This window comes from Panicum virgatum, chromosome 2K (assembly GCF_016808335.1).
Source record: "Panicum virgatum strain AP13 chromosome 2K, P.virgatum_v5, whole genome shotgun sequence".
In the NCBI taxonomy this organism is placed as follows: domain Eukaryota; kingdom Viridiplantae; phylum Streptophyta; class Magnoliopsida; order Poales; family Poaceae; genus Panicum; species Panicum virgatum.
The window spans coordinates 13,500,044-13,570,557 of record NC_053137.1 but is presented as its reverse complement, the minus strand read 5'-3'; the positions used below and the strand labels follow the sequence as shown (position 1 = coordinate 13,570,557).

The 70,514-nt window shown below is 49.3% G+C and overlaps 3 protein-coding genes and 3 long non-coding RNA genes across 12 annotated transcripts; 3 read left to right on the top strand and 3 right to left on the bottom strand.

Annotated features, from left to right (window-relative positions):
• Positions 1-7,526: 7,526 nt before the first annotated feature.
• LOC120667739 lies at positions 7,527-9,519 on the top strand. The gene is made up of 2 exons (XR_005672211.1): positions 7,527-7,663; positions 8,294-9,519. It is a non-coding gene; the product is annotated as an uncharacterized LOC120667739 (long non-coding RNA).
• Positions 9,520-37,465: 27,946 nt separating this feature from the next.
• LOC120667698 (probable galactinol--sucrose galactosyltransferase 2) lies at positions 37,466-40,620 on the top strand. The gene is made up of 4 exons (XM_039947723.1): positions 37,466-37,656; positions 37,794-37,984; positions 38,141-38,620; positions 38,723-40,620. Exons 2-4 carry the CDS (start codon positions 37,794-37,796, stop codon positions 40,347-40,349), a joined length of 2,298 nt encoding a protein of 765 aa, XP_039803657.1. The 5' UTR covers positions 37,466-37,656; the 3' UTR covers positions 40,350-40,620.
• A 525-nt stretch (positions 40,621-41,145) lies between these two features.
• On the bottom strand, positions 41,146-46,563 carry LOC120667707 (dolichyl-diphosphooligosaccharide--protein glycosyltransferase 48 kDa subunit-like). 3 transcript variants are annotated; one of them, XM_039947729.1, is made up of 13 exons: positions 46,114-46,448; positions 45,552-45,688; positions 45,328-45,453; positions 43,947-44,000; positions 43,710-43,823; positions 43,497-43,564; positions 43,382-43,423; positions 42,613-42,688; positions 42,442-42,513; positions 42,239-42,364; positions 42,043-42,147; positions 41,846-41,929; positions 41,146-41,620 (listed from the first exon to the last, which is right to left on the bottom strand). In XM_039947729.1, exons 1-13 carry the CDS (start codon positions 46,379-46,381, stop codon positions 41,573-41,575), a joined length of 1,320 nt encoding a protein of 439 aa, XP_039803663.1. In that variant the 5' UTR covers positions 46,382-46,448; the 3' UTR covers positions 41,146-41,572. The 3 variants fall into 3 exon arrangements, with proteins under 3 accessions (XP_039803663.1, XP_039803668.1, XP_039803672.1); XM_039947734.1 differs by having other exon boundaries at positions 41,160-41,620; positions 43,509-43,564; positions 46,114-46,563; XM_039947738.1 differs by having other exon boundaries at positions 41,266-41,620; positions 43,382-43,426; positions 43,512-43,564.
• A 318-nt stretch (positions 46,564-46,881) lies between these two features.
• Positions 46,882-51,763, bottom strand: LOC120667660. Its single transcript, XM_039947693.1, has 4 exons — positions 51,501-51,763; positions 48,692-49,315; positions 48,045-48,220; positions 46,882-47,960 (listed from the first exon to the last, which is right to left on the bottom strand). The coding sequence occupies exons 1-4, from the start codon at positions 51,566-51,568 to the stop codon at positions 47,362-47,364; spliced, it is 1,467 nt and encodes a 488-aa protein (XP_039803627.1). The 5' UTR covers positions 51,569-51,763; the 3' UTR covers positions 46,882-47,361.
• Positions 51,764-51,795: 32 nt separating this feature from the next.
• LOC120667671 lies at positions 51,796-55,475 on the top strand. 5 transcript variants are annotated; one of them, XR_005672207.1, is made up of 4 exons: positions 51,796-52,494; positions 54,447-54,512; positions 54,763-55,057; positions 55,226-55,475. It is a non-coding gene; the product is annotated as an uncharacterized LOC120667671 (long non-coding RNA). The 5 variants fall into 5 exon arrangements; XR_005672206.1 differs by lacking the exon at positions 54,447-54,512 and having other exon boundaries at positions 54,763-55,003; XR_005672204.1 differs by lacking the exon at positions 54,447-54,512.
• LOC120667691 lies at positions 55,348-56,983 on the bottom strand. Its single transcript, XR_005672210.1, has 2 exons — positions 56,633-56,983; positions 55,348-55,772 (listed from the first exon to the last, which is right to left on the bottom strand). It is a non-coding gene; the product is annotated as an uncharacterized LOC120667691 (long non-coding RNA).
• Between the last annotated feature and the right edge of the window lie 13,531 nt (positions 56,984-70,514).

Sequence of the window (70,514 nt, the reverse complement as noted above, 5' to 3'; positions counted from 1 at the left end):
AGCAAGGCAGAGCAGAAAGGTTGCCGAATTCTGTGCTTGTCGCGCCACTCCGTGTGGCGCTACAAAGCTACTCTGTCGCGCCACTGGGAGTAGCGCGACCAAAGGGAGCTGCCACGCCACCAAGTGAAAAATGCAGTCCTTACTGGGCTTGGACACACAATGGCGCGACAGCGGCCCTCTGTCGCGCTAGTGGTGTTGGCGCGACAAGCCTACTGCACAACGACTGTTTTGGCACTGACCTGTCATCCCCTATTTAGGGTTTACAAAATCCATTTCAACGAGTTTGTAAAATTGATATGAATTTGTAGAAAAATCTAAAAAATGCAAACTCAAACTTAGGATTTTAGGATTGGCCTTTAGGATTATTACTTCAGAGGTTCTTTTAGGATTTTAAAAGGAGGGACTCCTTATCCATTTAAAAAATGCAACTAAAGTTTGAAATTAAAATAGGGAACTTATAAAATTGATTTAAATTTGTAAATAAATCCTAAAAATGTAAAATAAAATGCTTTGCACTCCTTGGAATAAGTTCTACAACTTTGTCAACATGACCATGGACAGTTCTCGGAAATTTTGAACCTTAGATTTAAATCTAGATTAAATGACACATAAATGTTCTAGGTGTTCTTGAGCTATACATAGATTCAGGACATGAAAATGTTACAATAGGTTTATAATGATTGAGGACATGAAATTGTTACAATTTTGTACTTCAATATTCTCTTTTGTACTTTGCTTGTAATCTAAGTTAGTGATTAATTAAAGTTGAAAATATGATGAGTCCTCTATTTGATTATAAGAAAGAATCTGCGATGTCTCCATTCTTTCTTTCTCTCATTCGCAAGAGACAAATACGTAGACACATACATAGAGAGACAAAAGAGTGAGTGATAATGTCGACATTGTAGATTCATTTTCGTAACAAAGTTCAAGGATATGGGAGTAATTGTGAATATGTAAGAAAACTGAAGAGAGTGACAAAAATAATTGTGAGACAGCATATTTATTGTTAATACAAATTTTGTAGTATGAATGAATTATTTTGACACTCTATGATGTACATCAAAGAATAAACAAAGCCGCCACATGGCTGGCCGGCCTCACTCTATTTTTTTGGAGTTAGAAATATTTTATACCATGAATATATAAATGATCTCTTTGATTCTACAATTTCCTTATACTCTTTTGTATTTTTCATATATTCTGTTGTTCATAGTTTCCAATGGCGGCCAAGCGTACTGAAGAATGGCGCAACTCGAGTCCTGTTCAAATTGATGATGCTCAAATATCACATATATCACACAAATGTCTCAAATATCACATATACCACCAAACAAGTATACATATCACACATATAGTATACAGATATCATCACAACTCCACAAATCAGACCAAGTCCACCACCAAGCTCACAAGTATCACCAAACAAGTCCATAACAAATCACATACTCTGTAGCATGCAAACAGATACTCTAGATGTACATGCATACAGATCAGGCAACAGAAATCCATCTCACAAGACCGTTCCAGCAATTACATCGATATAAGATCCGGCAAAGCATCTTGCTGGCTACCGCGACCTTGGCTTTCTCCTTCCAGCTGGCTACCGTGACCACTACTTTCTCCTTCCCTTGGAGTATTGCCATAGTAGTTGATGGTGACGACGGGGTTGTCGTGGTTGGTGCTGGAGAAGCAGCTGACATGGGTCGCACAGTTGCTACAGGGCAGACACCTACTGTAACATCCCTAAAATTCACTAACCAAAAACCACTCGAATTTAAAAACTATTGCAAAACTAATCTCTCGAGCTCAAGTCCTTAGTCATCTAAACTCCATCTCTTTCCTAATCACCTCCTAATTATTTTTTTTTTCTCATAATCTTCCAAACAACCAATCGCCTCCACCTCTCCTGATCTCCCTCCTCTCCAACCTACCAGCACATAGGCATACACACACGTACAAGCAAGACACAAGCACGACGCACCCCTGCATGCACGCAAGCAAGCTCGTCAGCTAGACAAGCTACACACGCACAAGCAATCCTTGCAGCAGCCACCATGCTCGAACAGCTCATTGCTGCGACCACGCCCCTGCAGCTCGCCAACCCGGCCCCTCTTGCCATGCTTCTTCCTCGCTCAGCACGTGCGACACGCCGGCACCCCGCCGTGCCGCCCCCGCTGCGTCCCCACACTACGCGCTGCACCCGGCACCACGCCGTGCCACCCCACGCCACGCCTCCACCTTGCTGCAGTCTTGCTCGCCGGCCATGTCGTCTCGTCGCTCGTGCCGTCAACGCTGCTATCGCCTCAGCTACAAGCTCAGCACTGTGTGTGTTGACGCCGGGTTGCTGCACCACACACCGTCGCCCTTGCTGCAGCCGCCCTCCGCGCCTATAAAGAGCGAGGCCGTGCAGAGCTCCGCCCCAGCCCAAAGCTCGCCAGTCCGCTCCGCTCCGCTTGCTGCAGCAACTCTCAGTCATCCCTCTCCTCCACTCACGAAACAAAGCCCCGGCCATCGACCCTCTCCCTGAGCCACTCTGCGCCAAGGTAAGGTCCTAGCAGCTTCTCCACCACCAGCTCCACACACCCCATCGTCCCCATCCCAACCTCCCACACCTGAGCCGAGCTCGACGAGCTTCTGGCGCCATGGCCATGGCTGTCACGTGGCCGGAACCGACCTGCGCCTCACATGCTCGAAGTCACCAAAATGGAACGCCCTCACCCTCCTCTCTCTCCCCGTATACTCAGTTTTCCGTATGGTAGCCCGAGCTGCCGTACGGCAAGCTCCAGAGAGCACGGCATGCCCATGCATGGTGACCGGAGCTGGGGAGCACGAAGTCCCTGTTCCGTGTTCCTTCCCGTAACCTGCTCATCCTCTTTACCGAGCCCATTCATAGACAAACCCACCAGCCCAAGTACAAGTCGAGCAGCCCAAAAAGAATCCACCAAAGCCACCACGTGCAACTCCTTCCAATTATATTAGTCCATTTTCAGGATTAATTAAATATCCAATATTTCAACAACAATATCTTACTCATCCAAATTCCGATTCCATTAATTCTTCTTCCTAAATTCATCTAAAATCAAACTCTATTTAATACAACAATATTTGTGAGATGTATTGATGTATGTTTACTTTGCTTGTATGATTGTTTGCGCACGACTCTGTCGAAATAGAATCGATTCCGGAGGAGAGTCCGGAGGAACCAGGAGACCAGGAAGCCGCCGCCACCGACGCGTACGTAAGCGAAGGCAAGTCTCATCGATCCTTTACGTTGACCATGCTTGATCCTAAGTGAGGTTAACTAAAACTTGATAGACATAGGGATGGCATGAGATGAAACACTGAGAGAATGAGAGAAACCACTGAATGAAGCCATGTTGCATGTTGATTTACTGCCAGACCTGCATATTATCAGATCTTGTTAAATGATGAAACTGGGTTGGTAATGAGATCAAGGCAGTGCGGGATGTGTTGGTGCATGCGCTACCGTGGTGGTAGACATGCGACCGAGCTCTGTCGTGGTGACATCTCGGGTTTGGTTGGTTATGGTTGTGGCTGCCCTGATGAACCTTAAGGACCGTGTGTTGTGGTGCCATCTCACCTAACCTACTTTCAGTACGACCACATGAGCTTGTATGGGCAAGCCTTAGCCTAATCCCACTGGCTAACCTGGTAGTCGTCCGAGGTGGTTATGTTTGGGGGTGAGACCTGGATTGGTCAAGACCCGGGGGTTTATGGGCGACTAGTCGGGGTTGAGCCACGGCTGGGTGTCGGCTATGACGGAGCCGTCGCTGGACGGTGAAGTGCGTGTGGGTAAAGCGTACAACCTCTGCAGAGTGTACAATCCATTCGAATGGTCCGTGTCCTCGGTTTGGACAGGTTACGGTGTGGACATCTCAACTAGTTGAGCCACCTAGCCTATGAGATGGATGATTGGTTGGGTTACCTTTAATACTATATTTGTTATTTATTCTGATGGATTAATGGACCTTGGCATATTAATCTGTAACTCCCTCCCCGTAAGGGTGAGGTGGGACTTGCTGAGTACTTTCGTACTCAACCCTTGTTGATTATTTCTTTTCAGAGGATCCTGACTTTGTGCCAGAAGATTACGAGTAGATCGCGTCCGCACCCAAGGTGATCGAGTGGAGCCGTGATGGACGAAGAGCTAGTCTTGCATGTCGTTATGCTAGTTGTGATCCTGTGGTTATTCTGTGTAGCGCTGTGTTGTCACTTTACCCCTCATGTACGTGTTAAATAAAGCTCTGTATGACTCTGGACTCCACTTGATGTAACATGTATTATGCCGGAGACCTTATTCGGTAATTAATACATGGTTTAGCCTTGATCTTCGGGTCGGGGCGCTTCAGGTGGTATCAGAGCCATGCTTGGCTGTAGGACGCGAACCGGTAGTAAACGATGACTGTAGGAGCCCTAGGATGGTCAATCCTTGAAAATATATTTCTCCTTAAACTTTATCCTTGTTATGCTAACCCTACCCTTGAAAATCAGATGGCGGATGACTGGACCACCACCTACTGCATCAACGAAGATGGATTCCCCAGGGTGCTTTATGCCGCCACGGTGCGACTTGGTATTCCGGAACGACCGGAGTACGTGGGTCGCGAGTTCGTGGAGCATGGCACCGAAAGCTGTGAGGTCACTATCCATATTGGTGCCAGTGATAAGTACTTGGAGATGCAACCCTGGAGCGTCACCGCCACTGGAGCCCGTATGCCTGACACCATTCAACTTGCAGCTCGCAAAGCACTGCGGTACTTGTGCCAGATATTTGAATGGCACTTGGGTTCCACTCCCATGAAGTACTTTCCCCCGCTGGATCGAAACCGTCCTGCTTGGGCGGCGAGGATCCGCAACCTGGAGAGCCCCGCAGGAACAGAGAAGAACCCCACAGTTGTCGCTATGTCTGGCTATTTGCTTAGCCTCGACGATTTGTGCGACCAACTGCATCAGCGCGTGAAAGATCTCATCCAACGTGCTGAGAGTGCGGAGTCCCGTTGGCGTAAGACCAAGCTGGCCTTAGCTCAGGCAGAAGCCCGAGCAGCTGAAGCTGAAAGCCGCCTTGCTGCAGCCGAAGAGAACCTTAGGGAGCAAGCAGACCGCCACAGTCAGCTCCTTAGGGGTGTCTACCTAGTGGACCGTGCCAAGCGCAAGGAACGCCATCCCAGGACTGCCGCGGAGCCACCAATACTAGAGGGAATTCCGATGTATCCCTTGTCCCAACCGCGCAGGAGGATTGGTGAATCAGTGCCACCCACGCCTCCCGCATCTCCCCGAGATCCCGGAAGCAGTGACCCCGAAGACCGTGTCGTAGGGACCAGTAGTCAAGTTGTTCCGGCCGACTCTTAAAAGTCGAGCCGCATTATTGTAATCAGTCGTGTCTTGTATCCCTGCTTGTTTGAATGAATGCTTGTGTGTGCTTGAATGATTTGTTTGAGTTGTGTGCTGTTATATACAAATATACCCCAGCATTATATTAGGGGAGTCACCTAATCTTGCCCTCCTTGACCGTAGATGTCTCGTCGTTCGAGCCGAGTCCAGGGACTCCATGCTCAGGAAGACGGTGACGAGGTCAACCAGAGAAACCAGGCCCCTCTGAATGTAGCCCCAGAAGCACCAGAAAATGGACAACTACCGCCACTACCTCCCCGTGCCCCAGCACCCATTGACTTGGCAGCCATACTGCAGCAGCAGAACCAACTCCTTCAAGTTCTTGTGACCACTCTCACAGCTCAAGCTCAAGGCAATCTTGGCAACAATAGACCTGCAATGCAACATAATGGCAATGGCAGCAGAATTGCAGATTTCAACCGCTTGCAGCCACCTAAGTTTGGAGGATCTGATAACCCGATCGAGGCAGATGATTGGCTGCGAGAGATTGAAATGAAGCTCGAAGTGGTCCATGCAGATGACAGAGACAAGGTTTTGCTCGCAGTACAGCAGTTAAAGGGACCAGCCCTTGCTTGGTGGCAGAGTTACAGGGAAATAAACGAAAATGCTAACGAGATGGTATGGGCTGACTTTGTCAAGATCTTCAGAGAACATCACATTCCCAGCAGTGTTATGAAGCTCAAGAGGGATGAGTTCAGAAAGCTTCGTCAAGGTGGTATGAACGTGACGGAGTATCTTCATAAGTTCACAGAGTTGTCTCGTTATGCACCAGAGGATATCAATGACGACGAGAAGAAACAAGAAGCTTTTCTTAGTGGGCTTAACCCTGAAATCAGGACCTTGGTTGAAGTCACCACCCACAGTGACTTTAATGCTATGGTCAACAGGGCCATCACCACAGAGAGAATCTAAAGGCAGCTCAATCCCGCCAGAAAAGTTATGCCGATAAAAGAAGACGTACTCTCAGCTTCGAAGTGGGAGACTATGTGTACCTTAAAGTTTCCCCAATTCGCGGCACACGCAGATTCCAAGTGCGTGGAAAGTTAGCCCCACGTTACATTGGACCTTTCCCAATTATCAAGAAAGTTGGAGCGGTAGCCTATAAGCTCCAGTTGCCAGCAGAGATGTCAGATGTACACGATGTATTCCATGTGTCCCAACTCAGAAAGTGCCTGCGAGTACCAGAAGAACAAGTGGCCCCAGAGACAATCGACCTGCAAGATGATCTCAGATATCAAGAGGTACCAGTAAAAATTCTGGACACTGTGACGCGAAGAACCCGCAACTCAGAAGTCAGGATTTGCCGAGTTCAGTGGAGCAGGCATTCGGAAGCAGAAGCAACTTGGGAGAGAGAAGATGCGCTCCGAGCCGAGTTTCCCAGTCTCTTTAGTGGTGAAGCTGAATCTCGGGGACGAGATTCAACCTAAGTGGGGTAGGTTTGTAACATCCCTAAAATTCACTAACAAAAACCACTCGAATTTAAAAACTATTGCAAAACTAATCTCTCGAGCTCAAGTCCTTAGTCATCTAAACTCCATCTCTTTCCTAATCACCTCCTAATTATTTTTTTTTTCTCATAATCTTCCAAACAACCAATCGCCTCCACCTCTCCTGATCTCCCTCCTCTCCAACCTACCAGCACATAGGCATACACACACGTACAAGCAAGACACAAGCACGACGCACCCCTGCATGCACGCAAGCAAGCTCGTCAGCTAGACAAGCTACACACGCACAAGCAATCCTTGCAGCAGCCACCATGCTCGAACAGCTCATTGCTGCGACCACGCCCCTGCAGCTCGCCAACCCGGCCCCTCTTGCCATGCTTCTTCCTCGCTCAGCACGTGCGACACGCCGGCACCCCGCCGTGCCGCCCCCGCTGCGTCCCCACACTACGCGCTGCACCCGGCACCACGCCGTGCCACCCCACGCCACGCCTCCACCTTGCTGCAGTCTTGCTCGCCGGCCATGTCGTCTCGTCGCTCGTGCCGTCAACGCTGCTATCGCCTCAGCTACAAGCTCAGCACTGTGTGTGTTGACGCCGGGTTGCTGCACCACACACCGTCGCCCTTGCTGCAGCCGCCCTCCGCGCCTATAAAGAGCGAGGCCGTGCAGAGCTCCGCCCCAGCCCAAAGCTCGCCAGTCCGCTCCGCTCCGCTTGCTGCAGCAACTCTCAGTCATCCCTCTCCTCCACTCACGAAACAAAGCCCCGGCCATCGACCCTCTCCCTGAGCCACTCTGCGCCAAGGTAAGGTCCTAGCAGCTTCTCCACCACCAGCTCCACACACCCCATCGTCCCCATCCCAACCTCCCACACCTGAGCCGAGCTCGACGAGCTTCTGGCGCCATGGCCATGGCTGTCACGTGGCCGGAACCGACCTGCGCCTCACATGCTCGAAGTCACCAAAATGGAACGCCCTCACCCTCCTCTCTCTCCCCGTATACTCAGTTTTCCGTATGGTAGCCCGAGCTGCCGTACGGCAAGCTCCAGAGAGCACGGCATGCCCATGCATGGTGACCGGAGCTGGGGAGCACGAAGTCCCTGTTCCGTGTTCCTTCCCGTAACCTGCTCATCCTCTTTACCGAGCCCATTCATAGACAAACCCACCAGCCCAAGTACAAGTCGAGCAGCCCAAAAAGAATCCACCAAAGCCACCACGTGCAACTCCTTCCAATTATATTAGTCCATTTTCAGGATTAATTAAATATCCAATATTTCAACAACAATATCTTACTCATCCAAATTCCGATTCCATTAATTCTTCTTCCTAAATTCATCTAAAATCAAACTCTATTTAATACAACAATATTTGTGAGATGTATTGATGTATGTTTACTTTGCTTGTATGATTGTTTGCGCACGACTCTGTCGAAATAGAATCGATTCCGGAGGAGAGTCCGGAGGAACCAGGAGACCAGGAAGCCGCCGCCACCGACGCGTACGTAAGCGAAGGCAAGTCTCATCGATCCTTTACGTTGACCATGCTTGATCCTAAGTGAGGTTAACTAAAACTTGATAGACATAGGGATGGCATGAGATGAAACACTGAGAGAATGAGAGAAACCACTGAATGAAGCCATGTTGCATGTTGATTTACTGCCAGACCTGCATATTATCAGATCTTGTTAAATGATGAAACTGGGTTGGTAATGAGATCAAGGCAGTGCGGGATGTGTTGGTGCATGCGCTACCGTGGTGGTAGACATGCGACCGAGCTCTGTCGTGGTGACATCTCGGGTTTGGTTGGTTATGGTTGTGGCTGCCCTGATGAACCTTAAGGACCGTGTGTTGTGGTGCCATCTCACCTAACCTACTTTCAGTACGACCACATGAGCTTGTATGGGCAAGCCTTAGCCTAATCCCACTGGCTAACCTGGTAGTCGTCCGAGGTGGTTATGTTTGGGGGTGAGACCTGGATTGGTCAAGACCCGGGGGTTTATGGGCGACTAGTCGGGGTTGAGCCACGGCTGGGTGTCGGCTATGACGGAGCCGTCGCTGGACGGTGAAGTGCGTGTGGGTAAAGCGTACAACCTCTGCAGAGTGTACAATCCATTCGAATGGTCCGTGTCCTCGGTTTGGACAGGTTACGGTGTGGACATCTCAACTAGTTGAGCCACCTAGCCTATGAGATGGATGATTGGTTGGGTTACCTTTAATACTATATTTGTTATTTATTCTGATGGATTAATGGACCTTGGCATATTAATCTGTAACTCCCTCCCCGTAAGGGTGAGGTGGGACTTGCTGAGTACTTTCGTACTCAACCCTTGTTGATTATTTCTTTTCAGAGGATCCTGACTTTGTGCCAGAAGATTACGAGTAGATCGCGTCCGCACCCAAGGTGATCGAGTGGAGCCGTGATGGACGAAGAGCTAGTCTTGCATGTCGTTATGCTAGTTGTGATCCTGTGGTTATTCTGTGTAGCGCTGTGTTGTCACTTTACCCCTCATGTACGTGTTAAATAAAGCTCTGTATGACTCTGGACTCCACTTGATGTAACATGTATTATGCCGGAGACCTTATTCGGTAATTAATACATGGTTTAGCCTTGATCTTCGGGTCGGGGCGCTTCACCTACCTAACCAGCGAATCATCTTGGAGAACTTCTTCCGTAATGTCATAGGATTTGGTGAGAACTTTGATATTTGAATGACTCCACCAAAGCAAACACAGACAAATTTCACGTGTGGATCTCGGTTTGCTGAGGTTGCCGTAGGCCGCATACCAGAATAACTGAGTGGTCAGACAAGGATAACTAAGTCACAAGAACAAAATAACTGAGTTGGGAGAATAACTGGCACAAATTAATTATTGGAGTTGTGTGCACTAATCATGAGAAAACTATAAACTACGACATTATTTTTCAAATCAAGAACCACTACTCAATCCTAGAAATCATATTAATCATCCGAAGCACTAATCATGAGAAAGCTCTAATCATGAGAAAACTATAAACTACGACATTATTTTTCAAATCAAGAACCACTACTCAATCTTAGAAATCATATTAATCATCCGAAGCCCTAATCATGAGAAAGCCCTAATCATGAGAAAACTATAAACTACAACATTATTTCTGAAATCAAGAACCACTACTCAATCCTAGAAATCATATTAATCATCCGAAGCCCTAATCATGAGAAAGCCCTAATCATGAGAAAACTAAAAACTACGACATTATTTTTCAAATGAAGAACCAAACCCTAATCACCAAGAATCCCTAATATCTACAAATGTTCACGGTTTAAGGAGGGAAAATGGGAGCAATACCTTCGGGGAAGGGTGGGGAACGTTTCCCCCAACTTCAAACCAACCAAAAGGCCGGATATAGCGGGATCTGGGGGGTGGGGCGGCCGGCGGCGACGACCTACTGTTGCTCTGGTCGGGGAGGAGTGAGGGAAAGAAAGGGAGGGTGGGAGAGAAGAGGCCGGCGCGGGCCCAGGATATTGGCCTTATCTCACCAGCCCGCGTGGCGTGACAGACTTGTCGCGCCAGTGCATGTGGCGCGACAGCTAGGACCACGTCCGAGCCAGCGTGTCCACACTGTCGGGCTGACAGGGCATCTGTCGCGCCAGTAGTGTTGGCGCGACAACCCTACTCTGTCACGCCATTGTGTGCCCAAGCCTAGTAAGGACTGCATTTTCACTTGGTGGCGTCGCAGCTCCCTTTGGTCGCGCCACTCCCAGTGGTGCGACAGAGTAGCTTTGTAGCGCCACCCGGAGTGGCGCGACAAGCACAGAATTCGCCAGATAGCTTCCTTGCTGCTCTGCCTTGCTTCTGCTGCTGGTGCTTGCTGCTGCTCTGCTTGTAGGTGCTAATGGTCTCAAGTGGCTTGGATCATAGGAGCCAAACAGGGATTTGTAAAAGTTAGTAGCATAGGTCATGCAAAACAGGGACTTTTTCTTCTCCCCAGCTTGTTAAATCCCCCAACCCTTGAGGAATTGTCTAATCATGCATAGGCTGTCATGCCAAGCATCCACTAAGTAGCATGTCTCAGGCCTCCTCTCTTTTGGTTCTTGCCATTTTCCAGAAACAAGATTAGTGAAACCTTGCTCCAAGATCCATTTATTTTCAAAGAACAAGTAGCTTGGTCTGGTTAAAGATTGATCCATCAAAGACTGATCACAGAAAGAAGAAGTAGTTATGATTCCCAATGAATTTGTTAAAGAGATCCATCAAAGACTTATGAGGTTAAAAACTCCAGCAATCACAAGAGGTAGAACACAACCCTGACAAATATTACTTAGCTCATCAATGAAATAGGCAGACCTATCATGCTGAGCAGGTCCATACACACACACCGAACCAAAACTGCCCCACCCCATAAAAATAAAACTTGTTGCAGCAAGTGGGGCTTGTACTAACATAAATTCAAACCAACCAATAAAGAGATAGAGAGCCGTAAGCACACAAGCACATAGTCCATTGCAACCTACAGTAGTCCATTACAAGGATCTTGTCCATCTCAACCTAAAGTGGTCCATGACAAGCACAAATAGTTCATGACAAGCACAAATAGGTTCTAGGTAGCATTTTTGCAATACATCTAGGAACAAAGTGTCGTTGCTCCTTCATCTACGGTGCCGTCCACGCTCGGCAGGGCTGAAAGGGTCGGTGGGCCGCCGTTGCCTTCCAGGAACTGTTGCGAGCACGTTCGCGCTACCAACGTCGGTGTGGTCATGAGAACGCCTTTGTCGGCGACGCGGAGGAGAAGCGGGTGCATCCTGAGGTGCCTGCACAAAAATATATAACATTGAGGCAAGTTGAAGACAAAAAATGTGTACAATATCACGTTTTCTTTATAATGATGCAGTATCACCTCTAAGTTAGAACATTTCAATTACACATGCTTACCTGACTCGATTCACTCTGAGTCTGCGTTCCTAGGGGAGCATCAAACATCTCCGACATTTTAAGCACCTGAAAGCTTGGGTCCTCATCTTCTGAGTCGTCTTGGCGGTCGGACTCTTCACTTCCTTCGGATGACTGGATAGCTTTGCCCCTTGACAAGGCACGTGAACCAGTCCTGGAAGTGGTCCTTGAACGGCTTCTCGAACCGGAATGCCCAGGAGTTGTAGCGGTTGCGGCACCGTAGTGAATCGGTGTCCGTATGCTGGAAGTGGGGCCACGGGCACTTGAAGTTCCCGCACCAGAGGCCTGTGGACCAAACGCCTCGTCTGGCCGAGCCATGCAATTGACCCTAGCGGCCATCCGCCTGCAGCTCCGACGGACTCTCTGTATCAAAGAGCAATATGTGAGTCATTACCCGTTCAACTATATTTCAGATAACCAGTTACATTTGGATTCAAGGAAAGATAGTAACCTCGACAAATGCCCTAAAGTGCCCCCCTAGCATTGTCTCCTTCGTTTGCATGAGCCATTGCCACGCCAGCCTCGTTAGTGAGGCGTCCGAGTTGTTGTGCCTATTTCAATTTAGTTAGTCCAAAAATAATTGAAAATGTGCAAATGTAAGGAAATGTCAAACAAAGAGCGTGATGTACCATGTAGTTCTGCAAAGGGCCCCGTTCGGGCTGAACTCCTCCACGAGTGATATCATCGTACGCGTCGATGATGTCATCATCATCGTCGGTGTCCGCGTGGTCTTCTATAGGTTCAGTGGATTGTGGTGGCTTGACTGAAACTCTAGCCACTGAATGAAGCCACCGAAGGTACTCCTTGTAATGGTTGTGCCTATGTGCCGGCCCACTTTCCGGATGCATCCTTTGCCTTTGTTCCCACTGTGCCAGTGGCTGTGCGTGTTTCACACGCCAATCATTCTCAGTGTACCGTTTCTTCCTGTCAATACTGACATAAGAGCGGTGTATTAGTGAAATAATATTGGTAAAGAGAAATGAATTTGAAGGCATAAAATGTACCTATGCAAAGCTTGGGACGTCGAAATTCCCTCCGGAGGGAAGTCTTGCAATCTGCCGAACTGTCTCTTCACACGGTGCGGCAAGTGCATCTCGACTACAAAGAAAAAAATCAAAGGCACGCAAGTCCTCCATAGTTCGGCATCGCGTGTGCAAATATCACTCAATTCCAACTCGTCCAACTCGGCTCTACTGTACGGTGTCCAGAAGATCTACATACCACGTATGCATTAGAAATCATGTAGACAGAATCATTTATTTACCGAACGGTATGAAGGTTATAACCTGATTTTGAGTGAGGCAGTCTAGGTCGTCCATGTAACACATGTAGCGGCGTGCAGGATCCCCTCTGACAGCTCCCACGTTCTTCCAACAGTAAGCAACGGTGGGCCAGGACTCCTCATCATGGTGTGGCCACGGCTGCAAAAGGAGGAGATTATGGTTATACAAAAATCATTTTGTGTCCCGCCAACGAAAAGTGAGATTGCAACGCTAATTAATACCTCAAGTTCGCCTCGGTACGGCCGGTCTACTGGAAAGCGCTCCCAAATCCAGATTTGCAGGAGGTATGCACAACCTCCTAGGTTTGAATCATTAGCAATGCGCCGACATGCGTCACAAAGCTGCCGGTACATCCAAGCTAAAGTTGCCGACCCCCAACTATACTGAGCAATGTTCTCCCACTGCTGGCCCACAATTGGAAGTATCATCCATGAAATCGTGTTTCCCGAACCATCAGGAAACAGAAAACCTCCAAACAGGTGCCACAACCATACGCGAGCATACCGCTCTACAACCCCCTGCGGTGCTCCTTGAGGACAATGGTTAAAATTCTGCCTCAACCAAGCCTAGCTAACCCCTGAGGTCTTCCTGTCCTTGACCCCCTCAGGTGGTTCTAGAGGCCGAATCCCAATCAGTGCTTCTACCATATCTGTCCAACCATCAGTTTGTATAATGCCGGTCACTGCAATTCCCTCTAAAGGCAGCCCAAGAATCATCGCCACATCTTGCAAAGTGATGCTGACCTCCCCGCAAGGTAAATCAAAAGAATGTGTATCTGGCCTCCAACGGTCCACAAAAGTAGTTAGCAGAGGCGCATCCATCGCTGGGAGCCCCGCACACACCACTCAAGCAAGAGGAAGCATCCCAGCCCGGCGAAGGTACGGCACATACCGCTCATCCCACCGAAGGGGGGAGTGGGTACGTGCGCGGAGGGGCGCCAACACCTAATATGGGAACAAATGAGTCGTTACAGGCAGCTAAAAAGTTAAATTGAACTATTGAGAAACAGTAACACTAACCTCAGCACGGTCAACTGGGACGTGTGCTCGGTGCTTGGAGTCGTAGAACGTCTCCAGTAGGGGGAACGTGGGGTGCGCCATCCTGCAATGATGAATCAAAACTCGATGAGTATAAGACAAAAATAAAGACCAAGACAAACCCAACTAATAATGATAAGCAAAACACTGTATGTATATATTAATATTTGTGCTAAGCACAAACTACTGTACCTCTCCCCGTGTGATATGCCTAGTCCTCTTTCTAACGCTTGTTGTGGACGTTCTTTTTCATTTAGATTTTTTTTCTTCTTACACTTGCACTGAGAACAAAATCTATGGCACTTGGTGCAACGGTTCTGGCTCCTGTCCTCATCGAAATCACCGGTGCCATAGTCCGTACTAGCCCGACCTTGCGACTCGTCCATGTCACCTTTGAGCCTTTTCTTCTGCCTCCTTCCTTTTTTAGGTTTCAATAGCAACGCATCCGGCACGTACTCTAGTCCCTTGTACTCGGGCCATTGGGACGGATCGAGATAAGGCTCAAAACTAGACTCCCATATGTTGATTGTGTTCGACCGAGCGTAGTACGGGCTCAAATAAGTGGGGCTTTTGAAACAAAGTCCTCGATCTCTACATGACGTTATTAGGTGCGAGCATGGAAGGTGTAACAGCTATGGTGTCATGCAAGTGCACTCGCCAGATCTGAGGTCCACTTTGTAATGGCGTCCTCCATGACTCTCTCCTCCTATATTTGTACCACCTGCACCTCTAACACTATAAATCATTCTTTCAGGGCCGTAAGGCGCTGCAAGCTAGTTCACCGATCTATCCTCAGCATCCTTCAGGTGTTCCTCCGCTATTAGTCCCCATTGTCCACCCTTATCCAACAAACTCCTGCCTTTACCCCATCTATCGACGAAGTACTCGTTCAACTTCTCGAAGGAGTACTCTACAATGCCTGCAACAGGTCTTGACCGAATACCCCTAGAAATATTATTTAATGACTCAGCATTGTTCGTGGCCATGATACCGTACCGCTTCCCCCCTTCATCATAAGCAAGAGCCCATTTATCCTTGTCCACAATCTCGCCTTTCAGCCACTCCTTGGCCGTGTCATTCAATTCCTTTTCTAAATCAGCAAGTTTTTCTTCAAAAGCTTTCTCCGTGCGCACTGAACACAATAACTTTAGTTTCCCAATTAGTTCCTTCTTTTTCTGACGCCTCCACATGTTTGCTGCAAAATGTCGCATGCACCACCTATGCACAAGAGGGGGAAATCCATCCATGTGCTCTTTAACACAGTTTAAGAGGCCATGATGGCGGTCAGAAATCATACAAACTTGTCTGGAGGGACCCAAGACATACTGCCGCACCAGCTTCATGTACCAGGACCAGCTGTCGTTGTTTTCTCCTTCGGTCAAAGCAAATGCTAACGGAACTAGTTGCCTCTCTAGATCCACGGCAACTGCCATCATTAGTGTCCCCTTGTATTTACCCGTCAAGAATGTGGCATCCACGAGGATCACAGGTCGACAATGCTGGAATGATTTAGCACACTGGGGAAAGCACCAGAACACCCTTTGTAAAACATGTTTGTACACACCATTGTGAGGAAGCATCATGTTTCCCGTGTGTACGAACCATGTAATCCCTGGATTGTATAGGGACATGCCCGTCAAGACTCTGGCCACCCTTGCATATGACTCAAGCCAATCTCCCCAGCAAAGAGCTATAGCATGCGAAAATTGACTCCATAAGCGAGGGAACGGATGTGTTGCTGTCCTTCCAAACAATACCAAGAATGCGATGTGCTAGGTAACATGTCGTGCACTGTGCGTGAACTTGCTTCGGTCTGGAGGATGCACATGTGTGAGGCTGTCTGACTTTGGTGATTTTCCACTGACCCGTGCCCCCTAACAATCCGTGCCCATACACCCTATAGGCACCCCTGCTTGCATAGCACATCGTACCGTATGCTCTTGTCCGAATGAACCACATTAAATGGACGATGATGACGCACTGCATAATCAGCTAAGAAAAACAGCAACTCTGAAGTGAATTGAACTTCATGCCCTTGCGAATCTCTGGACTGTCACTATCAATTACAGACTCGCTTTCAAAGACATATGAGTCACAAATTGCTTTATGGATCCTACTAAGATCCTTATCATTTGAAACCCCCAGGACTTCAACGTGGGCTAGCTTCATCATGCGCAACTCTTCAGCGGTATAACTAAATCGTGCCTCAGCATTATTAACAGCTCGACCCATTTCCCCATCCCTACACTCCTCATCACCACTTATTTCCTCATGACTAGGGCTGGATCCATCGCCATCATCATTTTCCTGCTCTGCTTGGGGCGCCCTAGCATTACCCTCCGGTTCTTCTTCCCCAGTGGCTTCATCATCGTCCTCATCATCACTACTATCGTATTCATTGTCCTCTGAACCTAAAGAAACATCATCATCCTCTCCAGCACCCCTCTCATCCTCCTCCTCGAAGGTACCACTGTCGAAATGATCGCAAGCGATGGCCATATCATAATCTGCAACAAATTCACTAGCACAAGTGAGATTTGGGACATCTTCTACAACAGTTGACTCTTGAGTTATATTCTCAATAGGAAAATGGAACTTCATCTACTATCCCAACTGGTTCTTCTAATCTTGTTCTACAGGTTATTTCAACAACCACCTCTAAACAAACCACATTTGCACGAGCTACTATATCCTTGTACTTTCTCCAATGCATCTCAGATTCCAATGTCATCAAAACATAATGTGCTCTAGCTTTACCACAATCAAATCTACCCCTCAGAGATATTTCATCAATTCCACAAGAATGTTTTGAAACCACCCGGTCTACCAAATCCTTTAACAATGGAGGACTATTGAACAGTTCGATATCCTCTACCATATTCTCAAACTCTCCAGTTTCCTTAACCATACCACCATGAAAAACCCGAACTAATTCGTCCATCTACAACAAAAAAAAATCGGAGTACCTTCATCACTTATACAAAGAAATGAACTACAAAAACAATTCTTCACGGTGCCTAGAATCCATGAGTGAAACCCATATTAACATCCCCACTACTCAATCCAACTTTGACCGAATTCATAATATATTCACAAATAGATGTCTCAAAATCTATACTACCAAATATATGTCTCAAACTATATTCCATAATAGATTCAATGAAACAAATTTGGTATTTTAGATGCTATTATATCTTACCTATAAATTTGGTCAAAGTTAGATAAGTTTGATTTAGGACAAACCTAATATGATGTGTAAAAAAATGGAGGGAGGATAAGTAAACAACCATCCATTATTAGCTAAGACTTTGGTAGATGTTATAATCTAATAACCCTACTTTTGCCTAGCAATCCTTGGATCTTGAAACAATATTACGAGTATTACATCACGAGATTGCACCTTATCCTAAGAACAACTAGATGGATCTTGAACCAACCATGATAAGATGATCAGATTTTTACGAACCTGGCTGCAAATTTAATAAGCTCAACTCCAAAGGAGTACAAGTAATTGTTTCTCTCTCAAAACTCTACTTGTCCTCATACTAGAATTTAGACCAGGTAGCAATGCTAATACAGGGCTGTGGTAAGACCAATCTAGATGAACTACAAAAACAATTCTTCACGGTGCCTAGTATCCATGAGTGAAGGCCATATTAACATCCCCACTACTCAATCCTAGAAATCATGTTAATCGATGCATGCACGTACTACCTCACGTTCAAATCGAGAGCAGAGTACCATCTACACATCATCTAAAGCCTTAATCATGACAAAACTATCAACTACGACATGATTTTTCAAATCAAAAACACAACCCTAATCACCAAGAATCCCTAATATCTACAAATGTGCACGGTTAAAGGAGAAAAAATGGGAGCAATACCTTCGGGGAAGGGTGGGGAACGTTTTCCCCAACTTTCCCCCCAAAAGGCCGGATTTGGGGGGATCTGGGGGGGCGGCCGGCGGCGACCCCTGGACGACCTCTGGGCGGGGAAGAGTGAGGCAAAGAAAGGGAGAGTGGGGGAGAGGAGGCCGGCGCGGGCCCAGGACATTGGTCTTGTCGCGCCAGCCCGCATGGCGCGACAGGCTTGTCGCGCCAGTGCATGTGGCGCGACAGGGAGGGCCACGTCATCGCCGTCGCGGCGCTGCGCTGGCTCGGGCCGCCAGCGTGGCCACACTGTCGCGCCACATGCAATGGCGCGACAGAGGCTATCTGTCGCGCCATGCGGCCTGGCGCGACCAAACGGGCTATGCCCTGCAAATAAAAACCAATACGGGTTAAACTTAAAATATTTTAAAAAAAGGTTAAAAATAAAAAAAATCAGCGCAGCGCTGGCGTTGGACTGACTAATTGGTAGGTGCACAATTGCGAAAATGCGGCATGTGTGATCCCGTATAAAATAGATAGATAGATCCGCCAAACAGCTGCAAATTATGGAGATGATGAATATCATACGCCAATGATGAATTTTTGAATAGTTTCTCACTTTTTTAGCTGCGTGAAAACACTTTTATGTTGTTGAAGGTCGTGGGGTGGCCAAGCAGTAATAGAGCATCGAAGCTAAAACAATTTTGTGTTTTGGAGATTGTAGCTCTATATATTTTGTATAGAACATAGTATATGCTAGGAGAAGCCTGTCCATTTCCATAAAGGGACCACATGCCACCTGTCACCTAAGTTTTTTCTGAGTGAAGTACTTAGCCAAATTATATCTCATATAGTGAAGTACCTAGCTAATTATATCTCATATAGTTTAACTCGTCAGTGTTATGGCAAATGTGACCCCAACCAACTAAAGAAAGTAATGCACGCTTGTAGTGGGTATATATAGCGGTTGCTATTGCGAGATATTTAGTGGAAGAGATATGATGGCAAGGTAGATCATCATTGCTCATCACCTCCAAAGGAACAAAATATTCTTTTCAACTTACCACTTTTTGGTTGCTCTTCTAATTTAGGTGTGATTTTATTGCAAGGTAGGTTTTCTTCCCTTCGGTATGCCTTTTTTTTTTCCCAAACTCTAGGAATAGAAAACATTGCGGCAGCAACCTATGGATAAGGACATGGTGAATTCCGTCATGTAAAACATCATTGGAACTAGGTTCAGTCGTACAAATATTTTGAAGAAAAACTATGCATAGTTAGACATTTATGAAGAAAAACTAGACATTTATAGCGATAGAGGAATAATTGAGCATCCCCTCTTCTTAGATAGAGAAGAATCATTATGTTGAATTTCCACATCATGATATCTCCACACACAGAAGATTTCATCTTAATATATCAGCGCGGCCAAAATTCTTTCAAGAGTTTCCAGCATCACGCCCCCTGCCCTCCAACAAATAGAATAAAAACTTTTCAAGAAAAACAAACAGGAGAAGAAAAAACAACCTCGGTACACTGACACTCTGACAGGGATCGTTTCAATTAGTAGTAAACCGCACGCTTTGCCGATCGCTGCCACTCCAAAACCCATTCCTCAGTAAGAGCTAGTAGCCGACAGCAGGTGGTAGTTCCTCTGTCACACACACACACTCAGCCGCTGTGGCCCTAGCGAGAGTGCACGACCGACACGAAAAGGGACCGGGCCCACATGGCCGAGGTGGGTCCCCTCTCTCCTTTTTTCCCCTCCTTTTTCTGCTGCTGGTGTGCATGTTAGTTGGTGGCTTGGTATGGATCCCGTTTCCTTCCTGGCTGCCGTGGCGGGGGACGAACAAGGCTCTCTCCACCGACACCACCTCCTGCCGCGGTGGTTGGGGTTGGGCTCCCCCAACCAGGCCCCAGGGGTATTCCCGTCATTCCAACAGGACCGTTACGTGCAGCTCGAGCCTGCCGCACTGGACCGCCTCGGGATGCGTGTGTCCTTGCGGCAGCGGCGGCGACAGCGCCGACGGCGGGCGAGGTCTGACCGGGTACTTGCCCGAGAAAGATCGCCCATGGGCGACAGCGCCGACGGCGGGCGAGGTCTGACCGGGTACTTGCCCGAGAAAGATCGCCCATGCCGGGAAGCATTTCCCGTGAGACTGCGAGCCTCATTCTGAGGCTGGCAGATGGGGCCTGCCAAAGAACTCAGTCTTAGAGCATGGCTAAGGCCAGTCTCCATACAGATTTCATGAGGATTTCATGAGCATTAAATAGGTGCCACCTCAGCAGAAAAGATGACGTGGCAATGATTTCAAGAAGAGAGAGAAGAACATCGTTTCATCCCCACGACACTCGGTTTGCACCGTTTCCAACGGGATGAAACCGCACTGAGGGGCTTTGATTTCATCTCCGCCGAACCCATCGGATCAGATGCGCCTCGCCCCCCCTCCCCCCACGAAACCATCCCCGCTTTCGGGCGCATGCGTGCACTCGCCACCTGTTCTTCCCGTGCTCGCCGCACTTGGCCGCATCTCCTTCCAGCACTCGGCGGCGCTCGCCGTATGTAGCTCCCTCCCTCGCGCGCTCGGTGTACCTCCAACACCGATGAATGGATCCAGCGGCGGATGGAAGATCGAGGAGGCACGGCTCCGGCGGAAGATCCTGGCAGCGGCAGCTTGGAACAGAAACCCGACGAGAGAAGCATCTCATTCATCGAGTTCATCCTCGCCGGTGCCGCCATCCCAAGTTCCTCCGCCACCGTAACCTCCATAGGAAGGGTGCAATTTTGGCCCGGATGTGCAGGCAACAGCACGACAAATGTCCCATCCCCCCAAGGAAACCTTGCTCCAAATCTATGGTAAATCTCATCTTTGCTTTTCTCATTGTTTGTTTGTTAGTTGTGCGGATGCATCAGGAAAAATCTTGGTTGCTCTGCCATATGGTCAGAATCATTGTCTTGCAAATGGATCCCATCTAGGGGGGGCTGCCGCCCCCTTGCCAGGCGGCGGGTACCTGCCGCTCGGTTGCCGGGCGGCAGACTCTCCATAGGGTCAAAATGTGATTAAAAATAAATTTTATTTACATTCAGTAAAAAAATAAATTTTATTTACATTTAGATCCCTGCCGCCCCGCAACCGGACGGTAGGGGTACAAAACTATAAATTATGAAACCGAAAATATATTTCAGTAAAAAATAATTTTGAAAAATATAAAAATAAAAAAACGCGCCGCGGGTCGTACGCCTGCTTGTGCGGCTGCAGAAGCTGCATGTGAGCGACTGAGCTCATCCAGGCTCATGAGCAAAGTCTGGAGGTCCCGCATCCGCCGGGGGCAAGCAGAACGCCGGGTTTCTTTACTCCAACTATTAATAATTAGATACAGAAATTTTATCACTTATTTCTTCTAAATTCAGCGGAGTCGCCGGACCCATAACAAAGCTTAGCTCTGCCCATGGTTCATCAGAAGGCTGAACTCCTCTGTTCCCATTTTAGAAAAAAGATTTTGGAAACGAGGTGGCATTCTCAAACTAGGAACTTAACCACCACCACTTGCTCAGAGGAAAGGAATGCCATCTGTTTTTTTTCTTTAACAAAACGTAAGAGGCGTTTATATTATTATTACACGAATAATGTCCGTAGATCCAATAAGGCTGGTGAGGTCACCGGGGGTGTCATTATCGACTGATGTCAGCTTACCACGATAAATGGCACAAAACCGTATTACATAAGCTGTCATTCCTACCATGTCCTAATCATGATATTGCGCGTGCATGATCCCTCCGGTAAATGATTCGTGCGTGTTTATTTTGCTGGGTTATCAGCCTGTCATAAAAAAACTGTGTGATGCTGCTGCTTCTATCTGCTCCCTTGGCACTTCAAGTGCTTGTTCGATTGAAAGAAAGTTAACGTTGTCATTTGATTTGTTGCCACTATCTCCGAATCACCGGGAACTCAAAACTTGTAATCTGCTTACCAATTTCATATTGTGCTCCTCAGCTAGCAGCTGTTGAGAGTAAAACTCAACTGATCAAAGATGTGCCACGTCACTGCCTCTCCCGTCAATTTCATGACGAGGAACTGTTCATGGTCCAGGAGGGAGAGAGCGCGCGCCGGTGGCAGGCTGATGGGAACGCCTGAACAGTGAATCAGTGGTGCTTATTAACAAAAAAAAACGCGGCCGGAGGGGTGAATGGACCCTACCATTTTTTATTAAGAGGAAGCAACACGGCTTTCCCAAGCCGCGAAAAAATCCCCGAACCCTGGCCCTTGTCCGTGAGGCCTAAACCTTACGGCGAGCACAGCGAGAGGATTTTTTTACCCACAAGCGGAAATTCATCCCAACTGGGATTCGAACTCGCAACCTCGTGAGAACGAACATACCTCAGCTCCTCTAACCAACTAGACTAGACAGTAGTGCAAATTGATCCATTCATGGGCAATATGGACAGCTCAGGGGCAGCACCTGACTCATGTGCATGATTGTGTTGCCTTCTTGTTTTCCTGTCAAATAAGAAATACTAGTTGGAGGAAGCAGCAAGGGCTGTGGTTGAATGGGCTGGCTTGGATTCCTAACCACCCCAATGACCCCATCCATGCATGTGCCTGAAACTTGGGATTGTTCTCCACCAGATTCCATACGCTCTGCATTGCAGGCCTCTGGCGGTGTCAGAAGCCACTGAAAAAACAAACTAGTACAGCATTCCAAATTAACAAACTGTTAATTAGCATTAGCAGTTCACCACTGTTAAATACTAGTAGAATAGCTCCACATAGTAAGCCATAGACAGTAAGCCGAACAAAACAGAATAACAGATGAACAACCAGAGGCAATGTCAGCATCATGGAACAGAAAAGGAAAGAATAAATTAGTAAACGGTAAAACCATTGAAAAATCGGCTCAGCATTTTCGTGATGGCCAGGAGTAACGTGAGGGGCCAGGATGACATTAGCAAAATGGACAGATTCCTAAAGCCTCGCATGCTGTTTGTTGCTCGCTTCCAATCGCCTGTCAGGTCTGACTTTCAGTACGTCCCACTCCGTTATGAAGGCTCCGTTGTTCAACCTGATAATGAAAATTTACCAATAATCCAGCTGATAACTAGCAATGACGATGACCAGCTGAGCAGGACAATCCAGCAACTCGTTTTGCCCATAGATTTATCTATCTGAATATCTGTTGTTGTTTTTTTATCTAGGATGCACTCCTTTTTACGAAGGGACTGGGTGATTTTTGAACTAATCTGTAACCACCTTTTGGATGATGTAACTTACATTTGGGCCTCTGGTACCCCACCTGGCAAGCTAGACGCCGTGGCATCACAGAACCCTTCTCCTTAATTACCAATAGGCAGATCTCCTGCCTCATTTGAAAACAAAATATTCACGATTCTACCATTCAATATGGCTATTTTCAACCATTCCCCCATCCAATTCCCCCTATATGTACTTTCTACTATATTTTACTACCTTCCTCCAAAAGATTTCTCCCCCTATAACTCATTCTCTCCAACCATTCCCCCCATATCTATTCCCCCTATATACTATCACTCATTAACTAACTATTTATTTAACGTTTTTTAATTAAAAATACATTAAGTATTTATACTGTCATAATACGCATTATCATCATGTTACGGGGCTCAAACATAATTAATATCATGAAGAAACGGTGTGATTAGAGATATAGGAGGAGTTGGAACTCACCCTATATATATGGGGGGAGTTTCAACTCCCCCCGTATATAGGGGGAGCTTTAGGGGAAACCGTTGGATCGGATTTTTCCCCAAACCTTCCCTACGTGGGGTGGGGGGACGTATAGAGGGCACCGTTGGAGGTAGCCTGAATGTGGATAACTCTAATTTTAGAGTCTAGGTTTACGGTTTAGGAATTATGATTCATATTAAAAAAAAACAGGGATCACAAGCTTGAGGAATTGTAGTTCATGTTAATCATTTTTTGCAACAAATTTGAGGCCTTGTGCATCTTGACAGCCCAATATAGCAAAATGCCATCATGGGCTAATCTACTGAGCAGAGGCCCTTCAGCCCAGGGTTCCCTGGCAAACATGTGGGCCACCCTGCCGAGATGCGGTGGGGCGCCAAATTTGGGCCGAATCTGTTGGGGAGCAGACGAGGTAGCCGTTGAAATTTGGCCCAAACTCAATTTGTTCAGATAGATTCCCTTCTTCTCGCCGGTTCATTCCATGAATTTCCACCTAATCGAAGACAACAAAAAGTTACTTGTATGTCGCGTGGTCAACTCAACTCCCTTCCTAAAGTAGAATTTGTTTTTGCAGGTACAGGCGTAGAGCTAGGAACATAGAGGCTCATAATTTGGCCACAGTAACACAGCAAGTGGAGAACATGCCCTAGAAATGTAAAACAAAAGCAGCTCTAAACTTGTCACGAACCGTATCATATTAGTTTCATTAAATCTGCTATGGTCTTGATAATGTATTTATTTACAATTTTTTATAAACATCGTTAAAACTAGAGAAGTGTAACTTATAGCAAGCGAAAACGCCATTATGGGCCGGGGTTAGTGTTATACATCAAGCTGGCTGCCATAACACCAATTTCTCCTCCTAAATAAACACTGCACGTGTGATTTTATCTGAAAAATTGTATGCGGCGGAGTTCTCTACCTTCCTTTTGAGCCAAAAAAATAATACCACCATTTCAGAATATAGCTATTTTTAAGTTTTCTTCAAATCAAACATTTTAAACTTTGATCGCGGGTGGTAAAAAAATATAAAAATTGACAATATAAAAGTGATATTAGTTTATTATAATGAAACTAACTATAATAATATGTAACTTTTTCTATTTAAAAGTAATTATTTTTGGTGGTATTATTTTTCAAAGACGAAAGTATTTAATTTTAATCAAGTCCAAAATTTATTATATTTTGGAACTGAGGAAGGATAACACCCGCCTTTATTGCAGGGACTATATATCGCTGGCGCCATAAACTGGAGTTCCATCGCCTGGAGGCCAATAAAAATCAGCCCATAACGCTTTCGTCCAACTGGGCCTTGACGCTTATCATTAGCCTGCTAAAATATTTTGTTCTTGGGTTCTAGACATTAACATGTGTCATCAGTTTACCAAAATATTAGACTCTGTACTACTAACGCTTTACAGCACATCCATGCGATAGTGATGCTGACGCACTAACCCATGTACGCTGCAGCGGAAGTAGATTTGCTATGCATTGTTAACCTTTTTTTCTCCTTTGCTTTTCTTTCTTACTATTTCTTTGGTTATAGTTTTTACGGAGGTGGAGAACAGTTGTTTTCTTCTTTCGCTTCGCATGGAAGCTAATCATTCCTATAGTATTTTTTGTTATCCTTTTTCTTTCTTCTTCTCTTTTTCTCTTCTTTTCTTCTTTCCTTTACAATTTTGTTCCTTTTCTTCCATCTAATTCTCTATCACAATATTTGTATTTATTTATTTCTATTTCTTTCTTTGTCTAAACCTCATGCAGCTATTCATGATCGAATTGTAATTAGACTTTGGTTCCTAGTAATTTATACATGCCTATTTTTTATATGCTAATTTATTGAGCTCATGTATATATACTAATAAAAATATTTTTTTCATTGTACATGTATTTATCTTTATATAAAATTATTTATCTGTGCGTAATTGATTTGTCCCTAACATCAAATTGTTTGTTCACCTTGTAGATTTAATTGTTCTGTAATGTTGACTCATTTGTTCGTGATATTCATTTTTTATTATTTATTCTATACAATCAAATGTTCATGATGTGTAATATTTTGTTCGCAATGCATTATTATTTGTTCGTTACATTTAGTTTTTTTGTTCGTAAAAATAATTATTTGTTTGTGTTGCTAAATTATTTGTTCCCAGGATTCGAAATTAATTATTTAGTACTAAAAAATATGTTTAAAAATATCGTGCAAACATAAGCAAGTGTGGTCTTGTTTTGAAGATCTTGTCATAAGAAAGATAATGTTACAATTCAAATTTAATCTGGATGTTTGGCTTAATAGTTATAATTTTTTTAATTTCCGATTTGCATCAACGTGGATGACATCATCATTATTGTATATTCTGCATGCATGCATGTCAATATAGGTCCAAACAGTTTGAAAACAGTCCTTGCATACTTTATTATTGGGCTGGGCCCATCTAAAATCATTATTTTCAGGTGTTGGTTGGGTGTTCCATGGCCTGAAGCAATGATTAACCGCACCCAGCCTTTAGGCCGTACTTGGGTGATTAAGCTTCGCTGTGATCAGCGCTGTAAAGGTGATTAAACATCAAAGATAAAAAAAAGTTAGGAGCGTGTGCAAGCTAAGTGAAGTCCCAGGTCTAACCGCACTTGCTCGCGTTGGGTAATGCTAATGTGACTCATCGATCAGCTGCAAGCAACAAGAGGTCAACGAGATGATCTTCTGAGCTGATGAGGGCTGATGACGACTGAATGAAGAACACATCGATGTGAGTCATCAGCTGCTACACACATACTGCATCGATCGTCTTTCTCCTCTGATCTTCTGCCACAGATGGAGAGCGCTGCTCGATCGTCGCGTCGCTGCTTAGGCTGGTTCCAACGCCGGTCGGTACCGACCCGGCTACCGACCCGCGCCGGTCGGTAAGCGCGGAAACCGAGAGCGCGGGACGGTAGCGCTACTGAGGCTGGTTCCAACAGTGGGTCTGCAGCCCCAGCCCGCAGCCACAGCCGCATCAGCGCCACATCAGCTCTCGCCAGCCCACTCGACCCCAGCGCTCCATCAGTGAGCCTGCAGCCTCAGCCCACAGCCACGTCAGCGCCACGTCAGCTTTTCCATTCCAGACTTAACCATTTCAGAACGCGTTCTTTTATAATTTAAATGGACACAATAACCTCATTTTATTAAATTTAAAAATTCGGAAATTACATAAAATTTCGAAATAAAAATCGGGGACGAAATTTGTGATTTTTTGGAATTTTTTTCGAATTTTTTGGAGTTCAAACGGTCAAAAATGGCTAATTGCAACGGCTAGCTGACGTGGTAGCCGTTGGCCAATCACAGAGCGCCATGTGGCAGCCGACCGGACGCCGGGTCGGTACCGACCCGGCCGGTACCGACCGCGCGCGGCTCCAACGCCGGTCGGTACCGACCGCCCGGCCGGTCGGTGCCTAGCGCTACCGCCCCCGCGCTCTCGGTTTTCCGCGCTTACCGACCGGCGCGGGTCGGTAGCCGGGTCGGTACCGACCGGCGGGGGTCGGTACCGACCCCCGTTGGAACCAGCCTGACCGGCCGGGCGGTCGGTACCGACCGGCGTTGGAGCCGCGCGTGGTCGGTACCGACCCGGCCGGTCGGTACCGACCCGGCGTCCGGTCGGCTGCCACATGGCGCTCTGTGATTGGCCAACGGCTGCCACGTCAGCTAGCCGTTGCAATTAGTCGTTTTTGACCGTTTGAACTCCAAAAAATTCGAAAAAAATTTCAAAAAATCACAAATTTCGTCCCCAACTCATCTATAAATAGAGAGGGCTGGTTGGAGCTCATTCCACACCTCTCACTCCCCATTTCACTCACTTCCTCACCCACGGCATGTCTTCTTCGAGTTCAAGCGACGGGCTAGGCGATGCTCTCTTCGCCGCCGTTGAGGATACGATCGCCGCGCTGAAGGCGCAGATGGAAGCTTCATCCTCAAGACGGCGGGGTCCTCGTCGCTACATCCATCGTGATCGCGAAGACGCTCACACCAGGCTGCTCAACGACTACTTTACCGACAACTGTATCTATCCTCCCAACTACTTCCGGCGAATGTACCGTATGCGTAGGAGTCTTTTCCTACGTATTACGGAAAGGTTAGGTGAATATTCTTCATATTTCACTGAAAGAGTTGATGCCACTGGACGTAGAGGTTTATCTCCTTTGCAAAAGTGTACTGCTGCCTTGCGCCTGTTAGCGTATGGCATAGCCGCAGATTCGATTTGATTGAGCATGTTTGGAACAAAAATCATCATTAGATTTATGTAAATTTTTTATTCTTATGTAATTTCCTTTATTTTAAATTGTCGTGTAATTTTTATTTCGAATTTTTATGTAATTTCCGAATTTTTAAATTTAATAAAATGAGGTTATTGTGTCCATTTAAATTATAAAAGAACGCGTTCTGAAATGGTTAAGTCTGGAATGGAAAAGCTGACGTGGCGCTGACGTGGCTGTGGGCTGAGGCTGCAGGCTCACTGATGGAGCGCTGGGGTCGAGTGGGCTGGCGAGAGCTGACGTGGCGCTGATGTGGCTGTGGCTGCGGGCTGGGGCTGCAGACCCACTGTTGGAACCAGCCTTACGCCGCCATCACTGTCAATGTCGTGCTAATAAATAGTGTCCAGTGAAGGATCGATCAGAACTCGATCGCGGATGCAGTAGCAGTAAAGAAGATTGTTAATGAAGGTGACCAAAATTAAAGGAGCGGACAAGGCGAAGTTGGGTTGGATTCGATCTGGTGGTGAGGGACAAGGGCAAAGATGGATGAAGGATCTGAATGTCTGATGGCCTGGTAGAATGGAAGGTCATCAGGGCACGTCACCGTCCTGGCGCCTCTAGAATCTTCTTACATGTCTATAAATCTACAGAGAATAAAAAAAATGATGATGCTATATATACACTATTATTGCAAAACAAGAATTGTAGAGTTGAAGCAGGAAACAAATTAACGGAAAATTCATCATATGTACTAACAAATAATTAACGCAAACGAAAGATTCATCATGATAAGCACGCATAGACAAAGATTTTTTACTTTGAGAAACATGAAGGAGGGAGCAAATTAAAGTTCCGTTTGGGAGGGCTCCTCCAGCTAGCGGACCCGGAGATGGAGCAGGCGGAGCCACACTCCGAAACACCCCACAGAAGGGCTCCGGCTCTCCCAATTTAGTGCCACCGGCGCTGCCGATGGAGCACCCCATTTGGTGCGGCTCCTGCAGGAGCGGTCGGCGGAGCGGGAGGTGCAGCGCACCAATCGGACCCTAAGATACGAGAAAGGAACAAGGACATGGTCACATCATCGATCACGTTTATTTGGAAGCAAAAAAAATAAAATAAAATGTTTGAGCTGTAGCCTATCATTGCATCGCATCACATCACACGGCACGCTAGAATCATGCCCATGCCTGGAAATGGAACGAATTGAACCCGCCGCGGTTCCCACATGCAGCAGGCAGTTGTACATGAAGCATGGGCGCAGCTCGATCACTTGGCACTTGCCACTGCTAGCTAGAGAGTAGAGTGCCATGGCTGGGCAAGTGGGCATGCAGCAGAGCAGGGTGATCAGATCAACCAGTCAATTAAGTTTGCACAGCCGGCCTGCCAGCCATCCATGGACATGCCATGCGTCATGCGTGTGTATGATTGGAGGCCAGCCAGGGGGCACCGGACTCCCCGGTCGGACCTGCACTTGCCCTGCCGCCGGCTGTTTTTCCATCGCCACTACTGCTCGCTCTCCTCTGGTTCAGTCGCTAGCTGCTTCCATTCCTCGCGCCGTCCGTCCCGGCCTCCCGGGCATATACAAGGAAAAGAAACCGGTGGAGCGAATCAGACAGACCGGACGATCCAAATTCGTAGAATTTAGAGCATGCATGTGTGTACTATACAGGATTTTTATTTTTTTTATTTTATTTTTTAGTAGAAAAAATATTCATAAAATCAATTTCGGCCGGTAAAAAAAATTTCGGACCTCACCGATAAAACTGAAATATCGGCTATATATGTCGCGAAATTTCGGCCGATATTTTTAACCCTGGTACTATATATGATATATGACTCTTGCTGCTTTGATTGTGATTTAGACCAAGTTTAATTTGGGACGCTTATTACGAGTGCGATATATCATATATAGTACAACAGGTGTAGCTACGCAGTGGCCGACTATCGATGACACTCGCTCTGATGACAGTGACTAGTTAAACGTAGTGGCCTGGTTTATTAATTATTAGTTCCTAAAATTTTTCCAGCGCTATAGTAATTTCTAACGTTTCACTACTAATTAGGAGTATTAAATGTGAATATCTAAAAAAACTCATTCCACAGCCCCAGGTAAATTTGTGAGACGAATCTTTTAAGTCTAATTGGGACCATAATTAGACAATGTTGTGCTACAGTAAACAATCTCTAATTATGTCATTAATTAGACTTAATAGATTCGTCTCATGACTTCCCATCCTTCCATGTACTTAGTTTTATAATTAGATTATGTTTATCCTTCTAATCTTCAGTTCAAAATTGCTACAGCGAATTTCGTCAAAAAAATTCATAATCTAAACACAGCCGGATGCATATGGTGGCTGCTTCTTTTTTATGAGAGAATGAGAGGATTATCTGAATGCAGGGCTGTGACTAGTTAATTATAATAATTATTATTATTAGGTAAAATTAGATCCATATCATTAAAAGAACACATCTATGGATATATACCATCAAAAAAACAAGTTATAGATATATACCATCAAAAGATGCAATCTTACAGCAATATACCATTCCGTTAGGTTCTGTTACCTTAACCGTTAGTTTTTTTATTTTTTCTAGCCAGCACAGATTAGTGAAAGACAATTGTACCCCTTATCAGATACAAGACAAGGAAGCAGGGAAAGAGTCGCCGCATCCCCTGTTGTCGCGCCTCCCCCGTGCAAAACCTCCCGACGCCGGCGGCCCTTCCCGGCGGTGCGGCCACCCCTGCGGTGCGGCCTCCACGGAGGCGCAGCCTCGCCCCACGCGTAGCCTTCCCCCACGCGGGGGCGCGGCCTTCCCGTGCACGAGGCTTCCCTGGCGACACCTCCCCCTGCGCGAGGACCTTCCCAGCGGCGCCTCCTCCGTCCTCTCCTCCACAGTGCGTATCCCCATCTTTCTCTTCTCTCTCCCTTTCTTTCCTGGTTGTAAACCCTAATTGGTTCCTCTCTGTCTCTCGCAGTGCTAAGTAATTGATTCAAAATTGAGCTTAATGGATCCTGCTGAAGTTCCCGAGGGGTAATAATCCTTCCTCTGTTCTGAATCTTCTCAATTTTATGGACAATTTATACCTAGGCCTTGTTTAGTTCTTTATATGTAAACACAAAAAAGCCGTAAACGCATTAAAGTAAAAAGGAATCTTACTAATTTGAAGTACTAAATGAAGTCTATTTACAAAACTTTTTGCATGGATGGGCTGTAAATCGCGAGACGATTCTAATGAGTCTACTTAATCCATGATTTGCAACAGTGATGCTACAGTACCCATCCGCTAATTATTAATTAATCATGGATTAATTAGCATCATTAGATTCGTCTCGCGATTTACAATCCATCTATGCAAAAAATTTTACAAATAGACTTCATTTAGTACTTCAAATGATCAAGATTCCTTTGCAAAATTATTTTGCAAAATAAACTAAACAGGCCCTTAATGAAAAAATGTGCTCAGATATGGTCACCAGAAATCAGTTAATGAGCTCACGGTTTTTGCCATGTGCATGCATGCATGGTCGTCCTTCAACATGACATCGGTCGTCTTGCTCCTCCCACCCACCTGTGGCTGGATCAATCAACCACTAGTCCTCAATCATCTGATTGCACACGGACAGAGCAGGCCGGCCAGGCATGGGGAGATGAAGGAGGGAACGGCGCCGCCTGGTCGGCTGGCGGCCGGTCGGACCTGCCGGCGGCCGTTTTTCCATCAACAGTCACCAGCTAACCCGCCACCGCCGCCGACGCGGATCTGCCTCAGAGCCACGTGACTTTCCATACCTGAATTCTTTCTCGCACCGTCCCAATATCGATTTTTTTTTTAAAAAAAAAGAGGCCGGAACCAGACACCGGCATGGTCCAAAAGGCCCCGGTGTATTTTGTGGCACACGTATGCTACGACGTTGCACACACAGCTTGCTTGATGTGCTTTATTAGCTCCTACCTACTTCCATGTCGACTAAGTATGGAGGAAGCTGCTCCCTCCGTTTCAAATTATATGTCGTTTGATTTTTTTTTTTAATCTCAAGTTTGATCACTTATTTTATAAAAAAATTATGCCATTATAGTCAAATTTAAGTTATTTTTTAAGAACTTGTATTAATAAAACATGCCACTGTAAAAAAAGTGATATTTTTTACAAATTTTTAAATAAAACTAGTGGTCAAACTGGACGCAAAGAAAATCAAACGACCTAATTAGACCGAAGGAGTAGCTAGCTATGCATATGCATGGGGTCACGACAGAACAGGTGTTGTCTGCGTGTTCCTGCTGCTTAGCGCAGCGACACTGACTGAGCCACTCGAGTGGCACGGTTCGATTATTGCACGCACGGTTTTTCTTTGCCTACTTAGCTTTTTCCATACATGCATGTGCAGCCTCTATTTTACATCGTGCGAGATTATTGCGGTCTACATAATTGATTATTCGCATTCAGCTAAATGCATGGTAACGCGAACCTTAACTCCTTAAGTTGAAATATGCATGTGTTTAGGTCTTGTTTGTTTGAGCTTCTGGGCCGCTTTTCAGCGTGAAAAGACATAAGCTCAAACAAACATCGAACTTTTGTGCAGTTTAGGGAAAGCTAAAATATCAGAAAAGATGAGTTTATAAGTAAAGCTCAGTTTTTCGAGTTTTTTTTAAAAAACTTTTTGAGTTCCAAAAATTAAAAGTATCATCTAAAAGCTATTATTAGCTTTTCAGAAGCAAAAAAATCCAGCTGCAAATTTTCGTAAACGGAGGAAGCATCTTGTGCATGGCTTTGGTTTTAAACGGGTCATAACTCATAATCATAAATCGAAAGAGCTAATTATTTGTATGGAAATGGTCAACCACATGGAGCATCGATCTATATTTCCTTCCCCAAACCATCATCAGAGTAAAGTCCGGTGATAATCTGATCGCGTCGACCATCCCCCCCCCCCCCCCCCCCCAATAATTCACCCCGTATATGAAATGCAAGCGATGGTCTCGATCGGACTTGCAAAATGATCGATGAGCGCAAATCAGGCAGTAAGCTGTATCTTGCTGCATTCATGCACTCGTGATGTTAAGTTGCATTATATACATTTGGTCCACTCCAATAATTGGGTGGCGCGGCTACGTGTGCCCCGTTGCTTGTCCTCTCTGCACGTGTACCCGGGGACGTGGCACCCATCGTGGCCGTCCATTATCCGGTCACCTTGCGTACCGACCCACGCAATCATGCAGCAATCTACTCTACTACTATAGTATACTATTGATCAACAATTACTAATCTGTCTAATTATTTGCAGATACGTAGCTAAGATGAAGAAGCCAATCATGGTATGTATTAAAAAGGTGATGATCGATGAAGATGAACCGTGGTTATTAATGATTAAACTTAGCTTAAATAATTAAACCTGTCGAATTTCAAACAAATTTGCATGCATGCACATGCCATAGAAGATGTCTATCTCTCGTTTAATTAACTTGCACGCACGTACTTGTCGTAAAAATTAATACAGCAGGTTGCGTCCTGAGCATAGATGAGCTTACGGCCCGAGGCTCGTTAGCCCGGCCCGAGCACGGACGACCCGGCACGGCCCAAGCACGGCACGGGCCCGAAGTCACCGGGCCCGGGCCAAGCACGGCCCGTGCACCAGGCCGTGCTTAGGCCGCCAGTTCGGCCTGCCGGGCGGCACGGCACGGCCCACCAAAACGACCTCGGCCCGGTCCGGCCCGGCCACTCCAACGGTCGGCCTGCCCCTCCCGGCCTCCCCCGCGCCTGCCAATGGTCGGGAGCGAGCGAGCGGCCGCGGCCCAGGCTCACCGCGCCGGCCCAAAACGACGCCCCCAGCCTTATATGACCCCGCCGGCGCCCCTTTCCCCAACCCTAACTCTAATCCCCATCCATTCCCGACCCGCCCTCGCCCTCGCCTGCCATCCCCTTCGCCGCCGCAGCGACTCAGCGGTCGCCCGTTGGGCATCGCCGCGTTGGACTTCGCCTCGCCGCCTCGTCCTTCACCGCCGCGTCGCCACCTCATCCCCCCCCCCTCTATCCTTCTCCCTCACCTCGTCCTCGCCCGTTTGCTCATCTCTGTCCACCGCGTCGTCGTCATCCTCGCCGCCGTCCTCCGTCGAGCTTGTCTTCTTCCATCTCTCCGGCGCCGGGCTCCGGCTTTGCAGGCAAGTACATCCTCCTCAAGACCTCAACCCCTCTCTCTAACCCTAGCTGTTTAACCCTAACCCTAACCCTAACCCTAGCTACCTCTTCTTCACAGTAAGTCGGCGATGAGCTGATGCTGCATTCGCCGTGAGGAACGGGGCCGAGAGCGGGGATCTGACGAGCCGCAGGGGCCGGTGGCCAAGGACGACATCGACGAGGCCGTGTACCCTGCAACCATCAACGAAGATCTGGTTGACTATGGTCACGTGCCCGACAACGTCGACGACCCGGGTGGCGCTGATGCTGCTGCCTTCCTCGGGCTTGGCAACGTCACTGAGGCTGCCGCGGCCCCTGTGCCGCCGGTAAGTGAGTCTCAGTCCTGTGGATCTAAGCGTCGATCTCCTGTCTGGGATAATTTTGATGAAATCTTGGATGATAAGCGCGTGCATATTGCTGCTGTTTGCATGTTTTGTCGCCATAGATTGTCTGCTAAATCTGCTGCTGGCACTGGTCATCTGCTTAGGCATCAAAATGCATGTAAAAAGAAAGCTGATCATGCTAAAATGGTTCAAACTAGGCTTGCTATGAACCCTGATGGATCATATAGGAACTGGGAATACAAACCTGATGTTGCTAGGGTTGAATTATGCAAATTGATTGCTAGGCTTGATCTGCCTTTATCTGTTGCTGATAATGATGCTTGGGATGATTACATTCAACGTGCTCATAACCCTAGACATGTTAGAGTGTCTAGGTTTTCAACTAGTAGAGATCTGGAGAAGCTTTTCATTGACACTATTAATAACTTAAAACATATTGTCTTTCCTGGTGTCAATTCTATTTGTTTGCATATGGCTCTTGATTTGCTTGCTAAGTCTACTTCCTACAATTACAATTTGTATGCTAATGAAGTTAAGCATGAGTTGTTCAAGCTGTATAACAAGTATGAAAACAAGTTTGCTGCAGCAAGGCCAGCAAGGACAGCCCATCCATCAGGTTTGACAGGTAAAAGGAAGCAGGCTTGGGGTAAGATCTTTGGAGGGCCAGGAGGATCTGGTACCTCTGGTCCTTCTAGTAACATTCCTATTGCTGGTACATGTGAGCTCACTGCCTATCTTGACAGTGACAATGTTGTGGCATATGATGATTCATTTGATATCCTTAATTGGTGGCATGATCATAAACTAACCTATCCAGTTCTCTCTATCATGGCTAAGGATATTATGTCTGTTCCTGTCTCAACTACTTCTTCAGAGTCTTGTTTCAGTCAGTCTGGCAGGATTCTAGAGGATCGGTGCAGAAGGTTGAACCCGGAGACTGTGGAGCAGCTGATCATCATCAAGGACTGGGAGCTGGCTGCGAGGAGAGCACAACACTCTGTGGAGGACTTGGAGCTGGAGGAGAAGTTCAAGAACCTATGGCTTGATGAGGACAATGCTGGTGCTGCTGCTGGGGATGAGAGTTAGAGTGAGATGTGAGTGACATTTAGCCTGGTGGCTGTTGTAATTTGTAATTGTAAGACACTAAAACTATTTGGCCTGGTGGCTTTTGAACTTGAACTTGAGCTGGCTGCACTCTTTTTTCCTTTCTAGGGTTTCTCACAAGGGTGAGTTTTACCTAGAAAGATTTTTAATGAGGCAGCACTGCACAAACAGCTCTTCCCAATAATTTGAACTTATCTCTGTTTGTCTTGGTGGTTTTGGGGGGGGGTTGGCCATTTGGATTTGGGGGTGTTTGCCATTGTGCTTTGAATACATGTGAAATGTGAATAATTCATGTCTAGATTTGAGATCTGGAATTTTTTTTGAAATCTGTTGAGATGTTTTTTTGGTGACGGGCTTTTGGGCCGCCCGGCCCGGCGTCTGGTCCCGTGCTTGACGGGCCAGCCCGGCACGAAAATCGGCCCACGGGACGTGCCTTGGGCCGATCCCTGGGCACGAAGCCTGTTTAGGCCCGGCACGACGGCCCGTCGTGCCCAGTCGTGCCGGGCCCATTCGTGCCGGGCCGATGCCGGGCTCGGGCTGTGTCGGGCCGGGCCGCCCGTACGCTCATCTATAGTCCTGCGTAAAGATGGAGATAAACTCAAGTTGAATCCCTCTCGAATGATGAGGATGAGAGAGGATAGATGATTGAGTTTGCAAGTTACTGATTGACATGTATTCATTCATTTCATGCTCAATAATCCACACCAGCAACGACATTTTTTTGAGATAGTCAAACGTTGATCATTGCTCGGCTGTACGTCTTCGAACCTAGCTTGCCGCGTTAGATTTTTTTTTTAAAAAAAACGGATTCATCCGACACGAGGAGGTAAATGCTTCCAAGCAATATCGATCGTGCATTCATGCTCATTTCCTACAGCTCGCTCACAAACACGCGCACACAAATCTTGTGAAAGCTTGATCACAAACGCATTGGCTTAGTCACGAAGAATGCCCATTAATTGATCGGCAATAGGAGGCCTAGCTCGTCGCCACCCCACCATGACCAGATCGATCAAAGAAGAAGACTAGAAGTGGAAAAAAAATGGGAAAAATATAAAAGCAGCCGTCAATCAGTCAGCAGCAGCCTAGCTACTCTCCATTTTCCCGTGTCTTCATGTGAAAGAATTCAAGAACCGGCGGGACCTAGCCGTCACCTACACGCAAGCAAACAGCATCCCAGTTTTGGAGCACCCTCGCCGTCCAAAAGAAAAGGAATGGTGTTTTGGGAGTATGCAGCCAGACAGCCAATTTCCATCCATCAGCCAGTCAAATAATTTTAGTCCCCATCTAATGTAGTATAGAGTTTTCCCAGACAAGAACTTAGTATCTGGTTTTATCAGAAATATATATCTAATTTGGAGTACACTCACGTGTAGCTACTCAAAATTTACGATCTTTACGGTAAAATATGTCCGTCCGAGTTTGGTTGGTGTCCATATTTTTATTTCTAAACATATAGGTAGAAATTAACAACCCTGTCCTTTCAATCTAACGGTAATCATGCGTTTTTGACGGCTAGACGCATGTCGTGACTTCTTCCGTCTACAGTATATGCCGGTTAATTGTCAGGTTACATGTATGAATCGAATACGGCGACACCGACATGAATACCATCTAAACAATTCTTTTCCCCTCCCTTGCAAGGGAAGGAAACTCTACATTGAGCATGGCTACCATCAACTTCTTCAAAAAAAAAAAACATGGCTACCATCACAGAGATAGATCATGGAGCCTAGCAGGAGGCAGCAGCTGGATGCAGACCATACCATGCACACAAACAGTGGCATCGCTTGACCGGTCTCGTTTCCCCACTTTGCTACACCATGACGTCAGCAGCGGTAAACTCAACCGCCACGTGTCCCCTCCCCTCACCCCCTCGCCCGGGTATATAAACCCCTCCCCTTCGCCTCCTCTTTCCCTCCCGCCATCTTATTCCTCCTGCTCAAGGAGGGGGCTAGTATCCTCTAGTTACCGCTAGTAAATTACTACTGTTTACTGCTAACCTAATTACCCCTCCTCACGCGGAGGCAAAGCACCCTCTGCTTCGCCACCTTCGCTGCTCCTGCCTCGCTCCCTCCTCTTCTCTTCATCTCAAACTTCGTCACACAAGGTACGTCTCCTCCCCTGCATCTTTCTTTCTTATTAATTGCGGGTAATTACAGTGTTCACCATGCGTGATCCTGTTATTACCATGTGAAAATTAATGTGATTGATTCGTTGTTTCTCCCATTGCATCGCATTGCGAAGATGACGGTGACTCCGGTCATCACGGTGAGCGACGGGAGGCTGGCGGTGCGCGGCCGCACGGTGCTCACCGGCGTGCCGGACAACGTGTCGGCGGCGCACGCGGCCGGGGCCGGGCTCGTCGACGGGGCCTTCGTCGGCGCCCACGCCGGCGAGGCCAAGAGCCACCACGTCTTCACCTTCGGCACGCTCCGGTGAGTCGAATTTTATTTCGAAGCAGAGAATTTTATCTTCTTTTGGTCCAGACAGAAGATTTCGAAGTAGCAGTTTGCATTTCAGTTCGATTTGGTGATGAGATGAAAGCAGAGGGTTGAAATTTGTGAGCTCTGGTGGTGGTGGTGCCAATGCAGGGACTGCCGGTTCCTGTGCCTGTTCCGGTTCAAGCTGTGGTGGATGACGCAGCGGATGGGCGACTGCGGCGGCGACGTCCCGCTCGAGACACAGTTCATGCTCGTCGAGGTGCCCGCCTCCGCCGGCGACGGAGACGACGCCGACGCCGGCCCGATGTACCTGGTGATGCTGCCGCTGCTGGAGGGGCCGTTCCGGGCGGCGCTTCAGGGGAACGACCGCGACGAGCTGCAGATCTGCATCGAGAGCGGCGACAAGGCGGTGCAGACCGACCAGGGCGCGCACATGGTGTACCTCCACGCCGGCGACAGCCCCTTCGACGCCATCGCCGCCGCCGTCCGGGCGGTGGAGAAGCACCTGCAGACGTTCCACCACCGGGAGAGGAAGAAGCTGCCGTCGTTCCTCGACTGGTTCGGCTGGTGCACCTGGGACGCCTTCTACACCGACGTCACCGCCGACGGCGTCAAGCGCGGCCTCCAGAGGTATGCCTGCCAGCCTGTTCTGTTCCCCCGGCGAGATTAATTCCTCCTCCACCTGCTCTGCTCGATCTTGTCCTCCTAATGAATGAATAAATCCTCCTTCAGCCTGGCCGAGGGCGGCGCGCCGCCGCGGTTCCTCATCATCGACGACGGCTGGCAGCAGATCGCCGCCGACGAAAAGCCCGACCCCAACGTCGCCGTCCAGGAGGGCGCGCAGTTCGCGAGCAGGCTGACGGGGATCAAGGAGAACACCAAGTTCCAGGCCAAGCCCACCACTGACCACGGCGGCGACGGCGAGGCGGCGGCGGGCGGGCTGAAGCAGCTGGTCCGGGAGACCAAGGAGGCCCACGGCGTGAAGCAGGTGTACGTGTGGCACGCCATGGCTGGGTACTGGGGCGGCGTGGGGATCGACCGCTACGAGCCGTCGCCGGCGTACCCGGTGCAGTCGCCGGGGGTCACCGGCAACCAGCCGGACATCGTGATGGACTCGCTGTCCGTCCTCGGGCTCGGGCTCGTGCCCCCGCGCCGCGCCCGCGACTTCTACGGCGAGCTCCACGCGTACCTCGCCTCCTGCGGCGTCGACGGCGTCAAGGTGGACGTGCAGAACATCATCGAGACGGTCGGCGCCGGCCACGGCGGCCGCGTCGCGATCACCCGCGCCTACCACCGCGCGCTCGAGGCCTCCGTGGCGCGGAGCTTCCCCGACAACGGCTGCATCTCCTGCATGTGCCACAACACCGACATGCTCTACAGCGCGCGGCAGACCGCCGTTGTGCGCGCCTCCGACGACTTCTACCCGCGCGACCCGGCATCGCACACCGTCCACGTCGCCGCCGTCGCCTACAACTCCGTCTTCCTCGGCGAGTTCATGCAGCCCGACTGGGACATGTTCCAGAGCGCGCACCCGGCGGCGGAGTACCACGGCGCGGCGAGGGCGGTCGGCGGCGGGCCGGTCTACGTCAGCGACAAGCCGGGGCGCCATGATTTCCGGGTGCTGAGGAAGCTCGTCCTCCCCGACGGCTCCGTGCTCCGCGCGCGGCTGCCGGGGCGCCCCACGCGCGACTGCCTCTTCTCCGACCCGGCGCGCGACGGCGCGACGCTGCTCAAGGTGTGGAACGTGAACGCGTGCGGCGGCGTGGTGGGGGCGTTCAACTGCCAGGGCGCCGGGTGGTGCCGCGTCTCCAAGCGGACGCGCGTGCACGACGCGGCGCCGGGGACGCTGACCGGCGCCGTGCGCGCGGCCGACGTCGACGCCATCGCGCGCGTCGCCGGCGGCGGCGAGGGTGAGGGGGAGTGGGAGTGGGACGGCGAGGCGGTGGTGTACGCGCACCGGGCGGGGGAGCTCGTCCGGCTGCCCCGCGGCGCGGCGCTGCCGGTGACGCTGGGCCCGCTGGAGTACGAGGTGTTCCACGTCTGCCCGCTCCGCCGGGCCGCCGCCGCGGCGGGCGCCGCGTTCGCGCCCGTCGGGCTGCTCGACATGTTCAACGCCGGCGGCGCCGTCGAGGACTGCGCGGTGGGAGCGGCCGGCGGCGGCGCGGCGGCCGTGGCGAGGATGAGGGTGCGCGGGTGCGGCCGGTTCGGCGCCTACTGCTCGCGGCGGCCGGCGAGGTGCGCGCTGGACGCGGCGGAGGTGGAGTTCGGCTACGACGCCGACACGGGGCTCATCACCGTCGACCTGCCCGTGCCGGAGAAGGAGCTGTACCGGTGGACGCTGGAGATCACGGTCGTGTAGACCAAGACGGTGGCGCCGGATGCTCGTCGGGTCTTTGCGGCTGGGCCATTCTCAGCCGTCGCCATTGGTGATGCATGTCCACGGGAGATTGGGGGAGGGATTAGGGTGGTTGTGATGTGCCTTGTTGTATGATCATCAGTGTGGGGGAGACGGGAGAGTTGTATGCTTTGCTATGCCACTGTGGTGTTATGTTGTACGGTGTACCCTGTGATATGAACGTTGTATTAAATATATACTGGGTATAATAAAGGATGGTGCTCCTTCAATATGATCTCCGAGTATTCAGAGTGTTATGTGTATGGACCCATTAACTATGAACCGAGATATCTTCGGTAACCAAGTTCGTAATACAAAACCGGAAGATCATCCACTAAGGAAATGACTATGGGCAGAAATGTTGTAAGGCGGAGCGAATCCGAGAAGAATGTCCATCTCTGCTTGGCATTGCCCATCTCAAACCTTAGGCACCATGGGGCCAATGGCAAGCGCATAAGTTCTTGCATTTCTCCAGTGTGGTACCCTTTAACCAGGTGGAGGATCAAATTGAAAACAAATGCAATACAAAGACTGCCAAGTGAGGCAGCAAAGAGTTCGGAGATTGATTGTTTGGCGAAGAGGAAACCGGCTTGCAAGTGGACCTTCTGCAATTTACACTCTCTTCACCCGACGTCTCAGGCCTTACCTTCCATTGAGACTGGATAAATTCATGCCTGAGGCCAATGAATCTCGCATTCACTCCAACAAGAGCAACCAACAATCCGAGACCAGGAATTTGAGATAACATTCCAATACAAGCTTAGCGGGTTCAAGTTTTCCACACCCCACGTATAATTCAGAGCAAGAATAAACAGTACAGGCTCACAAGCACAGACTAACTATTCCATGTCCAGGGACCAGAGTCACGACACGCAGCTCGGATCAGAGCAAGAGCCAAACAATCGGGCATGGAGTACTTTCAGACTCGCTACATCTCTGTCATCATTTCAATTCTATATAGGCTGTAAAAGTTTTCACAAGTGCTGATCAGAAACAGTCAAAGAAAAAGAGGGGATCAAACATCCTAGCACGAGCAAGCTTTTCATGAGCGCGACCACGGTCATCAAATGTTATCTAAGTTGGCACTACAAAAATACGGTTCCATAAAAATTGCACCGGGTAACACTTGGCTTTTAGCACCCGATTGGTGCCACGGATCAAGGTCGCATCAGCATCCAGTGGGTTCTCTATTTGTGGTACAGGTACACAAACGAGAATATGAAGAAAGCTCCCATCTGCAATGAGGAAGAAAGTATGTAAGAGATGATGCATGGAGCTAATATAGAACCTACGTGCTTTTGTACAACCCAGGTTAAGGAAACAAAAGTTGGAAAGTTCTACACATGTAGCCTACGATAGTCTACACAAGTGACTTCCACTCATCTAGACGTGAAGCTGTAAAAGATGCAAAAAGCAAATTTCCTCGTGTCTACTCAAGAACGTATCAAAGCAGATCTTACGGTTGAAAATGAGGCAGTGTAGTATGGGTATGCTGATGTTATGAATCTCTCATACTCATTGTGCCTGTACGGGCGTACTGGAATCTGCAGCAGGAAAAAAAAAACAGATTATCAAAATGTGAAGTGAAGTCACACAAAAAGAACAACTATACAGTCATAGATCCACCGAAGAAAGGAAAGCATGTCACGAGACTAACCTGCTTTGTAAAGGACAGACCAGTATATCCCAGCCTTTGGTACTCAACTTTGAACTGGAAAACTCCATAAACATCAGGAACTTTGAAGGACGTTGAATATAAACCCTACATAAAGAGAACATGATAGTTTAGCCACAACAATATGCTAATCTCACAATTGATCTTTAATGCATAACAGGTTTGTAATGGTAAACACCTTCTTGTCAGTCGACATAGTTTTCAAAACATAAGGACTCATCATGAAAAACTGAAGTTGAACATCATCAGCAACATATGGCTTCCAGCTTGTTCCAGACCATTCATAGATCTCAACCGAGTATTCCTTGAGGATAAAATTTGTATTAGCACATTTACCTATACCTGCTCAATAGTTAATACCCATCAAGTAAGAAGAGTTACCAGGTCATCATTAATGCGGTACATGCCAGGCTCATTTGTCTCCCCAACCTTGTGATGCTTGACATTAATTGCCTGTGAAATTGAACATGACAAAGGTTAGTTTCATTTGCAAAACATCAACCCAATAAGAAAAATAAGATGGGGAAGCTTGCGAAGTAAGGCAACATATACCTTTAGATGGCCCCTCTCATGGAAAACCCATTTGCTTGTCTCTGTCACAAATTGCTCATTTCCAGCTCTCTCATGCCTGTATACATATATAAAAGCTAGAATGAGCTTGTAATGAATGATTTCCACAAAGAAGCACATAAAAAATATATGAAACGCTAATATCCATTCCAGGACATGCAGTACTATAATTTGCATATATCCAATAATCACTAAGTTTATTCTCAACCTATGCAACAGACCAACAGCCTAGAGCAGTTTATAGTGCCCAAAGATCCTTTAACATGGCATCAAGTATCACAGTTACAGTTTGGGATCCCTTACAGTTTTACCCCTTTATCAGGTAGTGCATTAAACCAATTTGTTCATCGACCTTCTTCTCAAGGTAAAAGCATTAACATAAAGCTAAATAATCACACTCCAAACTTCACAATCTAGGGACAGCCTATGAAATTATAAGTAATAGGCCGCATGATTAAATACGTTGGTCAATCCAACCAGTAAGCTGCTTAACACAGAAGACAACGAAAGAACAAAAGTTCCTCAAAGTGTTCTGCTGCCTCATTAATTACAAGATAAAAACTTCAAATTTCGCTTTAAAATAGGCCTTATAGAACTTAGACAGGCAAATATTTTCTAACACTCATATGATGCATTGATGTTTCCCTGAGAAAGGACTGAAGGCATTAACTAAAAGAAATAGCATCCAAAGATCTTGAAACTTTTTAGCTAAAATCTAAAGTCTCAATGAAAGCTTCAGAAATAAACTAACCTCTTCTTGCTACCAGCCTTTTGAACACCAGACTTTAGGAACCTGAATAAAAAGAATAAAATAAGCACTTTATGGAAAACCAGGAGAAACTACTTTGGTGTATATGGTAGCATACCGGTTGCTAAACAGATTGCTAAACAGATCAAGTGATCCGGATATCAGCACCCGAGCATTATTTCTTGCCTGCAAAAAGACAGAAAAAAAACTTGTTAGAGGCATACGATGGTAACGCATGGGTGCTGACAAGCCTAACATGCATTATCACATAAGAATTAGCAATGGAACAATTAGCCCACTAATACTAATAAGCAAGTAAAAACAAAGGTACCTGCATAACAGAAACCAGAGATATAGCTGACCCAGTGAGAGATGGAGGAGAAGCCAACTTAGTCTTTGGGTTTGCTGAATATGCTGATGGAGAGGCAGATAGGACTTTCAGAACCTGGGAATAGCCAAATCAGGGAAGAACAAAGGGTTATATAAAACCCATAAAATGTTTATGTTCTAAAGCAACAAAATATGGTTGCGGACATGCAAATCAGTGTATAGGATTTAGATTACTTACCAAGCTGTTTGATGGATTAGCTGTGTGTCCAATTCCTCGAAACAATACAGGAGCCTAGAAAAATGGAGGAAAAATATCAAAGTAAGAAAAATGCATGTAACCACAGCCAAGAATGCAAAAGGAAGGCAAAAGCATTTGGCAAGTTTACACCATATCCTTGTCAACATCCAATGTTAATAAATGTTATTATAGCTAAGGTTATTCTATCCTCTAAAGAACTGCAGATATGAAAGTAACTTACTCATAAATAGGAACAATCCAGATATAAGTATATTTGCTAATACTACAAATTGGTTAGCCATGGGAGGATTCAGTATAGTACAATGTTCAAGTAGGCGCTAGGCGGTTTCTAGGCGGCGGGTCACCGCCTAGAGCCTAGGCAAGCCTAGGCGGGCCTAGGCGTTTCAAGGCGATTTGCTAGGCGGTAGCACGTACACACATATACATGTATATCTTGCCATATACATGCATATATCTCTAAAAGAAAAGGAAAAATAAGCAGCCAATGGGCCTAATTTGGACAAAAGCCCACTAAAACAGCCCAGCCCACCTCCCAGCCTTCCCCTTATCCACTCACCCCGATCGGGTCTGCTCTCCTTCTTCCTCCTCCGGTCGTCTCCCCTGCCTCCTCTTCCTCCTCCGCCCGCCCGCCCGCCCGCCCCTGCATCCTCTTCCTCCTCCGCCCGCCCGCTCGCCCCTGCCTCCTCTTCCTCCTCCGCTGCCGCCAGCCTTGCCTCCTCCGCCGCCGCACGCCGTCCCTGCTGCCACCGCGACATCCGCACCTCCACCTCCGCCTCGTCCACCGCCGCCCGACGTCCACACCTTCACCTCCGCCGCCGCCACCGGACGTCCGCACCTCCACCTGCGCCTCTGCCGCCGACGTCGCTTCCTCCCCCAACGCCGCCCGACGTTCACTCCGCCTAGGGGGCAGCCTACCCCCATAGGCGAGGCAGGACCCCCTCGCCTAGAGCTTAAGCGCGCCTAGGCGGCCGCCTAATTCCGCCTTTTTGAACATTGGACATGCTTTCCTTTCTTCGGTGGATCTATGACTGTATAGTTGTTCTTTTAGTAACTTGGGCCAAATATAGATGTGCCACAGAAGTATGGAACAGCAATGTGAAGGCATAATGTGGGCTCACTTATACTAACAATGTTTCAGCAGCATGGCTGACAAGGTTGGGTTTATGAAAAAAAAAGGCCTGCTAATCGTGAATACTAAAAACATAAATATCATGACGATACCACCATGCACAAAATTTAGTTCTCAATTGATAAACTCAGAACAAGACTGCCGACCAAGATTCAACCTCAACATAGGTCTAACTATTGTGAGCATGTTAAGGCCTAAAGGTTGAACGGAGAATTTTGCATCTAGGCTAACCTCAATCTTTTTGGACCCAAGTATCACATCAGATTGGATGAGATCATCACCGGCAATCAAGGTGTGATCACCATCAACATCCGTGACAGCATAATTGATGTGGTCAATAACCATTGCCTCTGGATCCTGAAAAAAGAAGAAGCAAAACTCGAGTTGCTGGAATCACAGGGATGAATAAGCCAAAGGCATCAGCCAGACATCCACACAAGTCAGAAACAACTTGCCTCATCAAAATCAACCCCACACTCTGTCGCAATGCCACGGATAAGATCAGATGCGGATGAATCTGCCGCCAGGATTACATCATGGCCAGCATCGATAAACTCGAGAACCGCATTCTGGTCCACTGACCCACCAAAACCTGCCATTGGACAAAGGCTGCAGTTAGAAACTAATTAATAGGACCGAATCAAGTATCCTCACATCGTTTGGCAGGGTTCAAGGCATATGCAGCTAGTCTAAACATACACAACTAGCACTTGGATCCCGTTTTTTTCCCCCACTAGAGCTAAGTGACTTCACACATAATTCAAATGAAACTTATGCTGTAGATCATCCAGTGGCAAAAAATCCTACATCCGGAATCCCAGTAGCTGCAATTTTCCACAGCGGATCACAGAATTCCACTGGAGAAACACTCCACGGGCGCGGATCAGGACAGATGAACAACCGACTCCGCACCCCGAACCTTCACTAATCCCATCGAATCTACCACCAGGACCACCCAACACCACGGATCGGATCTCCGAGAGGGTAGAGAGAGAAGGAGAGGGAACGAGCGGTTACGCGGGGTGGAGGGGGCGAAGAGCACGAGGCCGTCGTAGAGGTACTGGCCGTAGCGGTGAAGCGAGAGCTTGGGGTCGTCGGCGAGGCGGAAGTCGAGATCGAAGCCGCGCGCCTGGAGCGAGCCGAAGAAGGCCGAGTGCGAGGACCGCACGGCCAGGTCGTCCAGGAGGACCAGCAGGCGGCGCCCGCGGGGCCCCTCCTCGGCGCCCGCGAGGGCCGCGGCGGCGAGGGCGAGGAGGAGGAGCAGGACGCGCCGCGGCGTCGCCATTGCTGCGCAGATCTCGCGGGGTTTTGTTGGGTTTGGAGTGGCGCAGCCCAGCAGCGACGGAGACGAAGACCCGCCCGAGGGGAGGAGGCTATAGGTGCCGAGGTGGAGAGGGAGGGAGCCGTCCCGGCCGTCGGATTGAGATCGAATGGCTTGGACCAATTTCGAGCATTGCTGACACGAAGTGTGCAAAGGGGTCTGTCTGACAGACGGTCCCATATGAGACAGTTAGCATTTTCTATTTTTCTCTCTTTATTTATTTCTTGGGAAAAGGTTTTGGATTTTTTTCTCTTAATAACTCTGATTTTTCTGGGGAAAATTTTAGTAAGACGATGACGGAACAATTTTATTAATCGAACTAAACTTTGAGTTTAATGTAGCTTTTTTGTGTATAAAAAGGAAGCAAAAAATATAGTGAACCGTACGGATATTCTAAAGCTTGCTGAAGATGTAGATGAGCATGGATTATAATATAACACCACAATGCATTAGGGAGACTCACGAAATCAAACTGCTAGCACTGCTTTCAGAATCAATAGAAGCAAGGTTGTGCTACCTATGGAAACTGGATTGGTCTCCTTGATCAGATGAGACATTTGTGATGCTCCAAAAAAAAAAAGAGATATTTGTGAATCTGTTAAACTAGCAGCAAGCCACTAAGTCGCATCAGCTTGTCTCTATTGTTCATGTTCAGGTTTACAAAAAGCAAAAAAGAAAAGAAACAAATGAAAAGTGTGCCGGCCAGTACAAGTGGGAGCTTGAATGCTCTGTTAAAGAATCACGCAGATATCTTTCTCTTAGTTCCCCAACAGTCTCTCATGACCAGGTAGCCACTGAAACACAGAATGGCTTGTTGGATGCGCAATCGGCACTAAAAGGACGGGTTTTGTCTTCAATCAGACTGAATAAGGCTTGCTCCATACTTTCTCTGTTGCACAGTGCCAGAGGTGCTGAATGCTGAACAAGACAGCACATTCACATCATCACACTAGCTCCTGCTCCTTGAAGCTGGCCAGTTTCGCGTTCTCTCTGTCGCGCTTGAACACAAGGTACAGGGGGCTGTAGAACAGGACGCAGACACCGAAAGGCACAATCATCATCGTCAGCAGCCCCCGCGAGAGCGCGTACGCCCCTTCCGCAGATCCGTTCGCAAGGTTCACAGTCTTGGCATCGTAGCCATATATCTTCTCCGTGACCAGGCCCACGGCAGGGGCGGCTAGGGAGGCAAAAGAGCCTTCAAATGCACGGTCGAAGGCGTAGATCATGGTGCGGTGCTTGGGAGGGACCACCTCTGCGAACATGGGGTTGTTCGCAGAAGTGGCGCACCAACTTATTGTGATGCCCATGAAGAAGAGGGTGACGGCAAAGGCGTACCAGTAGTCGACTGACTGGGGGATGACTGTGAGTAGGATCCATGAGAATGGGATGCCCATGAAGGCACTGAACTGGGCACACATGACACGTGCCGAATCTGGGAAGTGCTTCGACAGGCGGTCTGCTAGCACCCCTCCAATAAACGCTCCACTGGCACACCCGATTGCGAATAGGCTGTTCAGCGCTGCTGAACTGTTATTGTCAAAACCTAAGAGGATTCAAGGCTGGTCAGAATTTATTTGAAGAGCATTTTTATCAGTTTCTGTTGAAATGCATAAGGCCTTAAACGTACCAATGAGTTCAAACCACATTGTGAAGAAAACTATGGCAGTCCATGGCAATGAGCCAATTATCCCTTGCAGGACAATGATCTGGAAGGTCTTCACTTTCATAACAGATCTTGTTGCCACCCAAGAGTCCCTCCAGATAGAAGGCGGAGGAAGAACATCTTTGCTAGACAAATGAAACCTGAAAGATGAGGATAATGATGTTATGTTCATATACATTCATGTATAGTGCTGTCCCAATTCCCAATTGTTAGTTTAACTTGGCTTATATCCTACTATACAGTTTAACTGGTGAAGAAGAGATCTATTGCATATTCAACAACATACTGAAAAGTGCCTCAATGCAATAATAACACTGAAGAGTTCAAAGAAAATAAATTGGTATTCTACATAGCTACATCAGTGTAGGGTGTAGCCGTACAAGATAGGAGTTCAGGCTGGAAAGGGACAAAATAATGAAACATGTATGCATCACTAGAAACAATCCCATCTACACAAAAAATGAAGTATCATGAGGATACTCTATCGGGCAGAATCAGGATAAATACCACTTGGTACAGCCATAAAATTCTTCTCTTTAACTTCGGTTTGGCTAGTAGTGTGCTGATTAATGAAGCCCATAGTTGGGTGAGATGAAAAAAAAATGGCATACCTCTCATAATCGTCTTCATCAAGAAGATGATTGCCAGGTATCCTTCTTGGATCAGTTGCATACAAGTACACAAGAATTCCAATTATCAAGCTGACAAGTGCGACCATCATAAATGCAACACGCCATCCTGGGAATCCCCAGAAGTCTTTCCCAGCCATGATTGTTGCCAAAATGCTGCCACCTATACCACCTACAGCACCAATGAGGCTTAACAAACCAAATCCTGCGCCACGTGTACCATCTTTGTAGCTATCAGCAATGAATGACTGGAGCGCTGGTATTACAATGGCAAGCCCAAGGCCGTTTACAGCTCTCCAGAATGCAACCTGCCCAAAATGCTGGCTAACACCAACAGCCCCTGTTGATAAGGCCCAGAAGACGGTCCCGATTGTGAGCACCGTGGGCCGGTCATAATGAAGAGCAAGGATACCTGCCAAGGGAGATGCTATTGACTTCAGAAAGTTCATTAGAAACGTGAGGTATCCCAGATCAGTAGGACCAGCGTTGAAGGCTGCACTGACTTCCTTGTAAACTGCTGGAAGGAGATTCTCATCAGCACGCTCCATGATCGAAGCCAGATTGATGAGGATAAGAGATACAGAGAAACCAAGTATCTTCTTTGTTCTGCAAGAAAAACACACAAAAAAAGCAGGGTTACTCTAGATAATACAAAGTAAACTCTCTTGTACAGTTCAGAATTGTTGCATATTCTTGCTTGGATGCAAGACAGAAAATGGTGGCACATAATAAGAACGACTAACTTATTCTAAATCTTCTGTCATTCAACTAAATTGAAATGTTTTAATAGTACTGGCTACTCATTGTGTGCGACCAGAGTTTGTACAAACATAAAATTTTGTTCGGAGACGACAATGTGCCTAAATTTTCTCAGCAGTTATCAACCTAATCCATCCTGTTTCTGGTTAAACACGCTTACCATGACAATAGAGTACCATGTCGTCTAAGCCTCTAAGGTGTAAACTGAAGATAGCTAATCAGGAATTTCTGTTCCTTGGCATTGCCCCAGAACGTAACACTAGAAATGGATAACTCTAACACGAGGGGAGCTATTCATTATTGCATATTTTTCTTGTGATTTACAAGATATGGCTCACACAGTTAACAACTTGTCAGAAATCTCCTTGTAATTTTGATTTTGCTACAGTTGCCTTAACGGGAAAAAAAATTGTGTTATAAAGAAATGTCCTGTTCATTAAAAAAATTTAGGGGCTAACTAAAACTTGTTTGGTGCATATCATGTCAGGTTAGATGAGTAGTTAGCAATGTACACTTATTAACAACCAATTAATAGTTCCAGTAAACTGATGCTTGTGCCGTACTTTTCTTTTGGACAGGGTAGGTTGTCAATTATTAACACATTTATAGTGGTACTATCTTAGTGTTAATATATGTACCTTACACAATAATGCAACTAGGGCCGTTATTGTACATAGTAGGTTGAATAAGGCCAGGTGACTGGATTTCCTGCAGATTAAAATTTTAAGGCTGCTTAACGCCACTTACTCTCCAATTCAGTAGATGACAAACGAGATTGGAAATGCTAAAATCTAGCTAAACGGATAGCCATGCTATATGCTAAGCATGCAACCTGGAATGGCGATCATGATCATTACAATTCAGCGTGATAAAAAAAAAGAAGTTCAATCTTGAATTTGTCACGGTTACCCATATGGAAAAACATGGATATTGTCCTCAATTTGGTGATTGGGCCAAGCGCTTTTTTCTAAAACTTTACTTTTCACCCTGTAAATTACATATCGTTACGCCTTTATCTCCAATATATTAATCAGAAGGATTCCCAGCTATTCCCTCAAGGGGGAGAAAAAGATAGGCCAAAGGACACAATTTTTTCAAGGAATGACAAAGCCTGAGCGGTGAGATTTTTGGAATTGACATTCCCAAAGAAAAGAGAAATGTCCTCTGTCCCCCATGTAAAAAGAAAGGTTAATGGAACAACAGAAATCACAGGACCCCTCCTCTCCCAGCTCTCCCACCCAAAAGAAAGTGGGTATCCACTCAACAACAACAACATGATGCTAAAAAAACCCTAAAAGATTTAATCCCTGAGACTATCTGAAGTGCGCATCATATCCTTAAAACCTTTTTCCCCTATCTGAAATTGCGCCAGCAACTGGGGCTAGCTTCCTTTTTCTTGCCCACCGAGAAAAGGTGAGAAATAGTGGGGGAAATGTCAACGCCCAAGTGCACGCGCAGCAAGCAACTTGGTGCTGAGATCACTATGTTCCATGGGGGCCACGACGGTCAATGGACGCACAGGGGCTCCGGGATCTCGCTGGTGGATACTTATCTTGAAGGGAAAGCGAAATAGAAACTATGGCTGACTTGTTCATGCTTCACACGCATCTTTTGTCCTCGTCCACCCCTTTTTTTCAGTTGCAACTCTTCTGATGCTACTCAGCCAAGCCAAATGTAACTCAAGAATCTGAACGGTGACATTCCGGAGCTCGTTCCTCCTGCTGAAGAGACAGCGTCTGCGTATCCAAGCAGCAGCAGCAGCAGCAGCAGCAACTGATTCAGAAGAACCCAAAGCTCCCAAAAGATTTCTTTCCCCCTTCTTCCAACCAAATCAACCAGGCACGGGTTGCGAGATCCCACCGCGCTCCGCCAGCTCCGCTGAGCATTGCCGCTTGCGAGTTCAGACAAACTCGCACGACGCGAAACACGAAACGAAATCCTGAAACCCAGAAATCTTGGAGCTAGCGAACCACCCGGGCAGGAAGGAGAAAAAGGCTGGGCTTTTCCCGACGAGGGGAGGCCGATTCCTCACCTGGCGCTGGAGGACGGGGTGAGCGGGGAGGTGGGGGAGGACCGCGCCCGGTGCCTCATGGCGGCCATCGTCGTTCTGCCGTCGAGATGGATGAGCTCGAGCGGCGGCGGCGCTGCTTCTCGTTCCGGCTAGCTAGCTAGCTCCTTCGTTCCTTCTCCTTGGGCCTGGCCGCTGCTTCGAGCTGCAGAGCTGAATCGGGCGAGGCAGGGCGGAGTGGAGTGGGAGAAGACGCAGCCGGGGGGACTACAGCGCTGCACGAACACCGAACACGGCAGCACAAGGTGGCGAGAGGAGATGGTGGCCCTCGTTCGCCCGTGAGGATCTGTCCTTTTCCCTGATTTTATTTTTGTTTTGTATTAATTTAATTATGATCTGGTTTTATTTTATTTTTTGGATACATTAAACTAGGACTAGTAGATTTATTAAAAGGTGGTTATAATCTTATAATACGATGGCTGAAGATTAAAACACGAGGAGATTGTTTTTTTTTTTTGCAAAACGATCGAGGAGATGGTTTTTCCAGACTAATTCCGTACTCATAATGCGGAGAACTCGTGGCGACGCTTTGGCGGCGGGAGGAGGATCACGCTGCGGGGCGCGGAGGAGCTCCGTGGTGGCCACACACAGATGGATCCGGAGAAGGGGAGAGAAAGAGGGAAAAAAGTGAGGCCCACTCCAATAAGCAGCTCTCTGTTTGAATACTTTTGGATTAGATGAGTTTAAAAAAAAACTAAATCTAACTCTAATCTATGGATCCAAACATGATGCTTGTTTAAGGAGTCCAGTTGCAACAGGTTCCTTTAATCAAAGGGATATAAACTCTCTCATGCCTGTAGACCCGACCTGTGGCTATGTCCAAAATGAATTTATATCTATCCTGCCGCCGCTGCCGGGCCGGCCGCCCCTCCCTCCAACTTCCTTCCTCGGGTGCCCTCCATCGCCGGATCCGCCGATGAGAGTGGGCAACCTCTGCTGAGAGGCATCTATGCCTACGGTATGTAAAAATCTATACTTCTTGATGTGCTTACCCTTCCCAATCCAAATCGGATTTGCACTCTCCGGATTGAACTCACCCCAGCCTAAATCGAGTCCTTTGCCCTCCGATTAAGCCTTTGATTCACTTTCAAGCGCGGCGTCAGTTGCGAGGGCGCGCGGATGAGGCGACCAGCGACGACGGTGTCCGCTACAGGCATGAACGTGCAATGCGGCCGTCAACCTCCACCTCCAAGCAGACCGGCGCTGCCCCTCGCTCTCCGTTTCAACACGAGCCACGCACACATCCCCTTCCACGCTTTTCCTAGGCTAGGGACACGGAGAGATGCCCAGCCAGCCTTAATCGCCACGCCTAGGCTAGGGACTCTAGCTAGCATGTTGAAATACAACACATTAGAGCCCAAAATCGAAGGGGAAAGTGGGAGAGATGGCAGTAGACCATCAGAGAGAGCAGTATACAGATGGCATACTTCATGATTTGCAGTTCCTGGAGGCCGATTTGGGCACTGGTAGTTGCTGTTCTGTGTAGAACAGAGGACTGCTACGAGGGAGATGAAAGAGCAGAAAAGAGTGATGTACTGATTTGTCCGTCGGTGCAAAGAGAAAGGAACGATGAAGGAAAGAAGAGACAGCTAATGTCTGTGCTGTCAATAAACGTTGCAAGTATTAGCACAGCCATCACTACCACCAGAAATTAGCTTCTCAAATTAATGTTATGTGTAGTATGAAGATTTTTCTCATGAATAAAAAATATATAATTAGTGCACCAACCAATTCTTGACTACTACCCCTGAACATAACCACGCTGCCATAAAATAGGAAAGCCCCTATGAGCGGCAGCAAGAAATGCACTAAACATTAGTTAAAAAAAAAAGAAAAGGAACACGTGGGTTCACAGTTCAATATTAACATTAAAAACTTGAGAACAAAAGCACGCGTGGTAATCTTTCGTTATCAATATTTCATATAAAAAGTTCGAGAAAGGGCCCTCAGGTGCGGCAATGCCGCGCCATCTTTTCTGGTCCAGATTATTTTTGTTCAGGTCCAGTCCATGCCTTCCCTCTTTTCTGGCTAGAATTAGAACACATTTCCTTCCAAGATGGGTGCAGCAGTATGTCCGAATCACCATCTCAAAATAGGTGCAGGTGCAGCAGTATGCTTGATAAGATTAATTTTTACCAATAGGAGGTTCTACCTTTTGAACTGATTTGGTTCTCCATCCCATGCTATTTGGATTTCAGATTGATTGTGCCTTCTCCTGTTCTCTCTTCAGTGATTTATGGAAAGTTAGTTACATCACTTATTTATTTCCATTCTTGCATTGTAGTCCCTCCAAACTATGTTTAGAACTCGATTTGCTTACATGCTTCACTCAAATGCACATTAAAAAACTGGTCACTACGTTTGCTCTTCAAGATTTCGAAAATTTTTCCCCATCTCATTTTATTTGCGTGCTTCTAAATATGATCTGGTAGTCCCCTGTCTCTCTCGAAGAAGGTTCTGTTTTTAACAATATCCAGAGTTTTATTTGCCACAAATTTCTTTCTAGATGGTTCCTATTTTTGTAGGCTGCAAAGTAAACCCCCGCTCATTGTAACACAGTGGTGCATATATATATATATATATATATATATATATATATATATATATATATATATATATATATATATATATATATATATATATATTACCATATAAGAACAAACCATGCTGAGAATCTAATTGAGTTGCGTGTAAAAAGGCTTACTTGGTAACAATCAGTTCTTGTATGAGTCCCTATGGTAGCGCACATCAACTTCACTGAAATCTTTAATAGGAGAACACAAGGGAAATGAAGATATGAGTATATATTCATAAAAGTTATTGCAAAATTGTATTATCAGTCCGTTGAATCTGTATTTCAAATAATATTTTAGTATGCACGTTTTAGTTGTAAGTTGGTCTGTTTTTTAGAAAGGAATTGGAGGAACCCATACTGCTACCTCAAAGTAATCATGACGTGCATATAACGTCAGTTGGGTATGTCCCTAACCAATTTTCTCCAAATGCTGAATTATCATACCAATATTTGCAAGGTTAAATTCAAGCTTCCAACCATATATATTTTGAGGATTATACAAAAACCACAACAAACAGCGTATAAGGTTAACAAAAATCTATCATGGCACAGCTGTACAAATACAGATACTGAAGGTGCACAAAGAGATGTAAAAGCTAGAGCTTTACACGACCCAAGTATGACAACTGATGAGCATATATTACTTAGCAGTGCTACATTGGTTGCCAGCGCTGCGGCTTCCCCCCTCCCCGTGCCGCGTGGTGGCCTGCTCCGCGGCCGCGCCATGGCCGCGAACATTTGACCAGGGAACACCATTGCGCGAAGCCAGAACAAGACTTTTCAGAGGTGAACCGTGCGGCACTGTGGTGGGCACCGGCCAGCCTGCTCTACGCCGGCAACCAGCTGCTGCTACTGCAGAACGAGGGCATCGTCTAGGAAGCCATCAACTCCCGTAAGTACGAGCTACTGCAGAGCGAGGGCATCGTCTAGGAAGCCATCAACTCCCGTAAGTACGATGCCTTCACCTTACTTTCAGTACATGGATCTTCAAGATTACCATAAATTTATTTTAGCAACAGCAAAAGTTTAATTTATTTTAGTACTCCAATATCTATCCATATCATTCTTATTTACTTAATATAGTACATACCTGATTATATACTACTTCTAGCAGCAAGCAGACATTATCAAATTCTTGAGTTGAAGAATCCAGGTCACAGGCCATACAAAGCCTTCAGCATGCAATTCGAGGTTACCCAACATGTGCAGATTTATGGGAGCTGGGTATTCCCCCCCCCCCCCCTCTGGCCCTCTCCAGGTTTCCGGTTGTCAAATTTTCTTAGCTCCAAGTTATACATGGTTTATTGTCACCTCATTACCCAGAGTCTCACAATATAAATAGATTCGTTTATGAAGCGAGATCAGATTTTCAATCTGCAATCACATTTTACCAACAAGCAAGATTTGCTTTAGGCATACTATCAAATTCCAATCCAGAAACATACCAGTTCACTTATGGTAAGAGTGTTATGGTTACATAAACATACCAGTTCACTTAATTTAATGCGTGCAGTATTTTGAACAGCAATACTCAGGGGTAAAGTTTGTGTAAAGGAGTAAGGACATATTAGATTGGCCTCCTAGCTGAACTTGAACGCTCTATTTTTAGATAAACAAGTCCGAGTAGTGCTAAAATTTTACTTGGTAGTTGGCAATTTAACCTTGTAGCGAAAATGGCCTCTCATGCCATATTTCAATATATTGTTTTGGCGATTGATGACACACAAAACACTTGGACTAATATGATTGTTAAGATGATCATTCTCAGGCTTTTAGGTTCAAATGATGACAAAGAGAAGATAGGCAAAGTTAGGCCCGAAGGGCCGCCCCTACGGGGGTTCCGCTAGTTCGGTCGGTAGCACCGGAAGAACCGACGCATGAGCATCGGTGCATCCGATGGTTGTCGGAAGAACCGATGTCATGGTATTTTGGTGCAGAAGAGAACCGCGCCTACATCCACGTTGTTGTAGCACTCACTAAGAGTATTGCTACTCGGCCACCAAGTCTCTTCCGTGAACACAATCACGGTCACCTTGGCCCCGGGTTCCACTAAGGAGCTTCTCCACAAAAGATGGGGTCTCTATGTCCCCCGCACAAAGATGTCGTCGCTGCTCCACACCAAGTCGGAGGGTCGATGACGTTGCCGGCGAGCTCCACGCTCCAAGGTGCCGGCGCACCAAGCTCTTGTTTTGGTTCGCTAATGAACCACAGCACAAAGGCTCGAAGCCTTACAATCTCACTCAATAAGAGCTAATCCTTTACACAACACTCTCAAAGTGTGCTAAGGGCTAAGGATATGATCTTGATGCTCTTGTATGGCTTGGAGATGTTTTTGGGTGTGTGTGGGATGTCCAGCAACTCCAGCAATCTTCAAATGACCGGGGTGAGGCGTATATATAGGCCACCAAGTCTTGTAGCCGTTGCTCCAACGGTCAGCAGAAATCTGCGTATCATCGGATGAACCGATGCCTTAGTCAGGGGTAGCATCGGTTCATCCGGTCACTCTAAGACCCGAGGTAACCTCACCCTTTACCCGGTATATATGAAATGTTCCTTCCTTACATGTAAACCATAGTTTGCATGATGAAGCTGCTGTCTCCATCAGCTTGGGTGCTGCCTTCGATTTTGCTGTTTTTAAGAGTTGAGACCGTGTGTTACAATGTGCAATCATGAGGTACATTCTCTTAAGAAACTGCTCAGTCTGAGCATGCTTGCCACTTACACCGTTCAAGAGTATGCTGATGTCTCATTAATCATTTAGAATCATAGAAATGAGATACATAGTCAACTTGTGTGTGCATCCAATTTTGTTAAGCACGATGATAAACACTTGATTTTGTCGGTGTGCTGCATACTTTGAGAAGTGTTGGTCTGCAGCTGCTCCTGACAAGCTTGGTAATGTTATGACTCGCGATGAGTTCTCCTCAAGTCCTTTATCAATATTCTCATCGTATTGAATTCATATAGTGCCAACCAATGTTGTAGTTCAAATTGCAGGTTTCCAGTTAGTTCAGAGGGTGGTAAAATTTAAGCTACAATAAAGTGATGATGCATAAATGCGCACCCCTAGATGTTCATTTCTACATTTGGCTATGAGAACGTATGGTTGCATCCTCGTATGATCCCTCACTCAAAACCAGCAGAAAGCACAAGCTGTTCAAAGATAAAAGATACAATTTCAATGGCAATTGACCTGTCACAGGCCTTGCGCGTCAATTGCCGCGTACCTTTTCTAGTATAGACTATCCTGCGGACAAAAGCATTGCGACACTGTGCAACACGTCATCAGTAGCAGTGTAACACGATTTTTTGCATTGAATGTCTTGTTCTGAATCGTCACCGCGCGTCGCACGGAGCGGGAGAGGTGACGGCGTCGCACCACGATGCTACGCCTGCACCCACGAGCAGTGACGACGCGAAAGATTTTTTCCTCCACTGATAACACGCTACGCTGGCTAGTATAGAAATGGAAAGGAAGGGAGAAAAGAAAAGATTTGGGGCGCGTCACGGACCGGAACCAACGGACGGCTAGGCTCGCGGATGGTGACGCCGCACACCTGCCAAGTCGTGAATTTTTTTTATTTTTTAACTTTTTTTAATAATATTTTAATTTAAACCCGTATTGGTTTTTATTTGCAGGAAGTAGCCCGTTTGGTCGCGCCATTTTCCCCGGCGCGACAGATAGCCACTGTCGAGCCAGTCCATGTGGCGCGACAGGGTGGACACGCTGGCGGCCCGAGCCCGCGCACTGGCGCGACAACGTTGTCGCGCCAGGCGGGCTGGCGCGACAAGGCCAATGTCCTGAGCCCGCGCCGGCCTCTTCTCCCCCACCCTCTCTTTCCTTCCCTCAGTCCTCCCCGAGCAGAGCGCGTCCAGGGCGACGCCGCTGCCCGCCGCCCCCCAGATTCCCCCCAAATCCGGCGTTTTGGAGGGGGAAAAGTGAGGGGAAACGTTCCCCACCCTTCCCCGAAGGTATTGCTCCCATTTTTTCTCCTTTAATCATACACATTTGTAGATATTAGCGATTCTAGATGATTAGGGTTTGGTTCTTGATTTGAAAAATAATGTCGTAGTTGATAGTTTTCTCATGATTAGTGCTTTAGATGATGCGTAGATGGTACTCTGCTCTCTATTTGGACGTGAGGTAGTACGTGCATGCATCGATTAATATGATTTCTAGGATTGAGTAGTGGGGATGTTAATATGGGTTTCACCCATGGATACTAGGCACAGTGAAGAATTGTTATTATAGTTGATTTCTTTGTATAAGTGATGAAGGTACTCCGATTTCTTTTTTGTTGTAGATGGACGAATTAGTTTGGATTCTTCATGGTGGTATGGTTAAGGAAAATGAAGAGTTTGAGAATATGGTAGAGGATATCGAACTGTTCAATAGTCCTCCATTGTTAAAGGATTTGGTAGACCGGGTGGTTTCAAAACATTCATGTGGAATTGATGAAATATCTCTGAGGGGTAAATTTGATTGTGGTAAAGTTAGAGCACATTATGTTTTGATGACATTGGAATCTGAGATGCATTGGAGAAAGTACAAGGATATAGTAGCTCGTGCAAATGTGATTTGTTTGGAGGTGGTTGTTGAATTAACCCGTAGAACAAGATTAGAAGAACAAGTTGGGAGAGTAGATGAAATTCCATTTACTATTGAAAATATGACTCAAGAGTCAACCTTTGTAGAAGATGTCCCAAATCCCACTTGTGCTTCGGATTACGATATGACAGTCGCTTCGGATCATTTGGGGCTAGATAGCTTCGAGGAACAAGATGACATGGATGCTGCAGATGATGATGATATTTCTTTATGTTCGGAGGACAGTGAATACGATAGTAGTGATGAGGACGACGATGGTGAAGACACTGGGTAGAAGAACAGGAGGGTAATGGTGTAGAGGCCCAAGTAGAGCAGGAAAATGATGCCGGCGATTGTCGGGTACCACAATTAGGGACACCCTAATCAGGGTACTAAGATCGTTTTAAAAAACACAAACACCTGTTAAAGCAACTGGGCCCACGAAGGCCCACGGCCTGCTTCCCGTCCGGAAGAAAGGAAATGACTCAAAGAAGCCCAGCGTGCGGCCCATTCACATTCCCCTCGAACCCACTGAACAATCTCCGCCTCGTTCGAGGGTCCCTCTCGGTTCCGCTGGGCAATCTCCGTCTCGCTCGAGGGTAGCGAAACTACCCCCGAGCAGAAAACCAATCTCCGCCTCGCTCGAGGGTAGCGGATATACCCCCGAGCGGGTAACTCATTCTCCGCCTCGCTCGAGGGTAGCGGATCTACCCTCGAGCGGTGTCTCATCTCTCGCCTTGCTCGAGGCCGTCCTTCGGCACAAAGAACAAACGGCTCCGCCGCCCAACCGCTCGCCGTACGAAGGCATTCAAAGCCAGCCACTCCACCATGGCTCAAAGGACGGGCGGCGTCAGGCCGCCACTCCCACAGTAGATATGACCGGGGTCCCATCCATTGACTCTGGTCACCACACCGCCATCCCGGACGCTGTGGCAGCGCCTTGGGACCTGCGACGCGGGACAAGACGGGCTCGGTACTGCTCCCGCCGACATCCCGGACCTCCCCCCTCCTCTCGAAGGCCCGGCGACATCACGCGTCCCCCGGACCTTCTAGTGTGCACGCCAGCACTCCGACCAGGAAGTCCGGGGCCATCCCGCGCCATTACTACCACCGGAACACTGCAGGGCGTACGGCGCAATCCTCACAGGACGAAGGACGACATCCAGGACGACAGCGACGCACGCCGCCTTCCCACAGTGTACATCCTACAGTATCCGACCACTGTAACCCCGCGATTCAAGGGAAAACGACGACCTCCATGCCCCACTCGTGTACACCACCCCTCCTTATGCCTATAAAAGGAGGAGGTGGGTTTCCTTTAGCGGGGGCGGGCTAATCTCTCTGGTCTGGACTCTAGTCTGCTTGGCCTCTCTGGCTTCTCTCCTCAAGAGGACGCGCAAGGTCTACAGAGCACTCATCTCCACCGACTCCACTCTTAGCCGAGACTTGGGAGCTTCTCTCCCTCTCTCGCCTTGCTTGTACCCTCTACTACAAGCACTCCGGGTGCAAGATAATACAGTGCCCTCGCACACCCCCTTTGCTGGACGTACGGCCCCGCGGCCGGAACCAGGGTAAACCGTGCGTTACTGTGATTGCCTCTTGCATCATCATCTGGGACGAGAAAACACGCAGCATTCACCAGTTGGGATCCGGGCCCCCGGGCCGGGACACCGACAGTTGGCGCGCCAGGTAGGGGAGCCGCGTGACATTTTTTTCTCTCTTTTTTCTCATTTGATCTCCAGGGATGGCCAGCAGATCCAACCCATACCCCATGGGTGTCTCGGATCCGCTCCCCGCTGGGTTTGTGATCTGGTTCGGGAGTCTCGAGTTCAGAGCGACCGGCAACGGTTACTTGATGCGGCTCCTCTCGCCCAGACGCAACCCCATCGCTCCGACTACGCCAGCCCGGCGCGACAGGCGCTCGGGTCAGCGTTCGCGACAAGCGCGCACGGAGCGTCGTCGCGCGGCACGCCACAGCTCCCCCACGTGGGTCGAGGCTGGCATGTCGCAACTCAGCATCGAGGCGAACGGGGCTACCGTTTCGTCATCACGTGCCTCGGCATCATCTGTGCCGACACCGTCACCTGCAGCGGCGCTAATGCCCCCCAGGGGGGCCTCGACTTCGCCCTCGCCCTTCCCCTTCGGGATGCGCAACACTGCCGCCCGTACTTACACCTCTTCAATCAGCACTAACCTCACCGAGTATGAGGATCTGCCGGGTCATCATCTTCTATCGATCCGCAACCTTATTACGTCGTCCCTCGACGAATCCTACCCTGAGACGGCGAGCTCGATCGCCGACGACGTCAACTTCTTCATGAACAACTTCGCGGCCGAGGAGACCGAGGACTACTCCGGGGTCTACGACCACGACGCTCTTCGCTCGTTCCAGCTGGCGACGGCCTACTGCCTCACCTGCTCCGAAGACTCCAGCGAGGGGGATTTCGATCCTTCCCGGGAATGCTTCATGGTGGACCTTGCGGGCGAGCAAAACGACAACGCCCCAAGCAACGACGGGGACGCCGGGGCGAACGCGCGGGCAAAGCAACCGGCGAACCCGCCTGCAGCACCTTCCTCGTCAAGCTCGGCGGCGCGACAAGCCCAGATGACGCAGCTCAAAGAGCTTCAAGCCAAGCTCGATGAGCAGCGTCAACAAACCCAGGAGCTGCGCGCCGCACTCGAGCAGCAGCGTACCGCGCGTGGTACACATGCCCAGGCGGCGGGACGTGTCGCCCGGGAGCGCATCATGGCCGACGACAACGTCGACAAATCGCCGGAACTGAAGACGGCGGGGGAGAAGCTCGTCGCTGCGGCTTACCTACTCCAAGCTATGCCCGAGCCATCGACACCCTCGGGTCGCAACCTGCGCCGCGAGGCACAGGAGCTCATCGAGCAAGCTGCCGTGCAGCAGGCCGAGAGTTCTGCGTCTCGCATGCGCTCGAAGGCCCCGGAGCAGTGTGATGGGACTGCGCACCAGGACCGTGAGGTTTCTGTGCACACACCCCCAGCGGGGAGGGGCAAGGCAGCCGTAGTGCCCGCTGCGAGGGCACCCTCGGTGCACGAGCGCATCGGGAGAGTTCCCGTAAGGGAGTGAATCCGTGACACTCGCGGACACGCCGGCGACGGCGACGCCCGCAACGTCATCGACGGCAGGAGGTACACCCCTCGACGGGGTGGACGCTTCGACCCCGAGCACGACAGGGGTGAGTCACCGGAGCCTCCGGGCACCCGGGTGTTCAGCCGGGAGATTCGAACCGCGCCTTTTCCCCCGCGCTTCCGACAACCCAACACCCTTGTCAAATACTCGGGCGAGACTGATCCTGCAGTCTGGCTTAACGACTACCGCCTAGCATGCCAGCTAGGCGGCGCGACGGAGGACGCGGCCATCATCCGCAACCTTCCTCTCCATCTTGCTGACGCCACACGAACGTGGCTCGAGCACCTGCCTGCGGGCCAGATCCACGACTGGGCCGACTTGGTCCACATCTTCGTGGGCAATTTCCAGGGCACGTACGTGCGCCCTGGGAACTCCTGGGACCTCAAAGGGTGTCGTCAGAAGCCCCGCGAATCCCTGCGTGACTACGTGCGGCGCTTCTCCAAGTAGTGCACCGAGCTCCCCAGCGTCACCCATGTCGAGGTCATTAACGCTTTCCTCGAGGGTACGACGTGTAGGAATCTGGTGCATGAGCTCGCGAGAAGCCGACCCGTTAATACCAACGAGTTGTTCGACGCTGCCACCAACTTCGCCGCCGGCGAGGAGGCTGTTGGTGCCATCTTCGACGACAAATCGAGCAAGCGCAAGGACGATGCGCCCGCGGAGGGCGGCAGCGTCAAGCCCAACGCTCCCGCCAAGAAATTGAAGCGGGGGAGGAAGGGAAAGAAGCCGGTCCCACCAAACCAGCGTGAGTCGGGGCGGGCGGAGGACTCCGAGGAGGCCTTCGCTGCCGCCCCAGACCGCAAAGGTCCTCGAGGCCCCCCTCGAGGTGGCGGTGACCAGTTCGACGACATGCTTAAGAAACCGTGCCCTTATCACAAGTGGCCGGTCAACCATACCCTCGAGCAGTGCGAAATGCTCAAGAAGTACTATAACCGCGTCGTACATCGCGACGAAGACAAGAAGAAGGATGCGGGCGACAAAGGTGGAGATGACGAGTTCCCCCCAGTGGAGAACGCCTTCTTCATCTTTGGAGGAGCAACGACGAATATGACTTCTCGACAGCGCAAGCGCGAGCGCCGCGAGGTCTTCTCCGTCACCAAAGCCACGCCATCCTACCTCGACTGGTCGAAGGATACCATTGCCTTTGGCCGCGAGGACCACCCCGACTACGTCCCGCATCCGGGACGGTACCCGCTCGTTGTCGACCCCATCATCGGCAACACCCGCTTCTCCAAGGTGCTCATGGACGGAGGCAGCGGCCTCAACATCATGTACGCCCCAACCTTGGAGCTCATGGGGATCGGACTAGACAAGCTTCGCCCCAGCAAGTCGCCATTCCATGGCGTTGCGCCGGGGAAGCGAGTCCAACCCCTCGGCCAGATCGATCTGCCTGTGTGCTTCGGCACAGCAGCCAACTTCCGCAAGGAGGTACTCACTTTCGAGGTGGTGGGATTTTGAGGGTCCTATCATGCCATCCTTGGTCGTCCTTGCTACGCCAAGTTTATGGCCGTCCCCAACTACACCTACCTCAAACTCAAAATGCCGGGTCCAAAGGGCGTCATCACCATGGGCTCTTCGTTCGAGCACGCCTACGAGTGCGACGTTGAGTGCGTTGAGCGCGCGGAAGCTCAAGCGGAGGACGAGGCCCTCGCAGCCACCCTCGACAAAATGGCGAGCGAGGCCTTAGACTCCACGCACCAACACGCCGGGAGCTTCGAGCCCGCCGAGGGTATCAAGAAAGTACCCCTCGACCCAAGCCACTCCGACGACAAGGTGTTGCAGATCAGCGCCACCCTCGACGACAAATAGGAAGTGGTGCTCGTCGATTTCCTCCGCGCCAACGCAGATATCTTTGCGTGGAGCCCCGCGGACATGCCTGGCATACCGCGGGAGGTCGCCGAGCACTCTCTTGATGTCCGACCCAACTCCAAGCCGGTGAAGCAGCGCCTAAGACGCTTCGACGAGCTCAAGCGCCGGGTGATCGGCGAGGAGTTGCAGAAACTTCTGGCGGCCGGATTCATCAAAGAGGTATTCCATCCCGAGTGGCTAGCTAACCCAGTATTAGTGAAGAAAAAGAGTGGGAGCTGGAGGATGTGTGTAGACTACACTAGTTTAAATACGACATGTCCGAAGGTTCCCTTTCCTTTGCCACGAATTGATCAGATCGTAGACACTACTGCGAGATGTGAGCTCTTGTCCTTTCTTGATGCTTACTCCGGTTACCACCAAATCAAGATGAAAGAGTCCGACCAGCTCGCGACTTTTTTTATCACACCTTTCGGCATGTACTGCTACGTTACGATGCCCTTTGGCCTCAGAAACGCCGGAGCCACCTATCAACGGTGTATGCTCCACGTTTTCGGAGACCATCTCGGGCGCAGCGTAGAAGCATATGTCGACGATATCGTTGTGAAATCCAGGAAGGCGGACGACCTGGTTGCTGATCTCAGGATCGCATTCGACTGCCTACGGGCCAAAGGGGTAAAACTAAATCCTGAGAAGTGTGTATTCGGGGTGCCTCGAGGCATGCTCTTGGGTTTCGTTGTCTCCCAGCGGGGCATCGAACCCAACCCTGACAAAGTCTCGGCCATCACTCGAATGGGACCGATCCGAGACTTGAAGGGGGTACAGAGGGTCATGGGATGCCTAGCGTCCCTTAGCCGTTTTATCTCGCGTCTCGGCGAGAAAGGCTTACCCCTGTACCGACTCTTGAGGAAAACTGAGCGCTTCACGTGGACCCCCGAAGCTCAAGAAGCCCTCGAAAGGCTGAAGGCATCGCTCACTCGAGCTCCCATTCTCACACCGCCTACGGACGGCGAGCCCCTCTATCTGTACGTAGCCGCGACGACCCAAGTGGTCAGCGCGGTGATCGTGGTCGAAAGACAAGAGGAGGGCCATGCTCAGCCCGTCCAACGACCAGTGTATTACATCAGCGAGGTGTTGTCTGAAACTAAGACATGCTATCCACAGATTCAAAAACTGCTCTACGCAGTGGTTTTGGCTCGGCGCAAGCTGCGCCACTACTTCGAGGCTCACCCCGTCACCGTGGTCTCATCTTTCCCCTTGGGAGAGATAGCTCGCAACCGGGAAGCCGAGGGTAGAATTGCCAAATGGTCTGTGGAGCTGATGGGAGAAACACTCACTTACGCCCCTTGCAAGGCAATCAAGTCCCAAATCTTGGCTGACTTCGTGGCTGAGTGGACGGACACTCAGCTACCCCCATCGCAAATCCAGGGCGAATGCTGGACTATGTACTTCGACGGGTCGGTGATGAAAACCGGCGCCGGTGCCGGCCTCCTCTTCATCTCACCCCTCGGCGAACACATACGGTACGTAATCCGTTTGCATTTCCCTGCTTCGAACAACATGGCGGAGTATGAGACCCTCCTTGGTGGCCTCCGCATTGCCATCGAACTTGGCGTCAAACGCCTCGACATACGCGGGGACTCTCAACTTGTCGTCGATCAAGTCATGAAGAAGTCTAGCTGTCACGACCCGAAGATGGAGGCGTACTGCAACGCAGTACGCCGCCTCGAGGACAAGTTCGACGGCCTTGAGCTTAATCATGTCCCGCGCAAGTATAACGAGGACGCCGACGAACTGGCCAAGATAGCTTCAGGGCGGACCACCGTCCCCCCGAACGTCTTCGCTCGCGACATCTCCAAGCCCTCCGTCGAGTTCAATCAACCGACGGAGCCAAGCCCCTCGTCCGCCGGGCCCTCCGGCGGGAACCCCCCGGCGGACGGGGTCGAGCCCATGGACTTTGACCTCGGGACCACCTCCTCGGACGAGTCCGAAGCAATGGAAGTTGACGAGGCCCCCACTTCGCAAGACTGGCGCGTCCAGTACCTTGACTGGATAGTTCGAGGGATCTTACCCTCGGACCACGCTCAGGCGCGACGCCTCGCCAGGCGGGCCAAGTCCTTCGTCCTAATCGACAATGAGCTACACAAGCGTGGCCCCTCGGGTGTCCTGCAACGATGCATCCCCATCCCCGAGGGCAAGGAGCTGATCCGCGACATCCATGCTGGCGTCTGCGGCCACCACGCCGCGCCACGCACCCTCGTGGGTAACGCGTTTCGGCAAGGCTTTTACTGGCCCACCGCGGTCGCCGACGCCACTGACGTCGTACGGACTTGCGAGGGTTGCCAATTCTACGCTCGAAAAACACACCTCCCGGCTCATGCCCTGCAGACGATCCCCATCACATGGCCGTTTGCTGTGTGGGGACTGGACCTCGTCGGTCCGCTAAAAAAGGCGCCCGGGGGCTTCACCCACTTGCTGGTGGCAGTCGACAAATTCTCCAAGTGGATCGAGGCTCGACCCATCGGCAAGATCAAATCCGAGCAAGCAGTCCAATTCTTCACTGACATCGTCTTCAGGTTCGGGGTCCCGAACTCGATCATCACCGACAACGGCACCCAGTTCACAGGCAAGAAGTTCTTGGCATTCTGCGACAGCTTCCACATACGTGTGGACTGGTCGGCTGTGGCACACCCGCAGACGAACGGGCAAGTGGAGCGTGCCAACGGCATGATCCTCCAAGGACTAAAGCCAAGAATCTTCAACAAGCTGAACAAGTTTGGCCGGAGGTGGCTCACGGAGCTACCCTCGGTCATCTGGAGCCTGAGGACGACCCCGAGCAGAGCCACGGGCTTTTCTCCGTTCTTCCTGGTCTATGGTGCCGAGGCTATCCTCCCCACTGACTTGGAGTACGGATCGCCGAGGCTCAAGGCATATCAAGAGCAACGAAACCAGCGAGCTCGCGAAGACTCGCTGGACCAAGTGGACGAGGCTCGAGACATGGCGCTCCTCCACTCTGCGCGCTACCAGCAGTCCTTGCGAAGGTATCAAGCGCAGAGGGTCCGGCGCCGAGACCTCAACGAAGGGGACTTGGTGCTAAGGCTTCGACAAGACAACAGGGGCCGCCACAAGCTCTCACCTCCATGGGAAGGACCGTACATAATCGCCAAGGTGCTCAAGCCCGGCACGTACAAGCTGGCCAACGAAAAAGGCGAAGTCCTCACCAACGCTTGGAATATACAACAGCTACGTCGTTTTTATCCCTAGAAATTTCAAGTTTTTTGTGCATTTGCTCGTACTTGTATCTTCAATTTCCCGAAACAATAAAGTACGCTTTACTGGCTTGTTTTTGGGAACCGTCCGGGCCCTCGAAGGCTAGGATGCGCGTTAACACTGAGGTACGCCCGGCTTTACCCTTGGCAAAGCCGAGCCTCCCTCGGGGGCTATTACGGGGGGAACCCCCGAACGTCCCCAAAAAAGTCGCCAATGTTTTTCGAAATATTTCCGTCTCGACCCTAAGTTTCTCGTATCCTTGGAAAAAACGGACGCGAGGCGTAAGCAACTACGGTACGGGGCCGGCCGAGTCGAGGGGCCGCCTACGCCTCCGGGATACGGCACCCCCTCACCACCCTACGCCTACGTTGCTTATGAACGTGAACTTCCTCGCAGATGTTTATCTAAGTCGCATACGAAGAACACGGAAATAAAGTAAAGAAATACAGGCTCGAACACACAAGGCTTCGACGAGCCACACATTCAAATTATGAAATCTCTTATACTCATAGGATGCGATAACAAAGTGCGACTATGACATAAACACTAATCTATTTACATGGGCTTCGAGGCCCAACTGTTCTACAGGCTACCATCCCCCCCTTGCGGGTCTTCAGGGGCGTCGAATTCGGCGATGGGAGGGATGTCCGCCTCGAGCTTCTCGGCAAGGACGGTGGCGAACTCCTCCGCGGCCGCGTCGGCTTCATCCATGATGGCCGATGCGGCGTCCGCGTCAGCATCATCGGGCACGACGTACCCCGACGACACCCTCTGGAGATCCATGAGGTAATGCGTCGAGGCCACGGCGAGAGCCCGCAGGACACCGAGGCGGAAGGTACTCTTGGCGTGTTCGGCAATCCGGCCGCCTAACGCGCGCAAGCGGCTGATCACCGAACTGCCAGAGACGGCACCATCCCCCTCGAGCTCTTGACACACGCTCACGGCGGTCTGCTCCAGCTCAGCAAACTCCATCTGTGCCGCCGTGAGCGCGGTGTGAACCGCTTCCTTCGCCGCGGTCTCGTCCGCCACCTTTTGCCTCAGCTCTGAGTAAAGGAAATCAACATTAGCTACGAAAAGAAACAAATCAACGAAAAATCGAAGGTACTCACCCGCCATGTTCTTCTGCGCCTCCTCCCTCTGGGTACGGGCGGCCTCCTCGAGCGAGGACAAGGAGGCTTCTTTTTCCTTAAGGCTAGCCCCCATGTTCTGGAGGGCCACCTCCCTCTCTTCGAGGGCCACACCCTGTTCCTGGAGGGTCCCGGCGAGCGCAACCATGGCCACCTCTTTGTGGAGGAGCTCGGCCTTCTGCTGCTCGAGAGTGGCGCTGAGGCGTTGCAGCTCGGCGCTCTGTGCCTCAGCCTCCCGAGCTCTATCCTCGAGCGCCGTCCGAAGGCGCTGCAGCTCGGCGGCTTGCGCCTCGGCCTCCCGGGCCTTCTGCTCCGCTGCCGCCCTCTGGGCGTCCCGCTCATCGGTGACCCGGGCCAGTTCTTCCTCCAGCGCCTGCTGACGCGCTCCCAGATCGGCCATTTTTGTGTTGGCATCGATATTTTTGAGCACCAGCTCGGCGTTGTGTTGCCCGAGCTGGCTCGTCTGGGAGTACAGCCGGTTCATCTCAGCGCTCTTCTCGCGCGAGATTTCTCTCAGCTGCTGCAAAGGGGGACGGTGTGGGTGAAGACACGCAAAAAACTAAAACCAAATCTGATTAATTTTCGGCGGGAAATATTTACCTGGCTGACCTGGTAATCCGCGTTCTGATGAAGCTGATAAGCGCGGTCGAGGGCCTGCAAGATCTCGCGCCCAACGCCCATCTGCTTGTTCCAGGCCTTCTCCTCCTCCTGCTCCTTGCGAAGGAACTCTGAGGGGACACCGGACGGGACGATAACCCCGAGGTGGCTCCCCTCCGACGCCCCCGCTTCGAGCACGCCCGCGCTGGCCGACGCGAACTCGGCAATATGTGCGGTGGCGCTCGCCGCAGCAGCGGGGTCGATATCCATCGAGTCCCCGTACTCCTCGCTGCTGTCTGGCAGCTCCACCACCGCCGTTGCGCCCTCCTGCGCCGTGGGCACGGGCACTATCGCGACGGTACCCTCGTCCCGGGCCTCAGTGGGCTCCGAGATGGGGGCTCCTTCTACCGCTGGCGCCTCTTGCGCCATGTCTTCTGCGAGGCCCTCGCCCTCGGCCCTCGAAGGCTCGAAGACGAGGGTCTCCTCCGCAGTTTGGCCGGCAGGGTGCTCCTGCGCGCCCCCGCCAGTTTCTCCTTCTATGTCCGGTCGGGCGGCGATATCTGCGTCGCCCTGACCGGCCTCAACATCAATGACCGCTTGGGCGGCGCCACCGGCACCGCCCTGGCCGGTCTCCTCGGCGTCGGCCGCTTGAGCAGCCGCCTCGGCGCCACGGTGGCCGGCGTCGCTCTGACCGGCGTCACCCTCCTTCTCCCGGGCTTGCTGCGCCGCCTGGGCCCCTCGGGCCACTGCCTCCCATAGCCTAGCGGCGGCCGCCTCGAGATCCAAGGCAGGCGGGGGCTGCGGCGCCGTGTGCGGAGTGCTACGAGCCCCGGTCTTGAGAGCCTTGGCCGGGGCAAGCCGCACTGCGTCCTTGGGAACGGCCCCGGGGCTGGAAATCAAGAGACGCGAGTTGAGTAGGATCGAGAAATCCGCCAAATACGTGACGAAAACGAGATCCGAAATACTTACCCAGATCGAGCGCTCATACTCCGCTTCCTCGTGGCGGTCTTCCGGGCTCGGGGCATCGTGCTGTCCCTCGAAGTCTGCCCTGAAGCTGCACCCCTCGTGTCGGCCCGGTGGCTCGAGGCTGCCAGCACGGACGACTCCTCTCCCGCCGCGGCCTCGTGGCCACGGATCAGCAACTGGGGCGCAGGCGACCCCTTGCCGGCCGCCGGCGAGGATGACCGCCGCGCCGCACCCTCGAGGGAGAGGTTCGCCAATGACCCCCCTGCGGCCCTCGGCTCCTCTGGCGCCACGGTCGCTCCCTCTTCATCATCCCACAGGTAGAACGGTGGGGGGCTCGCGCCCTCCCCGTCCCCCCTCGGAGCGTGGTCCTCGGCGTCCGAGGCCTCCTCCTCGCCCTCCTCCGAGGACTCAGGTGTGGCGGGCTGCGGCTTCCCCTCCGCCCGAGCGAGCTGGCGCGCCTTGTCGTGCGCCGCCTTCCTTTTCCTCTTCCTCTCGGCCTTTGCCTCCGCCGCGTCCTTCCGCCTCTTCATCTTCTCCGCGTGGAGGCGATTGATCAGGCGCTGTTCTGGGACCGGGGGCCTCGAGGTGCCGCATCTCAAACCCTGTACAACACACCCGAGACGGGGTTAGGAAAGGGGAGCTACACGATGCACGACGAGTTCGAAGCCAAAACTCACCAGGGAAATATACCCCGGCTCGGGGCGCATCTTGATCCTCCAAAGATCCGCGGGATCTTGGGGAAACTCCGCCACCGCATACTTCGCCCTTCGGGCGGCGTTGGTGTGGGAGAGAAGCTTGCTCGACGTCCTCGAGCCCTCGACCTTGCTCCCGGGGATGAGCCGGTAAATCGGCAGGGCCCTCTCCACAAGAGGGATCACCCTCTGCCGGTGAA

Excerpts from the sequence above, each read along its gene's own strand:
- LOC120667698 (XM_039947723.1), top strand. The coding sequence starts at position 37,794 with ATGACGGTGACTCCGGTCATCACGGTGAGCGACGGGAGGCTGGCGGTG. Across the intron at positions 37,985-38,140 it reads TTCACCTTCGGCACGCTCCG|GGACTGCCGGTTCCTGTGCC; the intron begins GTGAGTCGAATT and ends GTGCCAATGCAG. Across the intron at positions 38,621-38,722 it reads GTCAAGCGCGGCCTCCAGAG|CCTGGCCGAGGGCGGCGCGC; the intron begins GTATGCCTGCCA and ends ATCCTCCTTCAG.
- LOC120667707 (XM_039947729.1), bottom strand. The coding sequence starts at position 46,381 with ATGGCGACGCCGCGGCGCGTCCTGCTCCTCCTCCTCGCCCTCGCCGCC. Across the intron at positions 42,365-42,441 it reads ACCGCATTAATGATGACCTG|GAATACTCGGTTGAGATCTA; the intron begins GTAACTCTTCTT and ends TTTATCCTCAAG. Across the intron at positions 42,148-42,238 it reads CTATGTCGACTGACAAGAAG|GGTTTATATTCAACGTCCTT; the intron begins GTGTTTACCATT and ends CTCTTTATGTAG.
- LOC120667660 (XM_039947693.1), bottom strand. The coding sequence starts at position 51,568 with ATGGCCGCCATGAGGCACCGGGCGCGGTCCTCCCCCACCTCCCCGCTC. Across the intron at positions 48,221-48,691 it reads GATGAAGACGATTATGAGAG|GTTTCATTTGTCTAGCAAAG; the intron begins GTATGCCATTTT and ends CTCATCTTTCAG. Across the intron at positions 47,961-48,044 it reads AATGTGGTTTGAACTCATTG|GTTTTGACAATAACAGTTCA; the intron begins GTACGTTTAAGG and ends GAATCCTCTTAG.